The sequence below is a fragment of the Primulina tabacum genome, chromosome 2 (genome assembly GCF_025594145.1).
Source record: "Primulina tabacum isolate GXHZ01 chromosome 2, ASM2559414v2, whole genome shotgun sequence".
Classification (NCBI taxonomy): Eukaryota; Viridiplantae; Streptophyta; class Magnoliopsida; order Lamiales; family Gesneriaceae; genus Primulina; species Primulina tabacum.
The window spans coordinates 45784525-45856613 of NC_134551.1; the positions used below are offsets into that span (position 1 = coordinate 45784525).

General features: G+C 34.5%; 4 protein-coding genes and 1 pseudogene across 4 annotated transcripts; 2 read left to right on the plus strand and 3 right to left on the minus strand.

Moving 5' to 3' along the window:
• Positions 1-2167: 2167 nt before the first annotated feature.
• LOC142537726 (uncharacterized) lies at positions 2168-2473 on the minus strand. The gene has a single exon (XM_075643221.1). It carries the CDS (start codon positions 2471-2473, stop codon positions 2168-2170), a length of 306 nt encoding a protein of 101 aa, XP_075499336.1.
• Positions 2474-6764: 4291 nt separating this feature from the next.
• On the plus strand, positions 6765-9318 carry LOC142537947 (inositol transporter 4-like; annotated as a pseudogene).
• A 2181-nt stretch (positions 9319-11499) lies between these two features.
• Positions 11500-14129, minus strand: LOC142532691 (uncharacterized). Its single transcript, XM_075639061.1, has 2 exons — positions 12725-14129; positions 11500-12024 (listed from the first exon to the last, which is right to left on the minus strand). Exons 1-2 carry the CDS (start codon positions 14024-14026, stop codon positions 11962-11964), a joined length of 1365 nt encoding a protein of 454 aa, XP_075495176.1. The 5' UTR covers positions 14027-14129; the 3' UTR covers positions 11500-11961.
• Positions 14130-55848: 41719 nt separating this feature from the next.
• On the minus strand, positions 55849-56205 carry LOC142537727 (cysteine proteinase inhibitor 5-like). The gene has a single exon (XM_075643222.1). It carries the CDS (start codon positions 56203-56205, stop codon positions 55849-55851), a length of 357 nt encoding a protein of 118 aa, XP_075499337.1.
• Positions 56206-58467: 2262 nt separating this feature from the next.
• LOC142537728 (uncharacterized) lies at positions 58468-59217 on the plus strand. Its single transcript, XM_075643223.1, has one exon. The coding sequence runs from the start codon at positions 58468-58470 to the stop codon at positions 59215-59217; it is 750 nt and encodes a 249-aa protein (XP_075499338.1).
• The last annotated feature ends 12872 nt before the right edge of the window (positions 59218-72089 follow it).

Consider the following 72089-nt stretch of genomic DNA (forward strand, 5'->3'; position numbering starts at 1 on the left):
CCTTAAGTGGATCCACAAATGTCCAGACTTGGTTTGAATACATAAAGTCCATTTCAGACTGCATGACTTCAAGTCATTTGGTTGAATCAGTATCAGATATTGCTTCTTTGAAGTTCATTGGATCACATCCAACACAAGGCTCACCATGGCCTTGTTCATGAAGAAGCGTGTATCTTGCAGGTGGTCTGATAACCCTATCAGACCTTCTAGGAGCGTGTACTTCAATTACTGGTTGTTGGGGATTAGGTTCAACTTCTACAGTTGAGGGAGTATCTTGAATTTCTTCAAGTTCTATCATCTTGTCTTTTCTATCTAATTGAAATTCTTTTTCTAGAAAGGTGGCATTTGTTGAAACAAACACTTTTGCTTCATTGGGGTGATAGTAATAATATCCAACATAATTCTTTGGATATCCTACAAAGTAGCACAAAGTGCATCTACTATCTAATTTGTCTCTCACTCTCTGCTTCACATAAGCAGGACATCATCACATTCTCAAGTTAGAATATTTGGGAGTTTTTCTCATCCATATATCATATGGTATTTTATCAACTGCTTTAGTATGGACATTATTCAACAATATTGTCACAGTTTCAAACGCAAAACCCCAAAACGATATAGGCAATTCAGTGAATCTCATCATGGATTGAACCATGTCCATCAAGGTTCGATTACGACGTTCAGAAACACCATTTAATTGTGGTGTTGATGGTGGAGTCCACTGTAAGGGAATCACATTCTCTTTTAGATAACCCAAAAATTCAGCACTCAAGTATTCTTCACCTCGATCAGATTGAAGTGTCTTAATACTCCTTTCCAGCTGTTTTTCTACTTGAGATCTAAATTATTTGAACCTTTCAAATGCTTAAGATTTATGTTTCATCAAATAAACATACTCATATCTCGATTGGTCATCAGTAAAGGTAATGAAATAGGATTGCCTATATTTTGTACTAACTACTTAGTGGGCCACAAACGCCTGTGTGGATCAAATCCAGTAGGCCATGCCACATTCCACGTTTCCATTGAATGAAGTCTTAGTCATTTTTTCTTTTAGACATGACTCACAAGTAGGAAGAGAATTTATGTCTAACAAGTAAAATATGCATTCTCTCACTAGTTTGTGCATCCTTCTTTGAGAAATATGACCTAGTCTAGCGTGTCATATTTGTACGGGATTTGGATATTATATTTTTCTCTTGCTTCTTGTTGTTTTTGTATGTGCTTGGATATTGTTCAATGGGATATCTTTTAATTTTAAGTTATAGAGATCGTTTGTTAATTCATCGGTTCCAATCAAACATTCGTTCTTGTATAAATTGCGAACATCTTTAGAAAAACACAAGAATAACCATCCCTATCAAGCATGTAGATAGAAATAATATTTTTAACCAATTTAGGAACATATAAAACGTCTCTCAAAAACAACTGAATTCATTGTCTAAAATTAAAGTAACGTCTCCAATGATAGTGGCAGCATTCCTTGTTCCATTTCCTAGATTTAGAAATGTCACCATCTCAAGCCTCTTGCTTCTTCCCATCACCTGAAAATCATTGCATAGATGAGAATCACATCCGGTATCCAATACCCAACAAGAGGAATTAACAGAAACATTAACTTCAATTTAAAACATATCATGTCTAGAACGCTTCTAGGCAAGATACTCCGTTCAATTACGCCTCCAATGTTCAGGCTTGTTGCGATGGAAACAGACTTATTCTGACTTGTCAGGCTTTGTGGGCCCTGGATTTGGTTTCTTTTATGGCTTCTTGTTGGGCTTGTTCTTCTTCAGGGGGCAGAACGCTTCTTGCCTTTACTTTGGGCTCCCTTTTTCGTACCGGATGATGAGCCCACTAGAAGAACATACTTTTCCTTTTTGATTGTGGTCTCATAAATAGTAAGCATATTGACTAACTCTGCAAGGGTGGGCTCAAGCTTGTTCATATTAACATTAACCACAAATCCATCGAACGAGGCAGGAAATGATAGCAAGAGAATATTAGTTGCGAGCTCACTAGGAATAACCACGTCAAGTCTCACCAACTTCTCGATGAGCTCAATCATCCTAACACCATGCTCATGGACCGAAGCCCCGTCTCACAAGCGTGTAGTCATGAGTTCTTTCACAGTAGCACGTCTCTCTGAACGAGTTTGTACAGCATACAATTATTTCAGATGAAGGTGAATGTCAGCAGCATTCACCGCCTCCTCGAACCTCCTCTGAAGTTCATTCGACATAGAAGCCAACATATAACTCTTAGCTTGAAGATCATGGACCCACCATTTCTCAAGCTTAGCTAACTCAGTCTGACTGACATTAGCAGATGCTTCCTTCGGTGGCTTCTTATTAATCACATACGCAATATTTTCCGAGTTCAAAATAATCTTTAAATTTCGAAACCAGTCATTATAGTTACGGCCAGTCAATTTGTTTTGATCGAGAATGATTGAAAGCGGGTTACGAGCAGTCATCGTAAATATAATAAAAATGAAATAAGATAATTGTTACTGATAATTTTAAATTAATTCTAAGATATAAAATATGGATTTTTATTTTATAAATTTCCCTCCCACTATTTTGACATTTCCAACACCCTCTGATGAAAAAAGAAAATCGTATTTCCTTAGTGGCCACGTAGAGTCCAATTAGACAATTATAATCCCGAATAATATCAGCTAATTATAATTTCTAAAATTTAGAATCCAATTGCATCCATATGCAACCTCTGCATGTTTCGCCTCACGTTTAATAAGGACCCAATAATATGACGCCGTTTATTTTCACGTGTCAAACTTACCCATCAATATTGAATTGTAGTGGACGATCGCCATGAGTTCCCCCAATAATATAAGCCGAAGTCATGGGAGTTCAACTCAATTCACATCATATGTATGGTGGAAGTCACAGCTTACCGGCGTCCAGGCCTCCCCAATAATATGAGCCAGACACTGTCCGCGAATAGCGTTCAACATGCAACCGCGGTTGATGGAAGGCAAGAAAAGTTAAATTCTTTTAATTTTTACTTTTTCGGTTTGATATAAATTTTGAATCTTATTCAAAATGAGAGAATTTAATTTTTAAAATTGTCTCATTATTTTTCTTTTAAAATCGTGTGCCACGAGTTTGTATGTTGGATTCATGAAACTATATTATTTAATAATATACATACATGCATACTACTATATATCACATATATATCATAATATGACATTCAACAATAAATAAGGATGATCGATCATCAACAGTATTAGATCCATGTGAGCCATACATGGATTCAGGTCCGAAACCCATGTGAATGTAGGTATGCAAATGCAACTTATTGCAAGAGCTTCCAATATTTTATATATCTTCATCTTGTGCATCGGGCCCACCATCTTCCAGTCTTGATCTCCCACTATTTTTAATAATTATTTTTAAATAGACATGACACATAATATATACATCTCATGGGATGGTAACAGGCCATAAACTAGGTCCACTTTAATAATATCAAATATTAACAAAATGAATAAAACAATAAAATATCCTAACATACACCTAGTACACTGGTCAAGACTCTCGATCATCCTTCATATATTTAATATCAAATATAAACATCAATTAATTAAAAAAATTTAATTAATTGATAAATCGCGCATATAATAATTTTTTTACTAACCCCCACAATTATTAAAAAATTAATAAATTAAATAAAAACATTTATTTAATTTCCAATTAATTCAATAATAACTGATTTCTTGTAAAACTCACTTTTACCATAAATAATTAAAATCATATTCTAATTATTTATTTTACAAGAAAATTATTAATTTTTCGAAAATTAATTTTTTTAAAGAAATAAATTGAACTAATTTTCATAAAATATCAATTTAATCCAAAGTTTTGAAAAATCAGAAAATCACACCCTAGGTTCAAACAATTCAAGCCCATTATGTAGCACAATGCCCGATATATTCCTGGTCAACTGTCCGCTCTGCCCGCCCACCCGCTGCCCGAATGTTTCGGGCAGTCGCAGGACTCATGTGCGGGAGCGCGCAGCGCCCGTGCACTGTGCGCTGCGAGCTGTCTGCCCGGAACGGTTCCGACAGATTCGAAATTTTTTTTATCAAAATTTTATGGTGCAAAAAAATTTTCTGAAAAAAATTTTTGTATGGTTATAAATAAATTATTCAATATTTAAAATCATACAATATAGAGAACATGGCTCTGATACAACCTTTGTGAATCGTGTTCTCTCGTGCCCAAACACAGCGGAAGTTTTAGAATTTAATTTATTTTGACATTCAAAATTATTATTTGAGCACTCGTATGGTTTTAATAAACATACATAGGATGTTTGAAATTTTACCTTAGTGAATTTTCACTTGGCTCGAACTACGCTGGTACAAGCGAACGTAGCTCTTGTTGTAAATCCTACGTACGTTCTTCAAATATCATATGTTCAATCTTCAAATCAGGTCCACGACTGAATTACTTGTTCATCTTCCAACTTGCATTAGTAAGTATAGAAGGATTTTTCGTAGAGATTAATATGAAGTTGACGAAAACAAGGAGAGTGGGAAGAGGTGGCTTTTTGGAAAAATCCCTTGGCTTGGAGGCTAGGGTTTCGAAAATTGAGAATGAATTATTGTGTTTAACCCTAGCCTAATACACATATATAAGCTTATGATTCATTAATTAAATTAAATACTTAACGAGTTTAATTAATTAATTATTCTAGTCCAACTAGTTTAATTAATTAATCTTTTACAGTCTAATTAAGAACCTTAATAATATTTATAATGGTTTTGTACTCCTACAAGCCAATTATACATATACACATTATATTTAATTTAAATCCTTTATAAATTCAATATTTGAATTTAATATTTAAATGATAAATTCAACTCCAAAAATTTATCATATCCAAAATTTAATAGCATAAATTCAACTCTTTGAATTTATTTCTCAATGTTTTCTATAAATTCAACTCGAATTTATTATCTCAATATTTTATATAAATTCAACTCGAATTTATTATCTCAATATTTTATATAAATTCAACTCCTTGAATTTATTATCTCAACAGGGACAAAATAATCCAGTACTTGTGTAACCCTCAATGGTTCAGGGATACAGCTAGCCGTGGGCTCACAACTCTTTGTGATTCAGGACATAATCCTTCATTCGGGCTTACCCTAATTTGACTCATTCTATGCATCAACAATTGATCATGAGAATGTCAGAAATCATATTTCTGATTAAACCCATCGAATCATGGTAAGAGCATCTAGTAGCATTGCCCCATGATTCCCTAGGTATCCGTGATAGTGCCTGCAAGAACGAGTCGATTATGATTAATGTACATTAAGGTCCCTTTATCTCATATATCCCGATCGAATCTGTAACCATTGGTTAATCGAGGGTTGCATAAGTATTCGATAACTCTGTGAGACATCTTTGAGAATAAATATTGGCATCACAAGTACAATTGGAAAACTCATTCTCTAACGTACATCTCATACTCTGGCCAGAGATTCCATGCACTATTATTTCATCAGATTACAAAGGATATTCACACCCGTAGGTGAACGGTGAATTCCCGACTACAATGCACTGGCTCCTACATGTATCGCAACTGTACCCAATCTCGCCACCTGATGACCCTCCTGGAATCGGTAAACGAGTCAAAACACAACCCTAGCATAAAGAGCCTCAGTATTGTCCCGAGCTGTAAGGACTAATGGTGTACAATCATAACCATGGATTTATCCTCTCGATGAATGATAACCATTTGGAATGTCCTAGGGAGGACAGTTCGGTATAATCATGATATGACTATCCATCTGCATGTTTGGACATCTTTATGCTCTTACCAAAAACGCGGTACATAACATCACAGATGCTAGTCTCGAGCTCAAGCGACCTTTATCCATGTTTTAGGTGGCTGAATTGACTAGAAACGAATTAGATTATACAGTATTTATAAATGAGTTTCAATATCGAATTACGATTCATTTGTATTAAAATATAATCAAGGTCTTTATTTATGTTGATCACATGAGTATACAGATAAATAAATAACAAATCATGAAATAATGAATTATATTAAAATAAAGATTGTTTATTACAAATGAGTCAATAAATTCTCGAGTCAACAGTTTGTTCACAGACATCTTACTCTATCAACAACGTGATTGATAGTGAATTTAGAGTCGGCAAACTGCATACGAAAGGACTGTGTTCTTATTTCTGGGTTTACATTTAGTCGTTTTTAGTTTCTTTGGTCTTTTTTTTCCCTTAAGAGTAATCTGCGAAGTTGTCGCTTTCGTTTCTGGATTCGATCTTGTTTAAGTTTTTGCTCGAATGTAGGGAGTACAGTTTGGTTATACTGCTTAAATCTACCACGGATTTATTATTTAGTTCTTTGTTTTTTTATTCACTCTTTCTGGGATTCTTCTGGACTTGACATTGGATTAATTTATTGACAAAAACATTAAGAACTTCCCCAGATTGGGCGATTGAAAAAGGTGGATTTGTTTACAGAATTGAATGTATTTTTGGCAGATAAAAATCATCTGCAGCGTCTTTTCTTTTCAGGCATGAAGTTTTGGCTGATCTCGAAATACTGTGTTGAGGTTCATTTCGAGAAATAGGTTTCGGGTGAGATGGTCTCATGAATATTTATCTATTAGACGAGTAAAAAAATTTCATGGATAATCCAAATAAGAGATCTGTCTCACAAAATACGACCGTCTCAAACAAGTTTTTGCCCATTTTCGGGCACTAAATCAAATGGAGGGAGCCGTTAGTAAACGGGATAAAACAGAATTCACAGAATGCTGGCGCACGACTTGGAAGACACCTTACATCATGCGCCTCGCCTTCTCAGCTGGCATAGGAGGGATTTTGTTTGGTTACGATACCAGTATGAAACTGCCCTGCTTTTTATTTACTTTTGAATTTGATCTGCCAATTTGCACAAGATTTTCTATTGTCAATTATCTTTAACATGACTAAATTTGTGTTGCACGATCACTAGGAGTTATTTCTGGTGCACTGCTCTACATTCGAGACGAGTACCCATCTGTCGCCAGACAACATGGCTGCAGGTAACTCCACAATGACAACATGTCCTCCAACGAATTTTTGTTTAAAGCTTTGTGTGTGAATTTTCTGAAAAATGGCAAGTTTCCCCCAGCGAAAATGTGTATAGACACCCCATTTCTCCTACCCTTGTTTCTGCTCGCACCTTCTCTCGGACAAGGCAAATTACAATCTCAAAGATTCATGCCATTTTTCGTTCGTGGTAATGCTTATTTTTATTCATCGATGTTAAGGAAACAATCGTGAGCATGGCAATAGCAGGAGCTATCATTGGTGCTGCTTTTGGTGAAATGATAAACGAAAGTACGACCGAAAGAAATCCATTCTTTTGGCCGACGGAATTTTTTCCTTCGGTGCAATTGTCATGGCTACGGCTGTACGCCCTTGGATGAAAATTGTAGGAAGAATACTAGTCGGTTTAGGAGTAGAATGGCATCCATGAGTCATGACTGCACCACTTTATATTTCTGAGGCATCCCCTGCTCGGATCAGGGAAGCCTTGGTTAGCACAAACGGTCTGCTCATCACAGGAGGACAATTCTTGGCCTTACCTTATCAACTTGGCATTCACAAAGGTAGTTTATTTTTCAGAAGTTTTATATGCTCAAATTGTTTACTATCTTTAAACACATTGTGTATGTGTTTTCAGACACATGGAACGTGGCGTTGGATGCTCGGGGTAGCAGGAGTTCCGGCCATTGTTCAGATCATCTTGATGATGTCGCTTCCTGAGTCACCTAGATGGTTATATAGGCATGTAGAAACATCCTAATGCCCCATCCTTACACTAATTTACCAATATTTACCATTGTGGAGGAAAATTTGATCAAAGATTTGATGAAACTTCTCACACGAACCACCTTGATCAAGACAATGTTAAAGAAGCTAGGGAAGTTTTGGAGAAAATCTACCCTCCCCAAGAAGTTGAAGATGAAATGAACGCTCTGCAGTCTTCCATTGAAGCTGAAAAAGCCGAGGAAGGGGCTTTTGGAAAGGGCATACTTTCGAAACTCAAGAACGTTTGGCGAAACAACGTTGTAAGAAGAGGCCTATAAGCGGGCATAACCGTTCAAGTTGCTCGACAATTTGTCAGCATAAACACCGTCATGTACTACAGTCCTACAATTGTTCAGCTAGCGGGATTTGCTTCTAACAAGACAGCTATAGCACTGTCCCTCATCACATCTGGCCTGAACGCCATTGGCTCAATTGTTAGCATGGCTTTTGTTGACAGATTCGGGAGACGTAGATTGATGATTGTATCTATGTTTGGGATCATAATCTGCCTTGTCGTGTTATCTGTCCTATTTTACGAAGCCTCCGAACACGCACCACAAGTTAGCACTTTCGAATCTTCCCATTTTTGGTGCAAACTCGACTTGTTCCAGTTTCTTGCAAGCCATACAACCATCTTCCTGGAACTGTATGTCATGGGTGAAACGAGACACGCATTGCGGCTTTTGCGCCAAAGGAGACAACAAAGTAAAAGAATATGTGTGTCGATTCTTGGTGATACTATGGACACAGATCATCTCTAACATCTTAATAATCTATCTTGTTTTTAAATCTTATATCTAGTATCAACCGGGAGCATGCGTGGCCGCAACTGATGCTGTCAAATCAATGTGTCGTGGAGAACGTCGTACGTGGTATACAGAAGGCTGTCCAAGAAAATTCGGGATTTATGCGGTTTTACTTCTTGGACCATACATAATATCCTATTCACCTGGCATGGCGACTGCGCCATGAATCGTGAACTCGGAGATATATCCACTACGATACAGAGGCATCGGCGGAGGAATCGCAGCAGTTTCGAACTGGATTTCCAATCTTGTAGTCAGCCAGACATTCTGAACTTTAACTGAAGCAATAGGTTCTTCATGCACATTTCTCTTATTTGCTGGATTTTCGTTCATTGGGCTCGTGGCGATCTTTCTCCTGGTACCTGAAACAAAGGGACTGCAGGCTGAAGAGGTTGAAAAGATGTTGGAGAAGGGATTCAGACCGAAGTTGTGTGGCGGTTCCGAGGAAGGTGATGATTCCGAGTGAAACCGTGCGTGTGTTTTAGCTCGTCACAAATATTTACAGCAGTTTTTTGTTTTCGGTTGTTCGTATTATACATTTACAAATACTGACGGACTAGGACAAAAAATTAGAGTTTTCAGGTTTCTTAGTTTCTGGGATTGGTGATTTTTATCATGTGATTTTCTGGGGCAAATAGCATTTTTAATTCGAATATTTCTTTATGTTTAATTGATGACTGCACAATATTTTTATTTTAAATTAGATGATCAATTGATTTTCTTGACTTAAAACCTAGCGTAGATAGCATGGTACATTTACTGTCACTTTCTTTGAGAACATCTTTTCAGACTCTTCACTGGCAACTGGTACACGGAATAAGATAAACATGTGATATATAATATAATAATATGTTAATGATAAATAAGATGTAGGATATTATATTTAATATTTGATATGATTTTAATAAGAGTGATTAAATTTATATATTAGATTGTAATGACAAAATTAACATTATCATAATAAATTTTATAATTTCAAAGTTGTTGCTTGAGTTCATATTTATTATCTGTTCATACGTCGATAGTGCTTGCATGATTTATTTTTTTTACCTAATTTTATATATTATATAATATGATAATTGAGCCTTTAATTTTGTGAGTCAAATCAAATATAAATTTTTAAGGTTAATCGAGTGTACTGATAATTTTATTGAGATTTATACAAATCATTTATATAATTATATCGAGTTCATTTATATAATTATCATATTATATAATATATAAAAATAAATAAAAATTTTATTTGATTTTAATTTCTACCTACAAGTGAAATGAGAGAATAATAGGGTTTATGATTTTTATATATTAAAAGCAATTAAGTCATTTGTGGTGTTTTTATCATTAGATTAAAATTATCACATCTCATAAAAGAGATATTTTATCCCTATATAAAATTATTCATCATGATCATAGACTTTCTAAAAAGATATCAAACGTGAAACAAAGAGAATTATTTATCAATATATCTCTTTATCTCATGTATCAAACTATAAAGTACAATTACTCAGTTAAAAATATTGAAATATCTAATATATTCATATATGACATAACCTTAACAATAATAAATATTTCCTCAGTTAAATGAAGAAAGAAAGCAAAGAAGCATTACGTAAATATTTGGTGGGGTCGGTCCGTCGGTAGCTGGTTGGGGTCGGGTGGGGTGGGCGGCTTTATCATGAAGAGGAATTGTTCATGCACGTTCGTAGGCCCATAAAATCAAAACATTCAAAGTTCCACAACCTAATTTATTATCATTATTACGATATTCTAGAAAACTACACATTATTTAATATTTTTAACAGTCTTGAAAAGTACTTGTTATCCATATCTCATATTTCTTAATCCTACTTATTTTAATGAGTAGTTTTCTAGTGAGACGATCTCACGAATCTTTATATGTGAGACAGATCAATCCTACTAATATTTACAATAAAAATTAATACTCTTGACATAAAAAATAATATTTTTCATTGATAACCCAAATAAAAGATCTGTCTCACAAAATACGATTCGTGAGACCATCTCATACAAGTTTTTGTCCTATTTTAATAACGACTGAGTTAAGCATCAAATTAACAATTCGAAAATTTTGAAAAACAAGATTAATACTTGTAATTAATCTTACACAAAGATTCCAAATTTGAAACTCAATAATCTCAAATTCTAGATGCTTGTTAATTCAATTCGAAAGAGAAATTAAGTGTGGCTAAAAACAGGTTGTGGAGGTCAATGGATGCGACACCGACTCTGTCTACTCAGGTGAAAATTACCATAATCGACAAGAAATTGCATGCCAACTAAGGGGTCGTTTGTTTTAAATTTTAAAAATATTAATCGTTTCACGTGGGAACAGAAATCACCATGGGTGGGTTCAAATGGCCAAAATGATGGAGGATCTTTTCTCTTCTTACAAATTTCATGCGCCAAGTTTTCATGGAAAGGAAATGGAATTCATTCTGCTCTTACCTGTATTTTGGTAGCACGACAATCATGAAAAGCAAAAAGAAAAGGATCTGAGTCTTGAGAAAAGAACCCAAAACAAGTATTGGATTCTGTAGAAAATGCTAGTTTATCAATTGATGAGAGTTTCTTAAATTCACTCTTCATTTACAAGTGGACTCAAACATAAACATAAGACCTCTTCGATTTTGGAGTTTCACTCGTACAACTAGACCAAGGGATCTTTGATGCGTCATTCATCTTTGAATAAGTCAATACATACATGTTCAACTGGTTGAACCTCGACGAAAACACCAATGTTAATACATAATCTCAATACGAGAAAGACTAACATATCATTAGTAAGCGTATAAAATGACACCACCCTAGCATCATGAACAAAGGTGTAAAATGACAAGCGCGTATTACAAACCAAACTCAACAACACTTGACTTTTAAGTAGAGGACTAGTTCAGAGAATTAGCAAAACCTTTCAAAGAATTCGGAATCACCAAACAAAACCAAGGATGACAGCCCCAACCAAAGCTGTAAAACAAACTGCAGCGATCAGTAAAATAATAGCAAAAAAAAAAATGGGGCCATAAAAGTCCCCAAAAATTAAAGGTTATGTCATCTTCTTGCCACCAGCTTCTCAATTTTCACCATTGATATTTTATCTTGCAAACCTTCAAAAACCCTCAACCACCCTCTCCATTCCGTCAACACGCTAAGCTATATACACCCAACAGCACACCATTAATTTCCTAGGCACAATATAATATAGTATAATACAGTACATAACGATATAATGCATTAATTAGGGAATTTGAACATCTAAAATGCCTACTCCATTATGGACTTGAGGAAGAAGCTTCGTGTCTTGATTCTCTCAAGTACCCAAGAAGTGTTTCAGCCTGTCAAAAGTGAACACATTCCCATTCAATCAAAACATTGGGTATAAAAAGCCGGCACCTTTTATTTACAGATCAAGAAACAAAAGGCAAGAACAACGAAAGCAACACTGCGGCAGTTGTTAAGAGGAAAGATGGTAACGTAGAACATAAATACTCCCCACATCTACCTAATGAAAGATAACAAAGAAAGCAAGAACAGCATTAAACAATGAATTAGGACCAGACCCTACAAGTGGACCACGAGATTATTACATAATCAGAAATTTGGTGTTAACTTGTGGTGCTAATTTTAGTAAACTCAAGCTGTCATCATCATCATTAAGAAAAAGTCCACTTGCGAGATAAGTGTCCATTTTAACAGTATCTAATAATTAAGACAACTTTGCAGAACCTACTTCCTAAGTAAATCATCCACTCACGCTTCAAAGCTAGTCAGATAGGAAGGATAAACGTTGATTCAATGATGGTCGATTATTTTCTTAGCTTAGCCACATGCTAATTGAATAAAGACCAGTTTTCATCAAAATTTGAAATCCAAGAAAGGTAAATATCAATCCAAGATTTTCCTAATCAATGGTTTAAAACACTAAAACAAATGTCGTTTTGGATATGTTGCTGCTAATTGAGCACAGGAACTAGCACCAAGAAAAATAAAACTTTGTAGTAAAAATATAAAAGATAAAATACAAACGAAATCAACCTTATGTTTAGCTTTCGCCGTCCCGATCTGAGACAAGGCAACCAGCGGCGGTATTCCTCCCTCTCGCACAAGAAATCCCCTGTTTCTAACACTCTCACCACACAACTGCAACAAAGTTAACACCGCAAATTCCTTCCCCTTTTCACTGCTATCCTCAATCGCTTCCACCAAAGCCGGGATCCCACCTTCTTCAACAATGGTCTCGCGCCCCATTTCAATCCCCGCCAAGCTACTCAACACCACCATCGCCTTCTCCGCTAGCCCAGTGCCCTGTTCACAAACAAGACCCAACAACGGAATCACTGCCCCGGCACTAACTGTTCTTTCTTTATTCAATTTAACAGAACAGAGCTTATAAAGAGTGGTCAAAGCGTCCTTTTTCCCTCGATTTGAACCGTTTAACAGCAGTGCCACCAGTGGGGGTATCGCACCGCAAGCTCCAATTGAGAGCTTATTCTCATCTATTAAAGACAGACTCAAAAGAGCGCAAGCGGCGTTTTGTTTGGAAATCTCGGTACCTGTTTTCAAGACATAGATTAAAGATTTCACAGCGCCTGATTTTGTGATCAACGTTTTGTTGGATTCGTGAAGTGAAAGGTTCAGAAGAGCCGTGACAGCGTGTTCTTGGGTCATTGGGTCGGAACAACGGAGGAGAGGGATTAAAGCGGGTACTGCCCCGGATTCACCGATCAAGACCCGGTTGTCGGCCCGATTTTTCGCCAACAGTCGCAATTTAGCAGCAGCAGATCTCTTCACAGCAACTGACGAAGATTGTAAACCATCGACACATAATTTCACGGTGGGCTGCAGGTCTTCAGGTGAGATACTGTCAATAATTTCCGTAGAAAAAGTCTCTCTCTGCAAGAACCCAGAACAAGGTTCCAATTCGGGCTTGAACTCCATGTCCGAGTTGGGTCCTGGGTCGGGAAGAGTAGCAAGGCGCTGGAGCTCCCCGGAGATGTCGCTGGAACAAGCAGAAAAGTCACTGAACGCTTGCGAGACATCCAAAATCTCATTGATATCCGACGAGGAGGGGCTCTTGAAGGTATTAGAAGATTTCTTAGCGAGTTCGCCGAGTCGGAGGTCGACAACCGAGTCAGTAAGAATCTCCGACACATTCCGGGATCTCTCCTCATCATCTTGGAAGATAGTAGAACGGATTGTCCGCATAGAACGGCCCATGGAGCGGTTCAACTTAACGGAGGACGGCGGCGGTGTGTAGTAGTAATAAGGCCGCGTTTGGGGGTATCGAGCAGAGATGTCTGGGTTGGAGTGAGAGTGAGAATCTTCTACAGAAACCATGGTGAAATCATAAATGGTGGGATGCAAGAAATTTTGCAAAAGTGAGAGAAGAAGAATGAATGGTGGATTATATAAATGAGTGGATTTGGTTAAATGCAAAAGAATTTTGGCGTTGCTCTCAAACTCAACCTTGCAGGCCAAAACGGACCATAATTTTTCTTTTTTTGTCCAAATATATATTCTCGTATTAGTCCATCTCAAAAATAAAATCCATTTTTCATACTTAATAATTAATTTTATTTACGATCAGATTGTATTACGATTTTTTTTTATTAAATAAGTCAATCTTACTCATATTAATAATAAAAAAACATTTTGTCATACATTCATTTCCAATAAATGAATCCAAACAAATAAAAATCACACTTTACATAGGACTAAGAAATAAATAACAAAAATCTTTGTAATCTATACATTCCCATTTCATCAATCCCCGATACGCCTCGACAATGTCTAACCGAAATATGTGTATGTCGCAAAAAGAACTGTCGGAAAAAAGTCGCTATATTTGCTTTCGATGCCAAAGAGTCTAGGCAAAAACTTGTTTGAGACGGTCTCACGGGTCGTATTTTGTGAGACGGATCTTTATTTGGGTCATCCATGAAAAAGTATTGCTTTTTATTCTAAGAGTATTACTTTTTATTATGAATATTGATAGGATTGATCCGTCTCACAACTTAGGATTCGTGAGACGGTCTCACATAAGACTCACTCAAAAGTATAATTCCAACATTAGGTTTGAAGGATAAAATTGAACATTGAGAAGCTCTTTTAGTAACCAGATCTGAGCCGAGGATCGGAGCTGAGAGGTTCATTTGAGTGTATTTTTTTTTATTTTGATCAATTATTTTTTAAAGAAAATGACATCCTCAATTATATTTATTATTTTACAAATTTAGCCGATTAATTCGACCAAATTGCGGACCTATGTTTGGTCGATAATGATTATAATAAATAGTAATCACTGCAATTAGATGAACATGGGATCTTTTAGCATATAGTTTCAATTGTAAAGGAAACGTGTTCATGCGATTTTTATATTTTTAGTTTTTTTTGGGTTTGTTGTGTGTTTAAAATAATATAAAAAATTTAACCTCCAAATTTAATAAGTTGTATTTGTTACAATTTAAATATAATACAAGTATTTGACATAGTATAATATTGTATAGTTATATTAATGTTATATTTGATTATATTGTTTACTAAAAATTCAAAATATTTCTCAAGCGCCTCGATTTATCTTACAAGTCTAACACACCTACAGTAGTCCCCTCGAAAATTTCCTCGCCAGCAAAGAATTTAATCATAAGCCGCCTTAAATATACATGAGTATGTCTCTTGTGAGATAGTCTCACAAATCTTTATCTGTGATACGGATCAACACTACCAATATTCACAATAAAAAATAATACTCTTAGCATAAAAAGTAATATTTTTTCATGGATGACACAACAAGATATCTGTTTTACAAAATACGACACATGAGACCGTCTCAAACAAGTTTGTGTCAATCTATAGGTGGTATATCGTATTGAAATCCGTATCAAATTTTGATATATGAAAAATATTATGATTATTAAAATATTTGTGTATTTATTTCGATCCACTAATTTTGAGATTAGACAATAAATTACAAATTTTGTTCTATTTTAATAATTAATAAATGTAAGTGAAAGAAATATATAAATGAATATTATAATTCTAATTCAACTATTTGTTTGATATCAAATAGATAATTAATGATCAGATAATGATAGATAAACAAATAAGAAGATGTGTATTGTGAGACGTTCTTACGGATCTTTATTCGTGATACGAGTTAACTTGCTCTTTTTTATAAGTGATCAAAATAGAATATCAATCTTACGAAATTGACATGTGAAATCGTTTCACATGAATTTTTTTGAATAAACAATATATAAATTACATTCAAATATTGGAATAGATTTGATTGTTAATCATATAAGGCAACGCATATTTGATTTTTTTTTATTTAATGCATGCATGTATGTAAGTCTTTTTTTAGTACACACATGTATAATATACATGTTTATTTTAAAAAGACGTACAATCCCACTTTATTTTATATAATATATATATATATATATATATATATATTATTTTTTTGAATCGTGTGGATCTCAAAACAATATATTTATTTCACATCTAATTTGTTATGGTCTTGCATATACATTTTTTTCTCTTGTCGTACTCAAATATCTTACAATTTAACGTGACTCAACAATATAATTGCACCTAATGAGTGAGTACTCTTTTCACAACGATCTGCTTTAGTCACGGATTTGAACAAATTATTTTTTTTTGGGAGATTCAACAAATTTTAAGAATATCAAAATTATAAAATTTAAAGATATAAAAAAAAATTATACAATTGTAAAAAAAAAAATTTAACGAAAAAAAATTGGTTACTCGTTGCATACACTTAATAGTTTCCAATTAGATGGCGTTGATCTCCTCATGCTCACCCCGCTTCTCTGGTTTAAAGCATTTTCGTTTGTTTAATCACAATCGGGGGAGGTTGTTTCGAAAGTAAAAGTCGTAGAAAATATATAATCTCTTTCGAAATTCCTAATGTTTCCAGATATATATGCATATCAGAAAATGAAATAGAAACAAAAAATGTTTTGTTAATAAAAAAATTGTTAATAACAAGGCTTTTTTTATTTTATAAAAAATGATCGTTGATGATAACAATGTAACTCAAACATGATATGTAGATCATTTTCTAACTAAATATGAACAATCGTTAGGCCATCTCCAATCCTGCGCCACAGGGTTCATCTCCAATGAAAATAGCGCAGCTCCATCTCCCCTGCGCCAAAATAGAGCATTTTTCTTTTTTTTTGTTTTTGTTTTGTTTAATTATAAATATTATTTATATAATAATATTATATAATATAAATTTAATAATTAGATATATTTAAATAATAGTATAATATTTATTATATTATTTTAATAATTAGATAATATTTATTGTATTATTTTAATAATTAAATATAAAATCATAAAAATTAAAATATTTAATTATATAAAGTTATAAATATATTTTACAATAATTTTGTAATTAAACATCTAATAAACAAATTTATTGAATAATATTTAAACATTCAAATACACAGTTAAAATAAAAATACAAATTCGAATTCAGATAATTTAAATGCAAATATAATAAAAGATAAACAAACTAAATCATAAATAATATTTATAGTTGTTCAGATGTTTAAATTTGGATTCATATTAAGTTCTAAAAATAAATTATCTGTATTAAAATTATGTCAATTTTAATAATGAAGCATTTGTATTAATTCTTATTATACATATTAGAGTTAATATATATAAGAATCAAATAAATAAATTTAACTATTAATAAAAATAAAATTATAATTATAATACTAATATTAACATTAATTATAATTATATTGTTAAATTTATAAATAAATAGTAAACAAAAAGAATATTCTAGGAATATACTTTTTAGTATAAGATTTGAAGTAAATGGGTTTGAGATGAATATTATATTTGATGTAGAAACTGCACTATTTTGGTTAAGTAACTACATCGAAAATAGATTTATGGCTGGAGATGGCCTTACCTCCCAACGAGATATATTACATTTATTTTTAAATAACGCACTCAAAGCTTAGATTTTATTATTAAATGAATTATGGGTCCTTTTCATGATAAAGCTCTCATCTTCCTCTATTAAAATCCACATGAAAATAAAATAAAAAAATAAAGTGAAAGCAAGGTGACGAACAAAAGCTGTCTCGTTACATTTAAGTCGGGACATCGACTTGCGAACCCTTATATTTTTAAGTTGACTTTTCCAAATTCCAAAAGAAATGTTTTGAATGACGCTTGACCCATTAAATTTATTTGTTTATAAAATGGATAAATGTAATTTTTCTAGTAACTTTACAAACATTTTTGACACAACGGACAAGGCAAGATGACCACATACGGTTCACTTTAATAAATTTTGTTTAAAATAAAAAAAATCCAGGAATTGATTTCGACGAATATTTAAACAATAATTGGATAAGCCGACTACGAAATAATGGCGTCATGTACTAGGGAAAATTATATCTTGATTTGTGTTGGGTCAATTAATTTTGCTCTAATATCAAATCAATGATCGTTTCACAGATAAATTTTATTTTGTGAGACGAATCTCTAAGCCGACCGAACTCATGTAAAAGTATTATATTTTTGTGTTAAATACTTTTATGATAGATATAGATGAGATCATCTCATCTCATAAATATGGACCCGTGAAACGGTCTCACAAATAAACATAATATAATAAAAAACAAATTAAAATAGATGGTTGTGATTTATTATAAGAGTGTCCCCAATGCCTATCCCATATTTGCATAATGTTTATTGTAAATCTCCATTGGATTTATGATCCTGAGAATCAAACAAAGCTCCTGTTATACGGAGTATAAGAGTATAATCAGCGATTTTTCCCAATATTTTTTTTTTTGGAAAATAGAATTTGTGTGATGTATATGACAAAAGTAGTAAGTATTCAAATTGGAGCAATAAAGTTTTTATTAAAGTATAACTTGAAATTCAAATATTTTGTGGCATCATGTTACAAATTAATTTTCTATTTATTTATAAAATAATGATAGGGAAATCATAAATAATTGACAAAGCGTTTAATTTCGAATTTGGAAATACTTATCTATAAAAATGAAATGTAAATAATGCGACGCTCTACTTGATGCAAAAAATATTGTATTTATATTATATATTATACTTAAAAAATGATGATGTGACACTATATATGTTAACAGAACATTGATATCAACTTAAGAGAAGGGTTGGTGGCCAAGTTTATTTTTGAAAACATTGAGATTCTAATAACCCTTTTCAAGAGTATTATACATTATATTTGACATCCATATCTATAGACCGATTATTTGATATAATTACTCACTTATGATCTCTTTGGTCTCTTATTCCCAAGAGTATATATATATATATATATAATGTCCTATTGGAACATTAAAAGCAGTTTTATATCGATCAGATTATTTTACTTGAATCTACTAAAATCCTGATTTTAAATCAAATTTTGAAAATATAATTGCATATACAAGTCTGTCTAATAAATATTTTTTAATAGAAATAGGATGCCTAATCCATTTTAAAACCTTATTAATGGGTTTATAATTTATTACCAATCTAGGAACACCTCTTTCCTGCTCAGAATGTTTATTAACATAAAAACAGTACATGACCAAAGAGATTGAGAATGTTTTATTAAACATTTTTCTAATAAAGAATGAATTTCATTTTTGCATAATTCTAAATATTCAGAATTCATTTGACAAGGACGAGTCTTGGTAGGAATATTCTTTTCATCAAAATTCTCTTCATATGGAAGAGAGATAATATGCTTCTTTCTATTCCAAAAAGCATTTGGTAAATCATTACGTATTTCTAATGAGAATTTATTATAAATAATCTTAATTTTTTCTTGTAATTTAGGATTATTTAATTTATCATCTATAATTAATATTTTAACTTCTTCTTTTAAAGAATTTATTTGAAAAGTTTTACTATCAATCTTTTCTTGTAATTCATTAAGAATTCTATGAACAAGTTTAGTTATAAACTTAAAAGAAACAGGATTACCTTGAAAAGTTCCTATAATACCTGTTTCATCAACATAAGTTAAAGGATATATTTGATAAATAAAAGGAAAACCAAGTATAAGTTGGTTAGAAATATCTTTTGCTAATAAAAAACTGGTTTGAATATAGTTTTTATCTTTGCAAATATAAACTTTAGGTAATTTATAATTTATCTCTAATGGTTCTCCTCGTGCATGAGAGAGAGAATGAGTAGTTTTATGAAAGTATTTTGTAGGAATTAATCCTTCCTGTATAACATTCAAATCTGTACCACTATCAATCATAGCAATGAAATTTTTCTTATAAGAATTATCAATTAATAAAGTAATATTGGTGTACCATTTTTGAGATATTATCATACTTAAAACATATAAATGCTTTTGATTTGGATCATGAAATGAAATATCTTCAAAATTATTAAAACTTTCAGAATTATTAACTGAATTATTTGTTTCAATTATGAAAATACGATAATTTAAACTATTATTATTATGTTGTAAAATCTTTACTTGTTCTTTAAGATTTTCTATTTTTTAAACTAAATCCTGTATAGTAACTGGATTTTGTTTACTATATTTTTGTTGTAAAAGATTTTTTACTTCTTTCATAGAATAAACTTGTTCTTGTTTAACTAAGAATGTTATTATTATTACTAGTTGAAGCAGTATTCTCCATTTGATCTATAATTGTAGATTTTAATACTGGATCCTTAATTATTTTAAGAAATTCTAAAATATTATTGTTAGTTAACACAATTATATTTAAATCATTAAATTGAGACATGAGTTTATAAAATTCATCATTTTTATCTTTATTATTATCTATATGATTTATACAAGATCTTCCTTGTATATAATTATTACATTCATCTAAATCAGAAATCTCTGATGCACTATCTAGTATTTCATCTGAAATATAAGATTCTAACGAACTATCAGTTTCACTGTCAGAATTATTATTTGAATCCATTATTATTTTAAATAATGTTTCTTTTAGATTTTCATCTATAACTAAATTATTAATTTTGTTTTTAGCTCAACATTGATTAGCATAATGTCCTGGCTTTTTATATTTTCTACAAATAATAGAGGAATATTTTATATTCTTATTATCATCTTTCCGTAAATCACGGCTTTATTTTCTTTTCTTCTTTTTATCTAATTTTCTTTTCTATAGATTTTTTCATCTTTATCTTTAAGTTTTTTCTTACCTTTATTAGGTAAGTCCATACCAAATTGATCACAAAATTTACCTAATTGTTTTTTCTCAAGTAAATTCTGTCTTTTAATTTGATTATTTAATTTTAATTCATTACAAAGAGCTAAACCTTCTTTAATACATGTATTAATAAATTTCCATAAGTATAATTTTCATATGGAATATTAATTTCATCTTTTTTTAATACTTTTCTAATTCTTTCAGCAAATAGAAAAGATAAACCATCTCTAAATTTGGCTTTCCAGAAACTATTATTACAATTTGGTATCTCATAAATACGAGATAAAAATGTATCTTTATACCATCTAAAATCAGTAAGTGTTTTACATTTGAGATTACTTAATAAAGTACGAATCTTTTCACTATCATAAGTGAATTTACCAGTAAAATGTTCAATCATTAATGTCATTATTAATGAATATACCACATTTTCTGATTGAATATTATTTTCAATTTTTATTGAATTTATAATATCTTCTTTTTGGGATTGATTTAAATAATTATCCCACCAACCTTTAAGTTGACCAGTAAAACCTGATATAATCATCTTAGCAATATTTTTATCATTATTGCATGTAGTTTTACACACAGTACTATACATAAGCATTCTGTGAGCAGTATTATAAATTTGCTTATCACTAAAACCATCAATATTCCATTCATAAATACTTTTCCCATATAACTATTAGCAAAGATATATTCTTGTTCTTCTATAAGAACATCCATGGGAGTATGTCTATTATAATAATATTTATTTTGGGTAGGTCTATCTGCCCATTTAATTTTATTAATTTCTTCATCAGAATAATTATCATTATTCTCAAACTCTTCATTAAGAGTATTTAAATTCAGATTTTTAAATTTTCCTTCTAATATTTTTTCTATATCAGAAACAGAAGATTTAAATTTAAAATCCTTTATATCTGGAGGGGATTGAATAGAAGAAGTAGCAATAGAAACAATATTAGTTTCATCTTTAGACTGTATATGAACATCTGGTTTTATCTGATTAATGACTAAAACAATTTTATCAATACGATCCTTAAGAGAAACTATTTCTTCTCCTATTATCGCAAGATATAAATTTGTATAATTCTGTTTTTCACTTATCTGATTAATATGTTTAACAGTTATTTGTAACATATCGTTCTCAAATAATTTTGAAAAAGCAGTAAAATTTAAAATTTTATTATTTTTTTCTATAATAAAAGATTCTTGAGGAGGATAAACAGATTTTTGAATCTGTCCAGAAGAAAGTTTATAATTTCTTTCAAGAATAGAAATATAATCTATAATAAATGTTTTAAAAAACTAAGGAACAAAATGAATCAATTTATTCTGGATTTCACAATATTTGTAAAATTCCGAAACAATATATTCAAATTCTTCTTCAGAGAAACTTTTAAAGTACCAATCTCTGAAAGATTCCCATTTGGGTAAATAAAATTCTGCATTGATTTTTGCTCTAGCAAAAGATCCTTTAGTAAAATCAATTTTTATTTTACTATCCATTAAATACTAAAATTCATTTCTGAAACTGTATCAGTTTCTCTAACTTTTTGAAAGTTACTTTTATGAACAATATTGTTTTGATTTATGATTAATTCATCTACTGTATCTTTTACAGAAGACTCTACATCTTCTCTTATCTGAGAAATAGAAGCTCTAGAAGTTTGAGGAACATCCACCATATAATCTAAAAAATGACTAGATCTTGATCTAGCATAGATAGAAGATGGTAATAATCTTCTTTGTTCATTATTGAACTGTATTTGAACAGATCCTTCATTATTCTGAATAACTTGTTGTAAATCTCTATTTATTATAGGATTTCTAGGAACAGCTTGTTCTATTATCCAGTTTTTTGGAAATTCAATTTCTTCCCATTTTGTAGATCTACGGGTTGTAATAATAGATCTATTAAAATTAGTTTCTATAAGAATAGTTTCATTTAATTTTTTATCAATTCTTTTACACATAGGATTCAGTGTAAATAATGGTTTGTAATAAATACGATAACATATACATATAACTTCTGTAACAGGAGTATAATTGTAACCATGAGTTTTAACATTTAATGTTAAATAATCTAATATATTAATATCAGACAAAGATAAAGATAAATTAGGATAAACATCAAAATATACTGGACCATGAGCCAGACTAGATTGAATTATTCTCATAAGAGATTGTTTCCAATTCAAATTTCTACCATCTCTTAAAGCTGCTATAAAACTTTCTGGTAGTCCTTCTAGTGTTAAAGGTCTAAAAGCAATGTGAATTAAACCTACATGAATAAATCTGTAATTTTTCCTATAAGGCAAAATATCTTATTGTTTAACAATCTAATAGCCATTTCATTATTATGAAGAGGTACTGATGATTCTGTAGTTTTAACTACCTGTTTAAAACCAATTCTTTCAAAGGTTCCTAACTTATAGATAATTTTAGATTCTATCTTAGGAATAGTCTATTTATTCAATAAATCTAAATTTTCAGGTAAATCATATTCTTCATTCAAACTGTTTTGAACAGTTTCTTTCATACTGAAAATATTCATTTGAATAAAAAGTGCTAAATTATTATCCAGACTATTTCTATGGCTCTGATACCATCTGAGGCTTAGAATCAAAGTGAATATGATACGTGACATTGTTTTACCAAAATTTTCCTTAGTGGCTTTCGCACACATGGAGGTTATTGGTTTCCAGCCTATATACTATTTTCAACTCTTACTGAGCTAAGAAAAGGAAGAGTTTAAATTCCAGAATAATAATGAATATAAGATTCTTATTTGGAACTTTTACAAAACATAAAAGATTTATAAAAGATATACCAAAGAAATTAAACAACTAGAGGATTTTACCGAGATCTCATAGAATCATAAATTCATAAAAATCATCCATAAACGCCTTAAACGCCATTACTCGGCTCAGCAGGCTGAAGGGCTACAACATGAATTTATTTTTCCTGGTTAAACTCGAACCTTGTGTTTACCATTTCTTGATTCATCTTTTTACCTTATGTTCTAACCAAATACTCTTATATTACATTAAATTCCAAAAATTTAAATAGATCTTTTATTATCTCAATTTGATTCCAAGAACAAATAAATATAGATCATGTCATAGTAAGGTAATAATTTAGCACGAATATTTTAGCATGTCATTCAGGCTAATTCTTATGAAATATAAAAATTTAAAACAGTAAACAATAAATAAAAACAGTATAACTTACAAGGTTGTTATCAGAACTTCAAATTTTTATTGATAAACTTCAGAAGGGTTGTTTACAAGAGAGAATAGAGGGGAGCAAACTCAACCGTGTTCTTCTAGAACACAGAATAAACCTATAAATAGATAGAAGAGTCGGACATGAAACCCCGGATTCCATCTCAAAATATAAACAGTAAAATGCTTTATTAAAGCAAACAGTAACATGGTTACAAAATTCAAAAAGTATACAGTGATATGCCACCCACTTTTGTCATGATATGCCATGATGTGTTATTCCACCAACTCTTGAAAATAGTGAGATTCCACTTCCACCAATTTTAATCGTCTTTGATATTATCCTTTAGGGATTTTTTCAAATTTTCGAAGATATCATCTATTTGAGATAATTGAGGAATATCATCCTGTGGATCCTGTGCTTCCTGCATTTGCATTAGATGTATGAATTGATTTTCGCTTGTTTCAGACGCCATAGATTTATCTGACTTTGAATCAGAACATCCAATATTCTGAAAAAGATCCTTTTTCATTTCTTCAATATAAACCTCAATCATTTGTTCTTTTGTATAGATCTCAGAATATTTCTGAGTAAGAATCTTGAATGGACTCATAGAAGCTTTTTATTTTTCTTGTTGATTATAAAATTCTTTCTGATATAATAAAATTTTCTCCTCCATTTGATGAAGAGTGTCATAACCATAAGGTTTTCCAGTTTCTGGATCATCACTGTAATAATTTTCCCCAAAATTTAGTGGAACTGACTCGCCATATGCAAGGGATTCCTTCATCAGTGTATCCAAATTCTGGTTGTCAGTTCCAGATCCAAGGAATTCCAAATTCCATGAAGAATAGACATAAAGTCTTACCATCAATCCAATGTTCAGAGAATGATTTTTTAATACTTGGGGAAACATTTAACCAAGTATTCATGGGTTTTATAAAAACCTCTGGCAAAATCTTTGCAGATGGACCAAATATCTTCCACCAGATTAGAAACCAATTTGGAACTGGATGATGAAAAATATTTTCACAAATCTTTAGAAACCATGTATGTTTCCTCTTTTCATTTTCATAAAACAGAGTTTTATTAGAACTTTCAATATAATCCCAAAAATTGAATTTAAAACTCATTTTATGACTTTCAGAATAAAATTCTTTTTCAACCAATGGAGATATACCCCATTCTTCAATAGATATTATCTTCTTGATAATAAACTTTGAGAAGTTATAACTTCCTTTTTGCTGAGTATTACTGAAAAAGTGAGTTATATCAACACTTTTTGTAGATAACAGAAGATTTTCATAAAATCCTCTTTGTTTGTAAGAACCATATACATATGATGTATTGGTTAAATATCTTTCCATGATAGTCCATGGAGTTTTTTCCCATTGGGTATCTTTTTCATCTATAAGAAGAATCAATTCACGATATTTTGTCTCTGTATATAGAGCTGAATCATTATCATCTTCTTTGATGATATTAGCATATGATGCTGAAGATTGAGAGCCTGTATTACTTCTCTACTTTTATTTCAAAAATTCTTGAAACTCATTGTATAACTCATTATTTTGCTCAGTGTTACTGGCTGATGAACTAGATAAGTTCTGGGCTATTAGCCTCTGGGCAATAATATTAGGGGGTTTTTCCCTACCACCTCGCCCTCTATAAGAGGACTTTCCTCTTCCTCGAGAATGCATATCTGTAGATAAAGACATTAGGATAAATATTCTCGAGTTAAGAAATCTGGCAAGTGATTATCTTCACCTTTTTTATAAATGATTTCAAAATCAAAAGGAGCTAAATGAGCCTGCCATCTTGCAAACATTTGCTTAAACACATCATGTTTAAAATCTTTATTAAACATAAATTTTATAGATTTGCAATCAGTTTTTATAATAAAATTTTGATTATATAAATCATCTTGAAATTTTAAAATTCATCTGACAATAGCTAAAATTTCTTTTGCTACTGTAGAGTAATTTTTCTGAGCATTATTCCATTTACCAGAATAAAATCTAATAAGATATTCTTGTTTATTTTGAGGATATTTCTGTTTTAAGATTTCCTCCAAAACCTATATCTGAGGCATCAGTTTCAACTATTTTATCCCATTAGGGATTAGCAAGCATAAGACAAGGAAGATTTTTCACCTTTTCCTTAATATTTTTAACAGCTATAGTATGTCTTTCAGACCAAGGTAAATGATTTTTCTTTAATCTATCATATAAGATAGCAGAATCTTTAGTAAGATCTTTAATATAAGTAGAAATATAATTCAAACTTCCTAAGAATCTCTGTAACTGAGTTTTATCAGTCATAATGTCTGGAAATTTCGAACCAAATTCTATACTTCTCTGTATAGGAATTATTTTTCCTTTCTCAATTATATGACCAAAAAATCTAATATTAGTTTGAAATAGAATCATTTTAGACTTTGATATAACAAGATCCATTTTGAATAACAATTTTTTTAAACATATCTAAATGTTTAAAATGTGTTTCAATATCATTAGAAAATACTAAGATATCATCAATATAAACAATTATAAAATATATATTTGTCAAATATATATATATATATATAATATATATATATATATATATAAATAACGCATTCTTGTTTAATCGTGGTTTTGTGTATAATTTTTTTTTGTTTCATCAATTTTTGTAATTAGGTTGTGGAATAAAAATAATTTTGTATTTTAAATAAAAATAGAGATAATATGATAGTTACAAAAATTTATAGGAGGAATATGAGAAGATACTGTGGACTAAGATCTATCAACTTTAATATATAATAGTTAATCGGCACATACGATGCGTGTGTGTACAGTGTTACAAAAATTTATAGGAGGAATATGAGAAGATACTGTGAACTAAGATCTATCAACTTTAATATATAATAGTTAATCGATACATACGATGCGTGTGTGTACAGTCTTTTTTATCATTATCGATGAACTAAAGTGAAATTTTATAAATTATGGAGGGACTAAATTGATATTTGAATTGTTGAAATAAAAATAAAAAAGAAAAGTGTGTGTTGTTATTAAAAACAAGAAACAAAAAACATTAAAGTCTGTGTTGAAATTAAAAAAAATAAAAAACAAAAGTGTAATATTAGTATCATATAAGGGTAAAGTTGGAAGAAAAAGTCGGTGTCCTTATTAGGTGGTTATTATCATGTCCTCAACTTTAATAAAATAATAATAAAATATATATATACATACATACATATATATATACATACATACATATATATATATACATACATACATATATACAATATGTATGTACATACATACATACAATATATATATATATATATATATATATATATATATATATATATATATATATTGTTTGTAGCTGGTATGCCTTTCGAAAACAACAAAGTGATTATTGTAAATTGCAGTATGGTACGCTTTGTCAATTTAATAATACAATTGAACGTTGGGAGAAAAACTTCAATAGAAACCCAAATTATTTTACTAAATATAAAAAATAATTTATCAAAAAAATCAATCTAATTTATAATTAGATAATTAAAGTATTTTACTTATAATATATGAATACATATAATTTAAAAAAGATCACGCTACTTTGGATGAATTTTACGTCATTTGAATTTATTGATTATTTTATACTGATATTTGGTTGAACATATATATTTGGTTTTTTGTTCTCTATTCAGATTTGACTTCTATTCATTCCAACATTAATTATATTTCTATGTTAAATGGCTCAAACTTCAAAATACTGGCAAGAGAATTAGCTTATTGTTCTGGATTTGGGTCTTGCGACAAGTGTTGACTCTCCTCCTGCTATGACTGATAAGAGTATCGGGCATTTCCCGACTCAAAAAGTAAGAGATTGTTTTTTAATAGGAAAATGTATATATTCTCACACGTGTCTTGGGCATAGATTAGGATTTTATTCCGTACTTTGATCAAGGCACAATACAACAAGATAATATTGGATATCCTCTCAATCCAGATGAACAAACTCAAACACCTCCAGAACCTATGTCATTAAGAAGATCCACTAGAGAGTGGAGAGATGCTATATCAAATGATATTACATTGTATTTCTTCAAGAACATGAGACAAATATTGGATTCGGTCAAGCCATGGAAAGTTTTAATTTTCAAAAGTAGAATGGTGATATGAACGAGGTGATAAAGTTCATGAAGAACAATGAATAGGAGATCTTGTCTCATTGCCTAAGTGTGAAGTCCATTGGTTGCAAATGAATATTTAAAACTAAGATGGATTCCAAAAAAATGTGAAAAGATGTAAGGTTTGTTTCGTCGCTAAAAGCTTTACACAGAAAAAAGACATTGATTATAAAGAGACTTTCTCTTCTATTTCTTCGAATGACTCTGTAAGGATTATAATGAATTTGATGGCGCATTTCAATCTTGAGCTTCATCAGATTTAAAGATCGCGTTTTAAAATGTTGACATTGATGAAATAATTTATATGGTGCAACAAGAAAATTGTGTGTCCAAAGACTCAGATAATATGGTTTGAAAATTAAAGAATTCCATCTATGGACTCAAGCAAACATCTCTACAACGACATTTCAAATTTCATCTAATGATCATCTCATTTGGTTCTGAGATTAATTTGGTCGATGATTGTGTCTATATAAGTTCAGTGGTAGTAAGCATATTACTCTGGTTTTGTATGTTGATGACATCCTACTTGTTAGCAATGATATAGAGTTGTTGCATAACACCCATAGATTTATAGCCAATAATTTCGAGATGAAAGATCTCAGTGATTCATATTTTATACTGGTTATCCATATATATGGGATTGCTCTCGAGATATTGTTGAATTATCTCAGAAAAACTAAATCGATAAAGTTCTCAAGCAACATGAGATGCAATACTATAAACCAACATATATCCTTGTGGCTAAGGGAGACAAATTTAGTGTCAAACAATGCACCAACAATGATTTTGAGGAAAAGGAAATACTGAAGATTCCCTATGCATTGGCAATATGAAGTCTAATGTATGCTCATGTTTGTAGACGATATTGCGTATGTGATAAAAATATGGGGAATATATCTAAGTATTCGAGGAATAGAAAATTGGAAAGCAGTCCAAAGAGTTTTACGATACCTACAGAGAACAAAAGAGTACCCGATCATATATCATATGTTGGATTAGCTTGAGGTCATAGGGTATACTGACTCCGATTTGCTGGATGCCAAGATAGTATGAAATTTACGTCGAGCTACATCTATCTCCTGGCTGAATGTGCCATTTCCTGGAAGAGTGCTAAAAAGTCTTTTATAGCCTCTTCTACCATCAAAGCTGAATTTGTAATGTGTTATGAGGCATTCAATAATGGAATATGGCTGCAAAATTAGTCGTGGGACTGTGCATTGTTGATGTTATTGAATAGCTAGTAAGATTACATTATGACAATAAATCAACGGTTATGTATTCAAATAAGACCAGGAGTTCGAAGAAGTCAACATATATTGACATAAAGTTCCTGGTTGTTAAAGAAAGATTGCGAATCTGCTTACTAAGGGACTACCACCCAAACAGTTTCACGAGCACACTGCTCGTATGGTTTTTATGTCAATTGAGGATATATAGTTTTAGTGGGAGCTTGTAATTTTAATTTTTTTCTCATCTGTAGACATTTCATTTACAATTATGTAAAATTTATTTTATGCCTAAATAAATTCAAGTTAAGTCACAATTTGATTAAGGTTTAAAGTTTGATCTCAATAAAGTTTAAGGAAGACCAGTTGGACATAGGCATGTTATGATCACGTTGTATGAAATTTCAATGCTACACATCCACTTCATAATCCATATCATTCAGTTGTGTTGGCATATGTGACAATTGACGAGTCTTGTTATATTGAGTATAGGGAAGACTGCTTTGTTCCTATGTTAATGTAATTTGTCAGTCTCCGAGACTGGACCCGCGCCTGTGTGATTGCACAATGGACCCCTATAATGACTAATTCGTATTCTCCTCATTTTACGAAAATAATTAACTCAATTTGTTATAAAAGTCTATTATAACACATTATAAACTCATTTTAAATTTTAAATTTTTACCATGTGGGACAAGATGTATCACAATCACACATCCTTTAGAATGCGACGTCCTCGTCGGAGCTTGATCCCTAGATCCACCAGCACCGAAAATCTAGAGGTGGCTCCTACAGGTTCAAGAGGTGGCTCCTATCATGTAGCACTTTGTTCCGCAGATCCAAAAGGTGGTTCATATGCACATAGCACTTTGCCCCGTATAGCATTTATTTCCCGATGTTCCTTGCTGGTTACCGTCTCTGCTACCATTCTGTCACACCCTTTCACGCCCCAAACCCGGGCACGCGCCTGCGTGACTGCACAATGGGCCTCTATAGCAACTACTTCGTATTCGTCCTCGATTTTACGAAAATGATTAACCAAAGTTGCTATTGAAGTCCATTGTAGCCATTATAAAATCATTTTAAATATTTGATTTTTACCATGTGAGACAAGAGGTATCGCAATCACCCCTCCTTCAAAGCGACCTTGTGAGGCCCCGGGCCGAAGAGGACGGGGGGTGATCGTCGGGCCATGAGGTTGCACGGACAATGAGCGGCTCCTGGCAGGCTTCTAGGTGGAGGAAACATGAATGAACCGATCCCACACAGGAATGAGAGGGATTCCGAGACTGTTCAATGAAATGGGCTGTACAATTAATTAGGCTTAAAAGATTTGATTGGTAATACTCATATCACGAAGGTGCATCTTCTTTTCAGGTAGCTCATCACATAAGAACTCCAAAGTTAAGCGTGCTTGACTTGGGGCAATTTTGGAATGGGTGACCTCCTGCACGCTGGAAAGACCCGTCTTGATACAGTGAGGACAGTCGTCGAACTAGCTCAACTGGTACCAGGATTGCTGCCAAGATCTATATAAGTCCAGGAGGTCTTGGGTTCTAATCCTGGGGAGGTAAAAACTCCAGTGCCTGGGCTGGATAAGTTTTATGAGTAATGGTGCGTGGGTATGGGCCGAGGCCCATGCTATGCCATGGCCCATGACCATTACAGACCTGACCCCTCGATCCATCAGTGTCGAGTATCTAGAGGTGACTCTTACAGGTTCAAGAGGTGGCTCCCGTCATGTAGCATTTTTTCTCACATGTTCAAGAGGTGGCTCCCATACACATATCACTTTGCCCCGCATAGCACTTATTTTCCCGTATTCCTTGCTGGTGACCGGCTTTGATAGCATTCAGTCATGCTCCGAGCTCGGCCCGCGCCTACGTGATTGCACAATGAGCCTCTATAGCAACTAATTAATATTCATTATCGCTTTTACGAAAATGATTAACCCAAGTTGCTAATGAAGTCCATTGTAGCCCATTATAAACTCATTTTAAATCTTTAATTTTTATCATGTGCGGCAAGAGGTATCACATGATTGATGAACCAGATTGATTATAGATATATTTCAGAATTACAACATTTTTAGCTCATAAGGTTATTTTCATAAACATAATTATAAGGATACACTTATAGCTCTAGTAGGAGATTGTTAGATCAATTTTATTTACATGAGCCTATATATGAATAATTATACGTCGTGAGTTATTTACTAAATTAAGCCCAAAATTAAAGTGATGAGTTAAAGTTTTAGCTATTGAGGATTAATGTATCTAATAAGTTGTGAGCATTTAATGTCTATCTACACAAGTGTAATTTCTGTTTTATGATGAGCTAAAATAGAAACATCAGAAGATAATAATATATATTATTTGTATACGTGTTATGGTCCTTAGATCGTGTATTATCACGTTCCCTATTCTCTACTCCATTATAAAAAATATTTTCAAAGAAAACTGAAGAGTTCTATCAATGAAAAGAGTGCGTAGATCTGGAAGATCAGGAACTCATTCTTTAGGCGTAAGGATTATGGCTTCAAGCAGAAGATCAGTCAAATTCTTAATGATTTAGCATGAGTAATTAAGTGGTTTATGGATTTTTCCCAACATCAATCTCCTCCTCCAAGTGAAAAAATTCACCATAATTACTATTGAAATAATTCAACTTGATATATATTAAATTTTAAAATCATTTGAATCGAATTTTGATCATTCAAACAAGTCAAGAATTTGAAATCAAACTCAGTAATAGATATGACATAACTACATATTATATTACATATGTTATAATTTAGTATTTACAAAATGTCCACGGAAATGCTAACAAACATTAAATAAAAAGAATTTTATTTTACCTTAATGTTCGAAAACACCAAATGATATTTTCTAAAAATTGTTACGTGTGTGTGTAAAAAGAAGTGAATACCTCGTAACTGGTTACTGGAAAACCTGCAAACGCAGTGAATTTACAACCTCTAGTGGACTTTGACTGGGCAGTTACCCTAAAATATAGTTAATGAGTTTGAGTTTGTGATTGTCGGGGTCTTACATATTTGAAATCTTTATATCAAATAAACTACACAATAATTTTTTTGAACATGTTTTATTAAAAGTATTGAATTTACATCCAAGTCGAATGAACTAGGTAAAACCTTGTGTGAGACGTTCTCACGGGTCGTATTTTGTGAGACGGATATCTTATTTGGGTAATCCATGAAAAAATATTACTTTTTATGCTAAGAATATTACTTTTTATTGTGAATATCGGTAGGGTTGACCCGTCTCACATATAAAGATTCGTAAGACCGTCTCATAAGAGACCTACTCAATAAACTATACGACTATGTTTTTTTAAATATGTTTAATTTAGAATATTGAATTTGCATCCAAATCATTATGTGTGTCGATCACAGATTTCAAGATGTTCATTGACATAAATTAATAAATTCAAGAGCTTTGTTATAATGATTTAATAAACTCTGATTATTATAAATTTGAATTAAGAACACAAAATTCTCAATCTACTTGACCATGTATTATATAATATTTTTGGTCTTTTTTTAAGTAAGTACACTTTATATTTTCTTTTTATATTTGCTAGTATAAAGAATATTTTTCTTCAAGTTTCCCTGCATTAATCTTGGACATGCAACGAGACAAGATTCCACAACTCCTCGGTACTTCAGTAGTTCACAATTTATTCATGAAATTTTAATAAAATCAAATCTAATCTTTCACAGTATATATACATTAATTAACCGATCTTTTCAAACAACGTGAATCGCCTCTCTTTCTTCCAAGGGTTATACCAGACAATCACCCAGTAATTGCTTTTGACCTTCGCGTCGAGGGCATCTATGACGGAGACGAGGAGCCTGTAATTTATAGCATTAACTTTTTGAGTTTCTCCTTCTATAACCGACACAAGGCTTAACCTGGCATTGGCAAACTACACAATCTCAACTATTTCGAAATCATATATTTAATTTTTCTAATGTATTCTTTTCAGTTTCACAAAACTGTATCATAGTAAATAAAAAAAATGTTAATTATATTTATCTTTCAATATTACCTTACATATATATTGGAAGATTTCATGTTTGAAATTGATGTTAACAAAACTTGTTATTGTGTTTCTAACATATTTATTGAAGTGTGAAGTTATTAAAACAAGAAGCAAACTGAAACTGAATTCTGCGCAAACTGAATTTCTGATAAATTTAATTATTTTGATGATATCTCTCAGATGGATGATTCAAATGACAATCCGACAACATGGCTGATCAGAAATCTCAATTTGGAATAAGTCGTATTTCACGTCAGTTGGACAAATTCGGATGTTATCAAGGTCTAATTAATCTTTGAATTACCAAACTGATTGCACGAAAACAACAATCAGTTGGGTATGAACAGTTGCGGTATTTTGGTCATATCTCTCAGCTCGATTATTGGAATGAAGCGATTCAGTATACGTTGGAAAGATAAGACAATGATCTACAAATCATCTTCAGAAGGAAAAGTCTGAATCGAAGCTTAAGATGCCGATAACTTAATACATGATTTGTACTGAAATTTGAATTTCATGTATTTATTGACTTGGAATTTCCAATACCATATATTATTTAATATTTTCGAATTTATTATACTCGAAAATAAATTCTTACACATATCTATATTTCAAAATTGCACTCCCAAAATTTTGGTTTCTCACATGTATCATTGTTGGAGCCTATAAATACGACATATTGAAGATCAAACAATAGCTTTTGAAGAGGAATTCAAAGCATGAGTAGTTAGCATGAATAAATCAGCTAGTTGAGAGCACAAGCCCTTGTGTGAGGTTACATTTGAGATGTACACTGTAAAGGATAAATTCCTCACACACAATCACTCATTAATATACAAGAGAGTTGAACTTCAAATATTAGTTGAGTAAGTCTTCACACAAAGCCATAAAACAATATTTTTGTAGTCTTTGCATATGAGACATTAAACAATATGCTGATTGTGGGGTGCTACCTGCAATCTTGAGTGCTAGGAGTTCTAGTTGGGTTCTGTCCTTCCGGAGTGGGTTTGTGGGGCCTTTAACTCCAAATCGTTATTACAATGCAATTTGATTAGGGTTAATTAATTACAGCAGAAAAGGAGTTTAAATTTTCTTTATAATGAGCCCAAAACATATTATTTGAATACTAAAAATAGTATTTCATCTCACATAATAAAATATGCCCACACATAATCAAATCCAAATACAGACAAACAATCATGTCCTCGAGACATGCCCCGGTATATAGATACATATACATATATACTGGGATAGACCACTCAACCTCAGCTCAAACTGTGACTCCCTCCAGAAGCACCCTCTCCAGTCTCCTGATAACCTGGAGTACCTGTCATTGTCCACATACAAAGACAAAAACAGCCCCCTCTAAGGTGAGCAAAGATCAGTATGAAACAACCAAAATATATACCATAAGTATCTAAACAATTTATATATAGTATGCAATGCATGTATGTTGTAGAGGTATCAGGTCAAATGCCCATCCACTGAGCATATATCAGAATCAATCAAATCGCTATCAAATCAATGCTCGAGCTGGCACACCGGCCTCAATCAGGGATACTCATATGATAACATCGACAAAGCGCTATGAAATCCCAAATCTCAATCAATCAGCGGGGCCACTAATGATTATGCTTTAAGGACCACATAATTCCAAACATAGCATCGTGTTCACAAACCCCAAAATCAAATCCAATCATATCAAGGTATCCAAGGATCATAGGTCAACATGTATGTCATGTATGCCACATCAACTCAAAAAATAAGGTATATAGACATATATTCTCAATCAAATCAATTCAAACATATATCATATGATACAGATACCTATCGTAGGTTACTCGGTCGTAACATAACTATTTTCTTCGTTTCAGTCGATGTAGCTTGAAGATATCATTATAAAATCTATCTACATCAATAACATATTCATTTCAATCAATAACATCATTCATAATCAACAATATAAGTTTCAAATATCTTTTGAAACTTTAAAATTTCATATCAAATCAAAATCAGAACATAATTCAATTCCGACTTCAAATACGAGTTTCTTGTCGATTACTCTATTGCATATATGGATCTGAACTTCAAATACATGATATTCAAGCATTTCAATAATTAAAGTTGCTGAAACTAAAAGAATCTTACCTCAAAAAGAAGCTCTCGACAAGAGGATTCCGAATATATAATTTGTTTTAAGTTTGGACAACGTTTCGAGGTGATTTCGTACATTAGAACTTGAATTTCTTCAATTGTCTCTCAAAGCTTCAGCTGTGAAGGAGGATAATTATGCCAAAATCCATTCCTATCAATCTTAAATGTGTCCAGCAAGGCGGTGCGTGCATGTGCGTGCCGAAACTCGTGCATACGCGCGACTTGTTCTGCCTGCACGCGCGGGCCTGCGCAGGTGCGCGTCTTGTTCTGTCCGAAACGCTATTTTAGGTACCGAATTAGCAAAAGTGGTAAACATAAAAGTTGTAGATCTATGTCTTGGCTTACATTTTCCACCGACCTCACTCAATTTGGATATTGGATGCGAGAGTTATGCTCTTTCCATAAATTTGGAGATGCTCCTTCCATAAATTTTGAGATACTCATTCCATAAATATTGAGATGCTTACTTGTAGAGAAAAATTACCTTGTCTGCAATATTTCCATCCAAATCTGAGTGATATCCAGCCTTATTTCGAAATTAATACGTGATATGTACTAAATTTTGAATTTCATGTATTTATTGGCTTGGAATTTCCAATACCATGTATTATTTAATATTTTTGAATTTATTATAACTCGAAAATAAATTCTTACACATGTCTATATTTCAAAATTGCACTCCAAAAATTTTGGGTTCTCATATCCCTCCCTCCTTATTTGAAGTTTTGTCATCAAAACTTGAGTTGACATAGTCTTCGAAAAAGTAGGGATATTCATTTCGCATGTTCTCTTTAAACTCCCAAGTATTTTTCTCGTTCTGTGTGTTTTGACCATTGCATCTTGACGTAAGGAATGATATGTTGTCTCAGTACTTGGTCATTGGTGTCCACAATATGAGTAGAGACATTTTCATAATTCAGCTCTTCTCTCAAGTTACCATTGATTATGAGCAGTTCAATTTACATAACATGGCTTGGGTTCGGGATGTATTTCCTTAGTTTGTACTTGTGAAATACAGTGTGGATTCTAGATATATCTGGTGGCAATGCTATTATGTAAGCCAATGTGCCAATCTCTCCAGAATTTTGAATGGTCATACATACTGAGAATTCACTTTTTTAGCTTTACTAAGTCTAAGGATTCCTTGCATTGGTGAGACCTTTATATATGCCTTTTCACTCACTGTGAATTCCACTTGTCTTCTTTTAAGATCAGACTAACTCTTTTGCTGGTCCTATGCAGCCTTGAGTCTGTCTTTGATAATGGCCAATTTCTTTCCATTGTCGCTTTTAATAGTTCTGGCCCTGTTATAGATGTTTTCTCTATTTCGTCCCAGTACAGTAGTGATCGACACTTCCGTCCGCGAAGGCTTCACATGGAGTCATTCAAATATTTTTGTGATAACTGTTATTGTAGGCGAATTCTATCAGGGGTAGATGTTCACTTCAATTACTTCTGAAGTCTATGGCACATGTGAAAACCATGGAAATATGTTCTCATTTCCATTCTAAAATTCTAACGGTTGCAATAGTTTTTCTAGGTAATTGGTGATCGGCTTCCACTTATTGGCATATTTGTCACTTAAATATAAACTCCGCGGCATCTATTTTCATTCTGCTTCGCCAGAAACTTTCTTTCAAGTCCATATACATCTTTGTACTGATGAGATATTTCGGGAATGTTGACTTATGCGCCTCTTACATCACTTCTTATCGAAGATTGTCGATGCTTGGAACACACAATCATTTTCTCATCCCTAGGATTCCGTCCGGATCCACTTGAAAATATGATGATTTTATTTTCTTGGCTTGTTGTTCGAACAACTCTAGTGTCGTGTCTCGGCTTTGATTTAACTTGACTGCTTCCCGAAGGCATGGTTGCGTGGAGAGTGATGTTATGGTTAACTTACCCATGTTTTTCCAACTCAAAGCATCGGCTACCTTATTTTCCTTGCCGAGTTGGTAGCTTGTTGTCAAGTCACAGTCCTCGAGTAACTCTATCCACCGTCTTTCCCTCATCTTCAATTCCTTTTTGAGTGTACAAATATTATAGACTTTGGGGGTCCGTCACCATCTGTTTCCAAATTTTCAAATCAAGGACCACTGTAATGTACCGTACTTTTACCTCTTAAAATTTGCGGAAAAATTTAAAATTTTCTAAAAGGAGTAATCAAACTTCAATTTCGATAATGTAAACCTTATGTCCCAAATTAGTTGCAACAAAAGATCTAAAGATAAAGTTTGACAAAATTATTTGTTTGAAATCTCATAACCAGTAGCTTGAAATCAGAGTATTTGAACATTTTCATAAAACTAAAAACTTGGGCGGTCCTCGGGTCTAGCCTCCTGCTCAGCCCAAGCCAGCTCCTTGCTCCCCACCCCTAGTCTCCTCGAACTCATCCTCACCTGCATCGATCAAGTTTAGTGAGTCTAAAGACTCAACACGTATAAACTGGAAGTAACGAGTAATACGTAATAAAACCACATGCAACTTTAAAATAGAGCGTACATACATGAACTTGAACTTGCGCTTAAACTTGAACTTACATACGTACATACATAGACGTGCCATAAACATAAACTTTTCTTAAACGTGCTTGCATACTTGAACATACATAACTTCATCATTTTTCGTAGATGCATGTTTCAAAGCAAGTGACTCATACATAAATACGCCTGATCAGACTAAACCACAATACTGGGCTGACAGGGACGAATCCACTGCCACATACATGAGATCTCCGTTCATGCTTTAACGGGTGGATTGGTCCCCGTTCATGCTTTGACGCTTTCCAATCCTGATCTAAACCCGTTCATGCTTTAACGGGATGGAGAGGTCCTCGGCCACGTTCACCGACTTCCAAACCCATTCATAATTTGGTCACAAGACATTTAGCATACCTCAAAAACATGAAAATAATTTCCTTTGCACGTCGAACATACTTACTGGACGTTGAGTGATTCGTTGGATCTCGCTTGGGGCCGCTGCTGCATATACTAACATGAGTTCAAACACTTACCTTTCATAGCTTAGACGTAGGTACTTGTGCTCACCACCGAAGTAAATAAATAGCTTATGACATTCTAAATCTCTCGAGACTTGACCTCGTTTAATAATCGTACCAAGCCATGGTATAGAACCACAAAACAATCTCAAAAGGAACTATAAACTATTCCCAAACAGGAGGTACACGGACCCCGTGCCCAGGTCCGGCTCCGGGTCCGTGTAGGTACTGTTAAATGCATGTGAAGGAAAGGGAAGGCACGGACCCCGTGCCTAGGTCCGTGTAAGGGTCCGTGTAGACTCGGCAAAATGACACTTCGGAAGGAACAAAGGCACGGACCCCGTTCCCGGGTCCGTGTACCCTCGGTGAAAACAAACCAACGAAAATTCAATACATGTGATGTTCAACATTCTAAACATGATTGTACGGACTATGACCCGACGCTTCGAGATCCATCCTAGGATGCTACTACTTTGATACAACCCGTACAATCACCCCGATTCAACGACATTCAACTTACAACTCGATGCAACTCGAAAACACGGAACTTGACACCAAATCGCTTCTTACGACTTCTAATGAATTCAAGTGCCTATCGAAACTAACCGGTACACCAATTACCAACCCAACATAATACTAACATACCTATACGCAGCAACGATCACCCGTCGATCCCCAACAAAGCCTGCAACAATAAAACTTCAAGAACACATCAATAACATAATTTTTCAGAAAACGCATTTTGGGCAGTCCCACAAAAATGATCATAACTCACTCAATTTTCATTCAAATATTTTGAATTTTATATCAAATCGAAGGTATCAAAAAGTTCTACAATTTTGACGTTGAAAGTTTTCTAAGAATCACGACCGAAAAATCGCAGTTTTCAAAAGAACAGTAAATTTCGAAATTTTAGATCTAAAAACGTTTCAAAATCGATCCAACATGTTTCTGCCCAACCCTTGCACATCATACATGTATTTTACGCCTTAAAACAACGCAACACATACTATGACATGATCGACGCAGAAAGAAAAGAATATACGTGTCTTTTGATAATTAAAAATACCGAAATGACGATACCGACGCGGGAAAGATGCGAGAGACGATCCGGAACGAACGTGGCGCGATTTTCTTGAAATAAAACTCACGAAAATTTGCTAGAATGCTGGAAGGGATGGGCGGCTGCTCTCTAGCAAGGAACCCTAGGTTTTTCTCTCCTCTCAAAATAATAAAAGTTTGAAAGACATATGTGTGTGTGTGTCGCGTGTGAGTGTGTGTGGAAATAGGTGTGTGCGTATGTTTAGTAATATAATTAGGGAAATAAATTGCTTAATTATTAATTAGCAATTAATTAAAAATACTAACTCTCCCCTAATTATAATGAAATCTCTAAATTTAAAATAACTTGCACAAGTGTCAAAAATTTTTAAAGTTTAAAGATCATAAAATACTACATGCATAATTTAGGCTTTTTAAAATGCTAAACTAAATAATTTATTCAAAATGCCCAATCCTTAACTAAAAATAAAATACCATCTTTTAAAATTTCCAACATCGTCGCCGGTCTCTTCTCCTCGATCCCGCATCGAATAGTCGCCTGAAACATGAAACTCGAAAAATATTTTAACGTGCATCACATAACATAAATAATTTAGAATAATGCAATTTGAATAAATAATGCATCACTAAAATCATTTTAAATTTAAATAAATGATTTAACAATTAAATAAATGCATGAGTTTACGGGTACTGAAATTGGGCCCTACAGTTCCTCCCCCACTTGTATAAATTTCGCTCTCGAAATTAAATCTTACCGAACAACTCCGGGTAGCGATTCCTCATATCCGTCTCGGTTTCCCAGGTGGCTTCCTCTACTGATTGATTTAGCCACTGGACTTTGACCAACTTGGTCACCTTGTTCCGAAGTCTGCGCTCCTGTCGGTCTAATATTTGGACAGGTCTTTCCTCATAAGACAGGTCAGGAGCCAATTGCAACGGCTCGTAGCTCAAAACATGCGATGGATTAGCTAGATACTTCCTCAGCATTGAGACATGGAACACATTGTGTACCCCGGACAGATTCGGCGGGAGGGCAACACGATAAGCTAGTGTCCCAACTCTGTCAAGAATCTCAAATGGCCCAATAAACCTCGGACTCAGCTTGCCTCTCTTCCCAAATCTCATAACACCCTTCATAGGTGCTATATTTACAAAAACGTGATCACCTACGGCAAACTCGAGATCTCCTCCTCTTGTCAGCATAGCTCTTTTGGCGACTCTGGGCGGTCTTCATTCTGTCTCGAATCTTGACCACTACATCTGCAGTCTGCTGAACTATCTCTGGACCATGTTCTGCTCTTTCTCCAACCTCATCCCAATGAATCGGCGATCTGCACTTCCTCCCATACAATGCCTCGTAGGGAGCCATACCAATGGATGATTGAAAACTGTTGTTGTAGGTAAGCTCTACTAGAGGTAGCTTCGATTCCCAAGTTCCCTGGAAATCGATCATACAGGCTCGCAATAAATCCTCCAAAATCTGAATCACTTGTTCAGACTGGCCATCTGTCTACGGGTGAAAAGCTATACTGAATAGCAACTTCGTCCCCATGGCTGCATGCAAACTCTTCCAAAAGGACGATTTAAACCTCGGGTCCCTGTCAGACACAATAGAAACTGGGATCCCATGCAATCGGACTATCTCCCTGATATATAGTTCCGCATACTGCGTCTGGAGAAAGTCGTCTTTACTGGCAAGAAGTGCGCTGACTTAGTGAGTCGATCCACTATGACTCAAATGGCATTAAATCCTCTGATTGACTTTGGCAAACCAACCACAAAGTCCATGGTAATATTCTCCCATTTCTACTCGGGGATAGGGAGTGGCTTAAGCATCCCTGCTGGCCTCTGATGCTCTGCCTTTACTTGCTGACAAGTGAGACATCCAGACACAAATCGACGGATATCTCGTTTCATACCTGGCCACCAATACAAAATCTGCAGATCCTTGTACATTTTGGTACCTCCTGGGTGAATGGAATACGGAGCTGCATGTGCCTCTGTTAGAATATCCTCTCTGATTGAATCAACATTAGGTACCCACATTCTACCTCTGTATCTCACAATACTATCAGACGCTGTGTAGAGTACACTGCCTTTAGCTTCATCTTTCAGCCTCCATTTCTGCAACTGCTGATCTGAAGGCTGACCTGCACGGATACGGTCTAGCAAGGAAGACTGGACTGTTAGATTAGACAGCTTAGGAGCTATGTCCTTGCGATAAACCTCTAATCCAAATCTCTGAATCTCTAACTGAAGGGATCTCTGTACTGACAAGTGTGCTACGACTGCAACTTTACGGCTCAAGGCATCTGCCACCACATTAGCTTTCCCCGGATGGTAGCTAATTTCACAATCGTAGTCTTTTACAAACTCCAACCACCGTCTCTGTCTCATATTCAGTTCTTTCTGCGTGAAGAAATACTTGAGACTCTTGTGATCCATAAATATCTGGCATTTCTCTCCGTACAAGTAGTGTCTTCAAATCTTCAATGCATAGGCGGCTAATTCAAGATCATGAGTCGGGTAGTTCTTCTCATGAACCTTCAACTGCCTGGAAGCATAAGCTATAACCCGACCATGCTGCATCAACACTGCGCCTAACCCGAGCTTAGATGCATCATTGTATAACACAAAATCTCCTTGCCATGATGGAATGTCTAGCATTGGCGCTGAAATGAGGGCTTGCTTCATGGTATCGAAGCTCTTCTGGCACTCGCCACTCCACACGAACTTAGCATTCTTCTTTGTCAATGAGGTGAGTGGCACTGCTATTGACGAAAATCCTTGAATAAACTTACGGTAGTAACCGGCCATACCCAGAAAACTGCGAATCTCTGAAGCATTCTTCGGCTCAATCCATTCTTTAACGGCTGCCACCTTCGCTGGATCCACCTCAATACCACTGCTTGACACTATGTGACCCAAAAAGGCTACCTTCTCCAACCAGAATTTACACTTACTGAACTTCACAAATAACTTACGACTCTGTATGGTCTGCAAAACTGTCCTCAAATGCTGGTTGTGCTCCTCATGGCTCTTCGAGTAGATAAGAATATCGTCAATGAATACTATGACGAATTGATCAAGGTAAGGCTGAAATACTCGGTTCATGAGGTCCATGAAAATAGCTGGAGCATTCGTCAGTCCAAACGGCATCACTAAGAACTCGTAATGCCCATACCTGGTCCTGAAGGCTGTCTTGTGCACATCTGCGTCTTTCACCTTCAGCTGGTGATACCCTGATCGAAGATCTATCTTAGAGAACACTGAAGCTCCCTGCAACTGATCGAACAAGTCTTCGATTCTAGGAAGTGGGAATTTGTTCTTGATCATTACCTTGTTCAATTCTCGGTAATCGATACACAGCCTCATGCTCCCATCCTTCTTTTTCACAAAGAGCACTGGTGCGCCCCATGGTGAGAAATTAGGGCGAATGAATTCCTTGTCAAGGAGCTCCTAAATCTGCTGTTTGAGTTCAAGCATCTCAGCTGGAGCTAAACGGTACGGTGCCTTGGAGATTGGCACAGTGCCTGGCATAAGATCGATTGCAAACTCCACCTCTCTCTGGTGGAAAACCTGTGACATCGTCAGAAAAGACTTCTGGGAAGTCTCTGACTACTGGCACATCTGATAATGACGGAGTGGGTATGTCAGGTGCGGAAACAATACTGGTCAAGAAGGCCTGACCCCTTAGAAATAAGCTTCCGTGCCTGCATGCAAGAGATCATGCGAGGGAAAATTATCCATCTAGCTGGTTCAAAAAGAAACTGCTCCATACCCAACGGTCTAACCAATATCGACCTTTTCTGAAAATCAATCAGAACTCGGTTCTTCGTCAGCCAGTCCATATCCAAAATAATATCGAATTCTGGCATTGGCAACACAATCAAATCTGCATACACTAGGTGGCCTTGCAGTTCGAGATCAATGTCCCTGACCACACTAGTAGCTGATAACTCTTTCCCTGATGGGACTGTCACGGAATAATTCACGTCAAGGCCGATGGTCTTGATATCCAAGTGGTTAGCAAACGTCTCCGAGATGAATGAATGAGTGGCCCCGGAATCTATCAGGGCCTTAGTAGCAAATCTCTTAATGAAAATATTTCCTGAGAGACGTTAGCACAACACAAACTTATATCCCCAAAATTCTATATTAATCTTAAGCATCGTAGAAATTAATATTCCAAGTGACTCAAAATATTACTAGCACACTAATAATCCCAAATAAAATTTCAACATGCAAGGCAAATTAATACTGAGCTTAGGTAGAAAAGTTTACCGGTCAGTAATGTCGTGTCTGGGTTCGCCTCCTGTGCATGCATGGAGAACACTCTGCCTTGGGTCGGCTGCCTCCATTATGGGCACTCTTTTAACATGTGATCACTGGATCCACATTTAAAGCATTTACCTGATCCCCATAGACACTGCCCCGGATGTTGGCGATTGCACTTCGGGCATACCGGTTGCTCACCTGGCCACTATGGTGCTCTCTGCTGGGGCATAGGACCCTTGCCTTTCTGCGGTCCCTGAAAAGGCTTCTTCCCTGGCTGCCCCTGGAACGGCCTCTTAAATTGAGGCTGCTGCTGCTGCTGTGGTGCCTGATAGGGCATCTTGCCCTGCCTATCAACCTCAATATCTCTCTGGTCCTGCTCTGCTGTCAAGGCTCTAGATACTGCCACTGCATAGGTAGTCGGACCAGCAACCCTGACATCACGGCGCAAGATCGGCCGCAAGCCATCCATGAAATGCCTCAACTTACTCTGGGCATCATTAGCTATCAGGGGTACAAAGTGACACCCCCTTTCAAACTTCCTCACAAACTCCGCAACGCTGCTATCCCCCTGACGCAACGTCATGAACTCCCTGGTCAATCTGGATCGTACTTCTTCAGTGAAGTACTTGGAGTAGAATATCTCCTTAAATCCATTCCAAGTCAACGTCTGCAAATTGATCGATACTGACGCACTCTCCCACCATAGTCTGGCGTCCCCTGACAAAAGGAATGTGGCACACCTGAACCTGTCTGCGTCTGTTAGCTCCATGAAATCGAAGATTACTTCGATGGACTTAATACATCCTTCAGCTATCATCGGGTCAGTGGTTCCCGAGAACTCCTTTGGGTTCATCCATCTGAACCTCTCGTATACTGCCTCTGGTTTGGGCCTTGCTTCTGTATTTGCCGCAGCCTGGTTCCCCGCAAACTGTGTCATGCCTGCAAGCATCTGAGCTTTCATGTCTGGCGGTGGAGGAGGAGGAGCGTCTCTCCCCTCCTCTCGAGCCTCTCTATCCTCATCCCTGGCTTCACGGTCAATCAAACGTCTAGGAGGCATACTGTTCCAACAATTTACCCAACACTTAAGCCCCACATGCATGAACATGATATCAATAGTATAAGATGCACGTAATCTAAACTTAAAATATGGACACACTGAAATCATGACTTAATGCTTAATTCATAACATAATTCAAAACTTTAAAACTTACAGACTTGAGGTGTGACTTCGTGAGCTTTTTGCAACTGACAGTAGGCATAACCCTTTACAAGAACACCGCTCTGATACCAACTGTAACGTACCGTACTTTTACCTCTTAAAATTTGCGGAAAAATTTAAAATTTTCTTAAAGGAGTAATCAAACTTCAATTTCGATAATATAAACCGTACGTCCCAAATTAGTTGCAACAAAATATCTAAAGATAAAGTTTGACAAAAGTATTTGTTTGAAATCTCAAAACCAGTAGCTTGAAATCAGAGTATTTGAACATTTTCATAAAACTAAAAATTTGGGCGGTCCTCGGGTCTAGCCTCCTGCTCAGTCCAAGCCAGCTCCTTGGTCCCCACCCCTAGTCTCCTCGAACTCATCCTCGCCTGCATCGATCAAGTCTAGTGAGTCTAAAGACTCAACACGTATAAACTGGAAGTAACGAGTAATACGTAATAAAACCACATGCAACTTTAAAATAGAGCGTACATACATAAACTTGAACTTGCGCTTAAACTTGAACTTACATACGTACATACATAGACGTGCCATAAACATAAATTTTTCTTAAACGTGCTTGCATACTTGAACATACTTGACTTCATCATTTTTCGTAGAGGAATGTTTCAAAGCAAGTGACCCATACATAAATACTTCTGATCAGACTAAATCACAATACTGGGCTGACAGGGACGAATCCACTGCCACATACATGAGATCCCCGTTCATGCTTTAACAGGTGGATTGGTCCCCGTTCATGCTTTAACGCTTTCCAATCCTGATCTAAACCCGTTCATGCTTTAACGGGGTGGAGAGGTCATCGGCCACGTTCACCGACTTCCAAACCCATTCATAATTTGGTCACAAAACATTTAGCATACCTCAAAAACATGAAAATATTTTCCTTTGCACGTCGAACATACTTACTGGGCGTTGAGGGATTCGTTGGATCTCGCTTGGGGCCGCTTCTGCACATACTAACATGAGTTCAAACACTTACCTGTCATAGCTTAGACGTAGGTACTCGTGCTCACCACCGAAGTAAATAAATAGCTCATGACATTCTAAATCTCTCGGGACTTGACCTCGTTTAATAATCATACCAAGCCATGGTATAGAACCCTAAAACAATCTCCAAGGGAACTCTAAAATATTCCCAAACAGGAGGTACACGGAACCCGTGCCCGGGTCCGGGACCGTGTAGGTACTATAAAATGCATGTGAAGGAAAGGGAAGGCACGGACCCCATGCCTAGGTCCGTGTAGACTCGGCAAAATGACACTTCGGAAGGAACAAAGGCACGGACCCCGTGCCCGGGTCCGTGTACCCTCGATGAAAACAAACCAACGAAAATTCAATACATGTGATGCTCAACATTCTAAACATGATTGTACGAACTATGACCCGACACTTCGAGACCTATCCTAGGATGCTACTACTTTGATACAACCCGTACAAACACCCCGATTCAACGACTTTCAACCTACGACTCGATGCAACTCGAAAACACGGAACTTGATATCAAATCGCTTCTTACGACTTCTAATGAATTCAAGTGCCTATCGACACTAACTGGTACACCAATTACCAACACAACATCATACTAACATACCTATACGCAGCAACGATCATCCGTCGATCCCACACGAAGCCTGCAACAATAAAACTTCAAGAACACATCAATAACATAATTTTTCAGAAAACGCATTTTGGGCAGTCTCACTAAAATGATCATAACTCACTCAATTTTCATCCAAATACTTCGAATTATATATAAAATCGAAGGTATCAAAAAGTTCTACAATTTTTGTGTTGAAAGTTTTCTCAGAATCACGACCGAAAAATCGCAGTTTTCAAAAGAACAGTAAATTTCGAAATTTTAGATCTAAAAATGTTTCAAAATCGATCCAACATGTTTCTGCCCAACCCTTGCACATCATACATGGATTTTACGCATAAAAACAATGCAACACATACTATGACAAGATCGACGCAGAAAGAAAAGAATATACGTGCCTTTTGATAATTAAAAATACCGAAACGACGATACCGACGCGTGAAAGATGCGAGAGACGATCCGGAACGAACATGGCGCGATTTTCTTGAAATAAAACTCACGAAAATTTGCTAGAATGCTGGAGGGGATGGGCGGCTGCTCTCTAACAAGGAACCCTAGGTTTTTCTCTCCTCTCAAAATAATAAAAGTTTGAAAGACATATGTGTGTGTGTGTGAAAATAGGTGTGTGCGTGTGTTTAGTAATATAATTAGGGAAATAAATTGCTTAATTAGTAATTAGCAATTAATTAAAAATACTAACTCTCCCATAATTATAATGAAATCTCTAAATTTAAAATAACTTGCACAAGTGTTAAAACTTTTAAAAGTTTAAAGATCATAAAATACTACATGCATAATTTAGGCTTTTTAAAATGCTAAACTAAATAAATTATTTAAAATGCCCCATCCTTAACTAAAAATAAAATACCATCTTTTATAATTGCCAACATCGTCGTCGGTCTCTTCCTCCTCGATCCCGCATCGAATAGTCGCCTGAAACATGAAACTCGAAAAACATTTTAACGTGTATCACATAACATAAATAATTTAGAATAATGCAATTTGAATAAATAATGCATCACTAAAATCATTTTAAATTTAAATAAATGATTTAACGATTAAATAAATGTATGGGTTTTACGGGTACTGAAATTGGGCCCTACAACCACTGTTGCCAACTCGAGATCGTGAGTAGCATAGGTTTGGTCATGCGGCTTCAGTTGACTCGCCTGTCTCGCATGAGTACGCATTTGATATCTTCCTTTGATGCTTCACTGTAGATGGTAAAATCCTTGTCCTCAGTAGATAATACCAACATTGGTGTAGATGCTAGCTTCTCCTTTAATGTTTGAAAGCTCTTTTCACATCTTTCTCTTCAGTTGAATTCGTAGTTCTTTTGTCTGAGTCTCGTCAGTTATACTATCGACTACTGAAGAGAAGCCCTCGAAGAATTTATGCTAATATCCTGGTAAACCAAAGAATCATATAATTTCGATCGCGTTCTTTTGTCTCGACTAGTATAGATTTGCCTCTACTTTCTTTGGGTCCACCGATACTCCTGATTTCGATCTTACATGACCTTATTTTGAGTGTTGACATTGGGGTGTCTTCTGGTCTGACCTTTAGCTGATGATAGCATGTTCTCTGGTCAAGTTTGGAGAAGACTGTAGCTCTTTTACGTTGATCGAAAAGACCGTCTATTATTGGAAGAAAATACTTATTCTTGATTGTGATCTTATAGAGTTTTCTGTTTTCTATACACAATCTAATACTTTCATCTTTTTTTTACAAATAGGATTGCAACTCCCCAGATGGATGCACTTTGTCTAATCTGCTTTTTGTCTAACAACTCTTGAAGTTGTTATTTTAGCTCCTTGAGTTCATATGGAGCCATTCGGTACAGTGTATTGGAGATTAGTGCATCACCGATACCAAATTTATCTCGAACTCTACTTCTTAGTCCGAGAACATTCCAAGAAGCCTTTTTGGAAAAACGTCCGAAAATTTTCGTATCACTGGAATATCTTCCAACTTCAGCTCAACTCCTTCCTGCACTTTGTTCACCATTGCTAGGTAAACTTTTTCTCCCGATATTATGACTTTCCAAGTCTAGGAAACATATATATTTTTTTGTTCCTTGCTGTTGCAATGGTACCTGATTTCTTCTTGGTTCGAGGTTCAAAGTTTGACATTCTTACTTTAGCAATCTACTATTGCACGGCTCTAGATAACCAATTCATCCCTAGAATGGCGTCAAAATCTACCGAAGTGAGTTGAATCAAGTCGGCACTAAACATATGCGAATTGATACTAATTTTATCTTATCTTGAAATTATCCCGATTACTATCTCAAAAATTAAAACCCATATAGAATATTGAAACTTAACTCAATATCGATATATAGTTTATTGACTTAAATCCAAAAAATTATAACATAGTCGTTATCTCAAATAATTATTCTTTTACTAAATCTTATTTTCATCAAGACAATAAGCCTATCACGCTCTAACACAAAGGATTTCATTGAATATCATTCTCTTTGAATAATTCTTAGTACCACAAAAAAATCAAAACTTATGGTACTATACTTTTCTTGATTTTCACCAATATTTCATTACTTATTTTATTTACATAAGGTCATAGCATACTAGTTATCCCAAAATAATATAAATTTCTCAACCTTAAGATATTATTTTTTGCTTAAATTTTATACAAGATATTCCAAGATCCTATATATTTGAAGTTAACGTTTGACATTCTTAATAACCCAAACTTATTGCTCACACAGTTAACTATCGACACAAAATCAACTTCTACATTGAAATACCCAAAATTTATTATATAATTTTTATATCAACTTTTCTCATATTAGTTTTCGTAAATAACTTATCATTCTCGAGTCAAATTTTCATATTAAGTCGAAAGCTTATGTAAATATATCTCTTATATGTATATTCCCAACAATGTAGACAAATTCTAATTGTCCTCATAATACAATTCCATAAAATTCGACAAGTAATTCAAGAAACGCGTTGAACGAGATTTTTCGAAAAAAATTCCAAAAATGGAAATTTTGGATATTGACCCATGGATAGAAAGAATACGTCGAGATAATTCCAAAACAGTCGACGAAATTAAATTCTGAGTTTCCTACGAAAAGTTATGAGTTCTACAAAACTTTCCTCGAATGGCAAAAACGCGATTTTAGAGGTCTAAATAAAGGAATTTCTCGTTTTCGGACCACGCCTCACAACAAAGATGTAATATTACTCGTTGGTCGTTCCGAAGGGGACTGCATCAGCCTTTTTCGATAATCTATCAAAATTTTCTTCCCAACTGGATTATGAACCTGGCGGCTCTGATACCACATAAATGTCACGCCCCGGGACCGGGGTTATGACACCGGCGTTGTTTAACAACCACACGATCGAAAAAAAATCAGCCTCGTAGTACAGTATAAACCAAAACCAGTTTATTATCATAAATTTTCCAAAAGTTCAATGTCTTTACAACTCGATAAAATAGAAACATGCAGAAGCGTTTACAATAAATAAACGACGAATTGACGAACTGATTAAAATTCTCATTTCACCATCCCTAAAACTAGTCCTGTTCTTCTTCCTCGACATGTTCTTCTGATTTATCTGGGGAGGATAGAGTGAGGGGAGTGAGTGATATGGTCATCACTCAGTAAGCAGGAGGGCCTTTGAGCACAACATAAAAATATTTACACAATTTTCGGAAATAACACATAAACACATCATGATTTTCATAACATATCATCATATTCATATCATAACAGCACTGCGATTCTTCCACATTCTATAATTTACTTATATCAATCCCTCATTTTTAATCCTCTAAGGTGGCAAGGCCATAAAATGGTTCTATCCCACCGTGAAGGGCCATATGTTGGGATTCCCTCCCATTTTCAGTGAATCCTCACGGTGCCAATACGTAAACGTACCAAAATTTCACAAAGAAAAACATAGAGAAAGAATGACGGTGCTCGACCGAATTTTTCGAAAAAAAAACACATAACCGAAATTAAGAATTTAAAACAAGCCCACTTACCTTAGACCTAGAAGAAACGTGAAGACTTCGAGAAACATAGAAGAATCATGCAATCGGCACTTCGAAAACGTAACATCACATATACCAAAAAAATCAACCGTCTTGTAAAATTCCTTGCGCCTTATTGCACCGTTGGATCGGGCTCAAACTTGTATATTACGTTTATAAGTAAGTCAATTAAATTATGAATGGTGGAGATTGGGTTTGAAAGTCGTTTTAACCTGTTCATGGACAAAACACCGTAGGTACGTTGTTCCCCCCTAGAATCTGAGCAATTTTCTTACGAAGGGTATAAACAAAAAACTAACCGTTGGATTTGGCTGAAATTTGGATATGTTATTCAAAAGATATGAAACGATATTCTGAATAGTGGGGATCGGATTCCAATTATTCCGGTGAGAGAAAATAAATTCTAAACTTCAAAAGAAATTTGATGACTCATGCAGAATTTCTGAAAGGAAATTTCGAAAATTGGAAAGGAAACTCGAAAATTTCAATGTAAATTCTGAATGAGAGCTTCTTCTATTTATAAAGGGGTGATAAAAATCTTACCATAATTCGATTGATATCATTCCCTAATTTGGAGATGCTCCTTCCATAAATTTGAGATACCCATTCCATAAATATTGAGATGCTTACTTGTAGAGAAAAATTACCTTGTATGCAATATTTCCTTCCAAATTTGATTGATATCCAGCCTTATTTCAAAATTAATACATGATTTGTACTAAATTTTGAATTTCATGTATTTATTGGCTTGAAATTTTCAATACCATGTATTATTTAATATTTTCGAATTTATTATAACTCGAAAATAAATTCTTATAAATATCTATATTTCAAAATTGCACTCCCAAAATTTTGGTTTCTCACATGTATCATTGTTGGAGCCTATAAATACAACATATTGAAGATCAAACAAGAGCTTTTGAAGAGGATTCAAAGCATGAGCAGTTAGCATGAATAAATCAGCTAGTTGAGAGCACAAGCCCTTGTCTGAGGATACATTTGAGATGTACACTGTAAAAGATAAATTTCTCACACACAATCCCTCATTAATATACAAGAGAGTTGAACTTCAAATATTAGTGGAGTAAGTCTTCACATAAAGCCATAAAACAATGTGTTTGTAGTCTTTGTATATGAGAAATTAAACAATATGCTGATTGTGGGGTGCTGCCTGCAATCTTGAGTGCTAGGAATTCTAGTTGGGTGCTGCCCTTCCGGAGTGGGTTTGTGGGGCCCTTAACTCCTAATAGTTATTACAATGCAATTTGATTAGGGTTAATTAATTACAGCAGAAAACGAGTTTAAATTTTCTTTATAATGAGCCCAAAACATCTTATTTGAATACTAAAAAATAGTATTTCATCTCACATCATAAAATATGCCCACACATAATCAAATCCAAATACAGACAAACAATCATATCCTCGCGACATGCCCCGGTATATAGATACATATACATATATACTGGGATAGACCACTAAACCTCAGCTCAAACTTTAACTCCCTCCAGAAGCGCCCTCTCCGGTCTCCTGATATCCTGGAGTACGTGTCATTGTCCACATACAAAGACAACAACAGCCCTCTCTGGGGTGAGCAAAGCTTAGTCTTAAACAATCACAATATATACCACAAGTATCTAAACAATGATATATGGTATGCAATGCATGTATGTCGTGGAGGTATCATGTCAAATGCCCATCCACTGAGCAAATATCAGAATCAATCGAATCGCTATCAAATCAATGCTCGAGCTGGCACACCGGCCTCAATCAGGGATACTTGTATGATAACGTCGACAAAGCGCTATCAAATCCTAAATTTCAATCAATCAGCGGGGCCACTAATGACTATGCTTTAAGGGCCACATAATACCAAACATAGCATTGTGTTTACAAACCCCAGAATAAAATCCAATCATATCAAAGTATCCAAGGATCATAGCTCAACGTGTATGTCATGTATGCCACATCAACTCAACAAATAAGGCATATAGACATATATTTTCAATCAAATCAATCAAACATATATCATATGATACAGATATCTGTCGTATGTTAATCGGTCGCAACATACCTCAATTCTTCGTTCCAGTCGATGTAGCTTGAAGATATCAGAAAAAAATCTATCTACATCATTAACATATTCATTTCAATCAATAACATCATTCAAAATTAACAATATAAGTTTCAAATATCTTTTGAAACTTTAAAAATTCATATCAAATCAAAATCAGAACATAATTCAATTCCGAATTCAAATAAGAGAGTCTTGTCGATTACTCTATCGAATATATGGATCTCGACTTCAAATACATGATATTCCAGCATTTTAATAATTAAAGTTGCTGAAACTAAAAGAATCTTACCTCAAAAGGAAGCTCTCGACGCAAGGATTCCGAATATATAATTTGTTTTAAGTTTGGACAACGTTTCGAGGTGATTTCGTACGATAGAACTTGAATTTCTTCAATTCTCTCTCGAAGCTTCAGCTGTGAAGGAAGATAATTATGCCAAAATCCATTCCTATCAATCTTAAATGGTGTCCAGCAGGGCAATGCGCACATGTGCGCACCGGAACTCGCGTATATGCGAAACTTGTTCTGCCTGCACCCACGGGCCTGCGTAGGTGCACGTCTTGTTCTGTCCGAAACGCTATTTTAGGTTCCGAATTAGCAAATGTGGCAAACATAAAAGTTGTAGATCTATGTCTTGGCTTACATTTTCCACGGACCTCACTCAATTTGGATATTGGATGCGAGAGTTATGCTCATTCTCCCAAAATATGTCAGTGTAGGAACTGCAACGCACACGATACACTTCGGGATGATTTTGACCCTATTTCCAAATGGATTTGGACAAAACTCAAAACATGAAAGTTTTTGTACTTGTATTATCTTTCCAATAAAATTGGTCTCATGTAATTTAAATTAATACTCAGTTAATTATGCCAAAAACCGTAATATATGTCACTTTTCTATTGCGGTTCAGCATATTTGTCAATCACAAATCAATTTCTAATACAATATTTCATTTTCACTTCATATTTTCTCACTTTCATTGTCATGATATACTTCATATACGTAATCATATGATAATTTCATGAATTATAGATAATCAACATAGGATTTACGATAATACGATACACGATCCTTACAGGGTTTGTACAAAGAGTTGTATAAATAAAAGTCTTCTAGCCTTTCCAAGGTGGAAGAAGGGACGACGTAGGAGTATGAAATCTCCGAACATCTATCATGAATTATCGATAATCAACATAGGATTTACGATAATACGATACACGGTCCTTACAGAGTTTGTACAAAGAGTTGTATAAATAAAAGTTTTCTAGCCTTTCCAAGGTGGAAGAAGGGACGACGTAGGAGTATTTGAAGTCTCCGAACATCTATAAACAAATTCGTGCCTATTTCTTTATTGAATTTACTTATCACTTTCATAGTTTTAAAGATGCATCGTTGAAGTATTTTATGTGTTCTTCAAATACAAAAAATATTGCATACCAAGTGTTTGATAAAATTCTTCAACCAAAATATTTTTTATTCATTTAACTTGCATATATTTTAAATACTCTACAAAATATTTAATCGGTTTCTACGAAGGATTATTTCAAGTGTCTTCCGCTTCGTTTGAACGCCAAACTCGATTTAATTCATCAGCGTTCAATATTTCAAGAACCAAGTTATTGTAGCTCAACGATTTATCTCATAACCGATTCTAACAAGTGGTATCATAGGGGTTTTTCTTTGCGCTTGTCTAATATATTAAATTTTGTTGTAGAAATTTGTTACTTAATGGATTGTACTCATGGTAGAAAGATATTTAAAGAAATTATTTAATTTTTATATTCTAAATAGTTGTTTAAATATTTCATTAAAGGGTTTGATGTTATTAAAAAATTGTGACATGATTTCACAAGCTAAGTTTACAAGATAGAGATCCTTTTTAGGTGACAAATGAAAAATATTACTTTTAAAGCAAAAAGCATTGCTTATTATTGCAAACATAGGAGTGGTTGACTCGTCTAACTGATAAAGACATGCAAGATCATCACACAAGAGATCTACTATTGTTGTTAAAGGTGTTCAAAATTTGGTTAACCTAATTTCCTCCGCAATCTGTGTGCGTCAATCATCACATTTTAATGTTTCTGATTTTCTTAAAACATGTTTTTTTTAAAGCTCGGAACCTTGAATTTAAGATCTCATCTCAAATTTTGAATTATTGAGATTGATAAATTGTTTGTTTGTTTTTTAAGTATGTCATATTCATGGAAAAAATTGTATCTCCAATTAAATGACATTTACAACTTTATTTTCTAAAATGATTAAAATAGATATTTTGTAGCGTATGCAATCAAATGATGACACACCTTACACATCGGGGCAATGAGGACACCACCAGTGTATGGATCAAACAAACATAAGAGTTTATCAAATTTGACATCAACTGATTTTTTTTGGAGTTAAGCGTGCGTGATTTTACAGTTAGGTCCTTGAGATTTTTGTATTTGATAAGTTACGAATTACAGAAATTTTTAAAAAATATGTTTTCATAATATTGAATTCGCATCCAAATCATTTTGAGAGCCGATCAGTGATTTCAGTTCGTTCCTTAACATAAATTAATAAATTAATGAGTTTTGCTAAAATGATTTAATGATGCCTTATTATTTTATTTTTGAACTAAAAATATAAAATTCTCTATCTACTAGACCATGTATTGTAACAAATATTTTTCTTAAAGTTTTCTTACTTTAATCTTGAATATTTAACAATACAAAATTGCACAACTCCTCAGCACTCGAGTAACTAAAACTTTATTCATGAGATTTTAATAAAATCACACATACTCTTTCACAATATATATACATTAATCAAGCGATTTCTCAAATGATATGAGCCGCCTCTCTTTCTTCCAAAGCTTGTCCCAAACAACCACCCGGTAATAGCTTTCGGCATTCGCGGCGAGGCCATCCGTGGCGGAAATGATGAGCCTGTAATTAATACCATTAACTATTTGAGTTTCTCCTTTTACTATCGACTCAAAGCTTAACAAAGCATTGACCCGCTTGTTGTGCTCTTTCACCGCAAACTTCCCTATCTCAACCACCTTTGGGTCGGTCAAGTTACTGATCGCCTGCCAACCGGCGAAGGAGGCTTTGATCGAAGAGGAAGCAAGAAGAATTGAGAAGGTAACAACAAGCAACGAGAAAAATTTGGGTGTCATTTTCTTCCCTTGATCAGATCAATTTTATTTTCTTGTGAAATTTGTAGTGATTATTGGCCGGTTTTTATAGTGACAATGCACAATCAAAAAGCATGTTTTGATGATGTTATATTGACACGTTTGAGCAAACATTATTTTAGCCGAATCTTGTTACATTTTTTTTAAAGAAAGATAAAACTAGTTGAGATTACTTTGAAAGCGTACATTTAAAATTTTCAACGTATCATTTTCATTTTGACAAAACTTTCTTTTAATAAATAAAAAATTATGTTAACTACATGCATATTTCAATATTACCTGGAGGAAAAAAGTCTTTCATTTGTGGTTTATTTTGGTCATATAAATTTGGGATCACAAATAAGAGTTAGATACTGAGTCTCTTCTAAAACGACGTTTAATTTAAATTATTAACTTGAAATATGATTTATTAATCCCAATGTGTTTGCTTACAAAAATGAAAATGTATTAAACTCAAATGTTGTTAATGATTGATTTTGGACATGATTTTTAGTCCTTAATTTCAATAAAGATAAATAAATTATATTTTGTATAAGTGGAAATAAACAATAGTATTCTTACCAGGTCTTTGTTTTGTCTCACACGCACACACACATACACTTTGGTTTATTTTTCTTAACATTGAACAATATTAAAGCGATGCTTTAATAATAAGAATTAAACGCACAATTCAGCTAACTAAACTAAGTTTGCGCTTGTCTAATATATTAAATTTTGTTCTAGAAATTCGTTACTTAATGGATTGTACTCATGGTAGAAAGATATTTAAAGAAATTATTTAATTTGGATATTCTAAATAGTTGTTTAAATATATCATTAAAGGGTTTGATGTCATTAAAAATTTTTGTGACATGATTTCACAAGTTAAGTTTACAAGATAGAGATCCTATTTAGGTCACAAATGAAAAATATTGCTTTTTATACAAAAAATATTCCTTATTATTGCAAACATAGGAGTGGTTGACTCGTCTAACTGATAAAGATCTCTAAGATCATCTCACAAGAGATGTACTATTGTTGTTAATGGTGTTCACAATTTGGTTAACCTAATTTCATCCGCAATCTGTGTGCGTCAATCATCAAATTTTAATCATTCTGATTTTCATAAAACATGTTTTATTAAAGCTCGGAACCTTGAATTTAAGATCATGTCTCAAATTTGAATTTGAGGTTGATAAATTGTTTGTTTGTTTTTTAAATGTCATATTCATGGAAAAATTGTATCTCCAATGAAATGAAATTTACAACTTTATTTTCTAAAACGATTAAAATAGATATTTTGTAGCGTATGCAATCAAATGATGACACACCTTACACATTGGGGCAATGAGGACACCACCCGTGCATGGGTCAAACAAACATAAGAGTTTATCAAATTTGACATCAACTGAATTTTTTTTTGGAGTTAAGAGTGTGTGATTTTAAAGTTAGGTCCTTGAGATTTTTGTATTTGATAAGTTACGAATTATCAGAATTTTTTTAAAAATTTGAATTTGCATCCAAATCATTTTGTGAGCCGATCATTGATTTCAGTTCGTTTCTTAACATAAATTAATAAATTAATGAGTTTTTCTAAAATGATTTAATGATGTCTTATTATTATATATTTGAACTAAAAATATAAAATTCTCAATCTACTAGACCATGTATTGTAAGTGAAAGGAATATTGTATTCCAAATTCATTTTAGATATTTTTTTTAGTTTGCACTTCTAGACAAAATTTAACAGATTTGTTTTCCAAAATATACTGTATCCTATCAATAGGAATGATTTAATTAAGTTGGAAACTTATCTATAAGATATAAAGTATTGAATTTAAATTAGAGTTTGATATACCAGTTTTTTTAATATTTATTTCCTGTTACTTTATGCGCAATAATTCTTTCAAGTTGTATCAGAGCCTTCACTTGATACACTAAGTGATTGATTCTGGTTTATTGCTTTTTTACAGGAAATACACTGATAGCTTAATGGATCCACTAGCGACTAACACTGTTTTTAGACCACCAGTCTTAGATGGTTCGAACTATGCTCTCTGGAAAGTCAAGATGAGGATATACATAAAATATATCGAAGAAAGGGCATAGCAACGAGTCTTAGATGGTTGGTCTCCACCAAGGATAGTTGATGATGATGGAGATAGTCGAAGCAAACCAGAGAGTTCCTGGTCCAATGATGAAGTTCAAACCTCGAAATTCAACTCAAAGGAGCTAAATGCTATATTCACCTCTGTTGATGTCAACATGTTAAGTCTCATCACCAACTGCATTTCTGCCAAAGAAGCTTGGGATATTCTTCAAAAGCACTGCGAAGGATCTGAAAGTGTTCGCAGAACCAAACTCAGGATGTTAACCTCAAAATTTGAAAGCTTAAGGATGGAGGAAAACGAGACTATTGTGGAATATGATCGGAGATTGCGTGAAATTGCAAATGAGGCCTTTAGTCTCGGTGATCCTATGTCAAACGAAAGACTGGTTAGCAAGGTCCTGAGATCCCTTCCTGAGCATTTTAATATCAAAATCTGTGCTATTGACGAATCCAAGGACACCTCTACACTTAATCTGGAAGACCTAATTAGCTCTCTCAGAACATTTGAGATGAATCTAGACCTACAGAAAATAAATACTGGGAAGACTGTTGCCTTACAAACTACTGATGATTCTGTGAATAGCCTAATTCAAGAGGCAAAGGACTCTGATCTTGGCGAAGAATCAATTTACTTAATCACAAAAAAATTTGGCGACTACCTAAAAAGAATGAGATATAAGAAGAAGATTGTATCAACATCAAAACCACAGTTTGTTCCTTTTGAAAGAAATAAAATAATTGCATCAACTCAAGGGAATTTCAGATCGAGAAATGATTCATCAGCTCGAACAGAAACAAAGAAACTTGATTCATTCCAATGTAGAGAATGCTCTGGATTTGGTCATTATGCAAATGAGTGCGCAAATCGGCTTCGCAAAAACAAAAATATATGGCAGCTACACTGAGTGATGAGGACCCTGATGATGATTTTGAAACCAAGGAAGGAGATGATTGCTCCTCTTTATTTGCCATCCAGGAACAAACATACAAACTGCAGGTCAATTCCTTTGGTGTTGCCACTGGTGCTGCAACACCAGGGCGCAACACTGTGTCAGAATCACTGTGTCTCAATGCTAACTCTCTGGAAATTTCAGAAGCTGACAAAATTTAGGAATCTGACCAAGAAGAGCTTACTATGGAAATTGTCCAAAGGATGTATGAAGAACTTTATGATGACTGGCTTAAAAGAAATAAGGCAAACTCATTATGTCAAAAGAAACACTGAGTTGAAGAGCAACTTGTCTCGTCTAGAAGTTTTGCTGAGTAGGAAGGATCTTGAACTATGTAAAGTCAAAGATGATCTTGAGAAAGCATAAAAAACTCTTGCCAAATTCAATTCAAGCTCATCAAAACTTGACACAGTACTGAATATGGGAAAGGACATCAGATCTGGCCTTGGTTATGTTGCAAGTATGTATGAACACGGTGAGTTGTCTAACTCCAGTTCAAGGACCACAGTATTTGTGAAGGGTGTAGGAGTCGACGTTGTCACTAAAACAGAAAATCCACCCATGAAAACTGTACAAAGCTCAAATCTGTTCTCTGAACAGACGCTGAAAACATCCTGTTCAGATTCCTCACCGTCAAAAAGTCACTCCTCAGCAAAGATGGCTCAAGACAAGAAGCATGTATCAATCTCAAATCCCAAGCAGTGAAAGCATCATTTCATCTGTCACTACTGTCATAAGTTTGGGCACATCAAACCTTTCTGCTACAAACTCAGAACTGACTATCTCAGGTGGCATTCAAATCAGGTGTTGCATAAGGTTTTGTCCAACACCATGTCCAACACCACAGTCAAAAGTTCTTCCACTAAGAAAATTTGGGTACCAAAAACTGTTATACAATGCAATGTCATTTATATATCGCTAAAAACTAACATTGCAGGAGCATGGTACTTTGACAATGGGTGTTCCCGTCACATGACAGGTTCTAAAGAACACCTCATTGATTATTCTGAACTAAAAAGTGGGCGTGTAACTTATGGAGGTGGTGCCAAAGGGAGAATTGTAGGCAAAGGAACCTTGAATGTTGATGGGCTTCCCATACTTCACAATGTTCTACATGTTGAAGGACTTAACTCGAATTTAATAAGCATAAGTCAACTTTGTGATGATGACTTACATGTTAGGTTCAACAAGAATAATTGTGAAGTTTTTAATGATGCAAATGTTTGTTTTATGTCAGGAACACGGTCTGCTGATAATTTCTATCTTGTGGGAGATAGTGATAATTGTCGAAGTGCCAAGGTAAGCAATCTGGATCTATGGCATCAAAAACTGGTTCATGTGAGCTTCAAGACCTTGAAAAATCTCAGTAAGTATGAAGCTGTGAGAGGTATGCCTAATTTGTGTTCAGATAACGCATATATCTGTGGATCATGTCAAAAAGGTAAACAAACCCGTGTTGCACACCCGGTGTTGCAACACTTTGGGTCAACACGGTGTCTTGAACTTCTACACATGGATCTAATGGGTCCAATGGATGTTGAAAGCTTGGGTGGTAACAAATACTCACTTGTTTGTGTTGATGATTTTTCTCATTTCACTTGGGTAAGTTTTATAAGAGAAAAATCAGATACTTTTGATGTCTTCAAGAAATTGCATGCAAGAATAACTAATTTGCATGATGAGAGAGTTGTTAAAATACGGACTGATCATGGAAAAGAATTTGAAAATTCTCTTTTTACTTCCCTATGCGAAAAGAAAGGAATCTCTCATGAATTTTCTGCTCCTAAAATTCCTCAACAAAATGGAGTAGCCGAAAGGAAGAATCGAACTCTTCAAGAAATGGCACGAGTCATGCTGAGCTCAAAGAATGTGTCAAAAAGGTTTTGGGCTGAAGCCTTGAACACAGCTTGTCACATTTCCAACCGTGTGTTTCTAAGGAATGGATCCACTATGACCTCCTATGAAATCATCATGGAGAGGAAACCAAACCTCAAATACCTTCATGTTTTCGGATGTATTTGCCACGTTCTAAGTGATCGAGAACATCTCGCAAAATTCGACTCCAAAAGTGATAAGTGCCTACTTCTCGGATATTTAATGAATAGTCGGGCTTATCATGTGTTTAACTTAAGAACAAGAACAACCATTGAATCTATTAATGTTGTGTTTGATGATCTTGCAGGACTAACAAGAAAATCTAAAGAGGATGATACTGAGGGACTGTTGGATTCAAGTGAGCCATCAACCAGCATTGGTGTTGAGGCTAGTGTTGAGACCAGTGAGACAACACCATGTACAACACCGCCACTAACCAGAACGGAAGCCATGGAAAATGAAAACGACGACGACGACGACGATGTGATACACAATGAAGGAAGAGATATTCCCAGCAAAATTCAAAAGAATCACCCATCATTACAAATTATTGGTGAAATACATGAAGATGTGCAAACAAGGAAAAAGGAGAAGGTTGACTATCGAAAAATGATCGGATTAGTGTGTATGAACTCCACATTCTCCCATGTAAGCCACTCATGCTTTGTGTCTTTAATTGAACCTATGTCTTTAATTGAACCTAAAAATATGAATGAGGCTCTAAATGATGAATTTTGGGTTAATGCCATGCATGAAGAACTAGAACAATTTGTCCGCAATGATGTGTGGGACTTAGTTCCCAGACCTTCGAACGTCAATGTTATTGGATCAAAATTGATATTTAAAATAAAACAGATGAATTCGGTAACATTATTCGAAATAAGGCTCGATTGGTAGCTCAAGGGTATACACAGGTTGAGGGGGTGGATTTTGATGAAACCTTCGCACCTGTGGCACGAATGGAGTATGTCCGATTGTTACTTGCTGTTGCATGTCATATGCGTATTAAATTGTATCAAATGGATGTGAAAAGTGCTTTCTTGAATGGCATTTTAACTGAAGAAGCCTATGTCTGTCAACCTAAGGGATTTGAAGACTCTCACCACGTGGACCATGTCTACAAACTAAAAAAGGTCCTGTATGGACTGAAACAGGCTCCACAGGCTTGATACGACAGGTTAGCTGACTATCTGATAGACTTGGGGTTCAAACGAGGTGAGGTTGACAAAACCCTTTTCATTCAACAACTAAATAATGATATTTTGATTTGTCAAGTATATGTTGATGATATTGTTTTCGGTGCCTCAACCCAAATACTTGTGAGTAAGTTTGTGGACTGCATGGCATCTCAATTCGAAATGAGCATGGTAGGAGAACTAAATTTCTTTCTTGGATTACAAGTTAAGCAATTGCATGATGGTATATTCTTGTGTCAGTCCAAGTATGCAAAAAATTTGATCAAAAAGTTCTCTACTGACAGCTTAAAACATGTGAGAACATCTATGGGGTCGAGTGACAAGTTATCTAAGGATGGTGTTGCCGAGGGTGTTGACAACACCATGTATCGCAGCATAATTGGGAGTCTTCTGTACTTAACTGCTACTAGACCCGATATTATGTTCAGTGTGTGCTTATGTGCTAGGTACCAAGCAGATCCAAAAAATTTGCACCTAAAAGCTGTGAAACGTATAATAAGATATATTGCAGGTACACTAGAATTTGGTTTGTGGTACACTCATGACACAAACACAAACTTGGTAGGCTTCTCTGACTCTGATTGGGCAGGTGATTTAGATGATAGAAAAAGCACCTCGGGAGGGTGTTTTTATTTAGGAAATAATCTTGTATCATGGGCTAGCAAGAAACAAAACTGTGTCTCCCTGTCCACAACTGAATCTGAATATGTGGCAGCTGCCAATTCCTGTTCTGAACTTATGTGGATGAATCAAATGATTAATGATTATGGGTTTCATAGTGACATAATGATTGTGTATTGTGACAACTCTAGTGCCATAGTCATTCTAAGAACCATGTTCAACATTCTCGAACTAAACACATAGATATAAGACATCATTTTATTCGAGACTTGGTTGAAAAATGTATTATATGACTGGAGTTTGTCAGGACTGAAAACCAGCTGGCAGATATCTTCATGAAACCTTTGGATTTTGAGAGATTTTCCAATCTTCGGAAATCTCTCAGCATGTGTGTACTTTAAAAACATTTGTTCTGTGTTGTCCGTGGTGTTGCCAACACCAGAGACAACATCCGTTTGTGCATGACTATTAATAGGATATTAGGCATACTGCATATTCATAATCATCCTATTTATTTGTGCAATGACTGAACAGTGAAGGCAAATTTCTGAAAGGTACCCTCTGAGTGTTCATACTTCCAATCGTATGTTGAGTAATAAATTATGCTCAATCCAAGGCATCGAGTAGTTGAGGATATTCATGGAAGTCGTGATCTTGTCTAATGTGAAAAAAGTGACTTGGAAAATGTGAGCATAAGGAGAAAAACAGAAAAGAGGTAAATAAAAAAAAGGGGTTAGAAGAAAATGGAAAAAGCTACCTAGAGGAGTCCATTGAAGACCGTTCTTCTAGTGTGAGAGCTACCACTTCTAAGTAAAAAAAAATAGTAATGGAAAAAGCTACCTAGGGGAGTCCTTTGAAGACCGTTCTTCTAGTGTGGGAGCTACCATTTCTGAATCAAAATAATATTTTATGGATGTTTGAATGAAACTCAGTGGTGTTGCCAGGAGGTGTGGCCAACACTAAGTTCAGACACTGCACAAAGTTATACACTGCCTGACATTTTCTGAAAAATCATCATATTAAAGGCATATGTAAGTCATGCATATTGATTTTTTTGTTTCGTGAATTCATCATATTCAGTGACATATCAGTGTTGACTCATGACGGTTGATAAAAACTTTAATTGGACATGTTGAAAAAAAGTGACGTCTTATGGATATGGGGTGAACTCGAAGTGGTTTTGCTCAGGCTGGTCTTTGAAGTTATTGTGACTTGAATTGTCCTTTACCGTTGGATGTAAGGAGTAAAAGTGTAATTTAGTAAGATAATTACGAAAATGGTAAACGTTGAGTCCAAAATTTTTTTACCGTTACTGTGCAACATTCCGAAATTGAAATTATTTGTTACCGTTGATGTGAGGGTTTTTATACCAATTCAATTGAATTCTAAACAATTTCGTATTTGCTCTCTTCTTTCGGACTTATCAAAATTTGATTATTGCTCTCTGTTTTCTTCCGTAACTTTGACAATTGCCCTTCTTAATTGACTGTCTCTCACTCTCCCTCTTGATAAAACAAATGGCAGATCATCAATTCGATCCACAGGACATACGAAGTGAAATGGCGGCAAGTCATGGTGTTTCTCCTCTGGCGACAACACCTCCAACAACACCACCGTCTGAAAAGCCTCCTGAAAACCCATTGCAGATGGTGGGTGTTGGCCTAGAAGCAGTCCCATTGGAAGAAATTATCCATGGAGAGCCTGGAAATCCATTGGATGCTGACAACCCCATTGATAACGAGATTTATCGAAGGGATTTTCCCACTCAACCTCCAGTTTTTCGAAGGCAATCAAAGAGACAAGCAGGGTATAGCCCAAACTTCGATGCGCCAAAGAAACCCCAAATGGCCACTTATTTTACTCTCGACCCAGATTTTTCATTAGGAGATGATTCAAATGATGAAGACTTTGCGCTGGTTGCTCGAAAGCGGCCCACTCCAACGAAAAGGACATCGGCTTCCGCCTTTGCTCCTGCTGCTCCACCCGACCACCCTCCAGAGGTCAGTCTCTCATCGGATGACGAACAATCGCTGGCTGATTTTCTTAACAGCTTGCGCGAATCAAAGAAAAAACAAGAATATGAGAATAAAGGTGGGGATGTTCAACCTGAGATCTTTGAGAAGAGCCTATCAGAATCCGAGACTGAAGGCGAAGAATCTGAGGATGGTTCTGATCGTGGAGGTAAGACCGAGGAAAATACTGATGGTGTTGAGCCCCGTGTTGAACCAAGTGCTGACAACACTGATTTGGATGACTACAACCTTGCATCCTCCTTCTCCTCGAAGTTCTACACTGAGACGGCTGTGGCTCAATGGTATCTGTACGCTCATAGAGAGTTTATTGAGGAACGCAACATTGATTTCGAAGCATACGGGAAATACAATCTGACTGCCTTTCTACAATCCCGCCGATTGAGTACCACTGTCAACTCAGTGATGCCCTACACACGAAGACCAATCCTCGAATTCTACTGCAATTTGGTCTCTAGTGTTGGTGATCGGAGATCTACCAAGTATGGGGGGGTGTTTGTACGAGACACCATATATGATTTCTCTCCCTACACTATTAATGAGTTCTACAACACTCCCACTCCTGAATATGAGGATGAACTCCCGCACATCAACGATATTACAGCAGAACTCACGGGGGGCCTTATCACTGAATTTCCTAGTTTGCCCAAGCGACTTGATGCGGCCAATCTGACCTCATTTTACTCCGTCCTGCGCAAAACTGCTATTCAAAACTGGACTCTGTCTTCTAACACCACCGTGGTCACTAGACCACAAGCAGTTACTCTCTTTACGATCGGAACAGGGCGCAACTTCAATTTTGGACAGTTGGTATTCACCACTGTTCTTCAATTTGCAGAAGGTTGATTGAAATCGACGAAGCTCCCGTTTCCTTCCTTGATATTTGGCATTCTGGAATCCCAAGGTTTTGTCTCTGATGCTGAGGATCAGTTGATCGACATAGTAGAACCATTGAAAATTGCACCAGCATACTTTAAAGGGAAAAGGGTAGTTGATCTTCCGTGGTCAAGGTGCTACACCACGCGCTGTCCCCACTGCTCCCTGATCTGCTCCTCCACCTGCTGCTGGTGTTGCCCCCAGTGTTGCCCCCGGTGCTGGCAACACCACTACTTCGTCATTCTCTGACTCTGAAGACTATATTGTTTTGATGGTCCCCGAGTTCCATGAAAAAATTGCTTTTGGTCTTCAACAAATTCAACAAGCCCGGGAAACCATTGCCTATGCAAACACTCAAATCAGCCAATCAAATGCCACAATCGCCTATTATGAAAAACTTATTGCGGATTATTGACTGCTCCTCGAGGTAGGTGTACATTCTGGCCAAAAAGGGGGAGATGGAGATGCTGCTCCAGGATCGGAGGCTGGTCCCTCGAATGCTAATCGGAAAGACAGTGATATTGAGAAAGACACTGATGAACAAGCTGATTAGGCTTATGCTTTGGTCTTGCTTTATGTTTACTTTGCTTTTCATTTTTGTTCCATATATGCCGTTAAAGTAATGATCTCGTGTCTTAATAATTCAGGGGGAGAAGCAACTTACAACTCAGGGGGAGTCGTGACTCAGGGGGATTTGGGTTATTTTTGTCAATTTTATCTTAGGATGGTTTTTGTCCAGAATTGCAAAAAGGGGGAGAATGAAATTAATATTGTATTCCGAATTCATTTAAGATATTATTTTGATTTTGCACTTCTAAACAAAATTTAATAGATTTGTTTTCTAAGATATAATGTATCCTATCAATAGGAATGATTTAATTAAGTTGGAAACTTATCTATAAGATATAAAGTATTGACTTTAAATTAGAGTTTGATTCCTATTAAACTCTAATTTTCTTGTTTATAGGTGGGAAGGATCTATGAAGATCTAGGTCAAAGAAGGGTCTATATATAAGAGGGTCAATTATCAATAAAGAGTGGGATGCAGAAAAACACTTTGACGGCGACAGGAGCTTTGCTGAAGCATATTCAGTTCGTGAAGAGTTGCATACGAAGCAAGGGTGGTCCGTCTATCGAGTGACCGTGTTGCCAATTAGTGTTGCCAACACTCGAAGAACAACACTGACGCAGAGTGTTGATCGAAGAGTGATTTCATTTGTCTTTTAAGCAATACGTGTTTGACTTATGCATCTAGATTTGATTTGTTGTTTTTGATGCATATTTCAATTCCTTGCAGTGTCAAGGAATTTACCTTTGTTTTTTTCACTAGTATCGTTTGAGGTGTAAACAATCTACATAAGTTTTCTAGTTAAATTTGTGCCATGAGGCATTGCACAAGTCTTTGTACTTGTGCATAATTTAAATTCCAGTATTCATTTGTTAAAGTTATATCCGTGTTAAATAATAAATTTTCGCTGCTGTGTTGTGTGCCGTGTTGACAACACCGAGCACAACACCCAATTTTAATATACCAGTTTTTTTTAATATTTATTTCCTGTTACTTTATGCGCAATAATTCTTTAAGTAAAAAATATTTTTCTTAAAGTTTTCTTACTTTAATCTTGAACATTCAACAATAAAAAATTGCACCTCCTCAGCACTTGAGTAACTAAAACTTTATTCATGAGATTTTAATAAAATCACACATACTCTTTCACAATATATATACATTAATCAAGCAATTTCTCAAATGAAATGAGCAGCCACTCTTTCTTCCAAGGCTTGTCCCAAACAACCACCCGGTAATAGCTTTCAGGCATTCGCGGCGAGGTCATCTGTGGCGGAAATGATGAGCCTATAATTAATACCATTAACTATTTGAGTTTCTCCTTTTACTATCGAATCAAAGCTTAACAAGGCGACCCGCTTGTTGTGCTTTTCACCGCAAACTTCCCTATCTCAACCACCTTTGGGTCGGTCAAGTTACTGATCGCCTGCCAACCGGCGAAGGAGGCTTTGAACAAAGAGGAAGCAAGAAGAATTGAGAAGGTAACAACAAGCAACGAGAAAAATTTGGGTGCCATTTTCTTCCCTTGATCAGATCAATTTTATATGCTTGTGAAATTTGTAGTGATTATTGGCGGGTTTTTATAGTGACAATGCGCAATCAAAAAGCATGCTTTGATGATGTTATATTGACACGTTTGAGAAAACATTATTTTAGCTGAATCTTGTTACAATTTTTTTTAAAGAAAGATACAACTAGTTGAGATTACTTTGAAAGCGTACATTTAAAATTTTCAACGTATCCTTTTAATTTTCACAAAACTTTCTTTTAATAAATAAAAAATTATGTTAACTACATGCATATTTCAATATTACCCGGAGGAAAAAAGTCTTTCATTTGTGGGTGATTTTTGTCATATAAATTTGGGATCACAAATAAGAGTTAGGTACTGGGTCTCTTTTAAAACGACGTTTACTTTAAATGATTAACTTGAAATATGATTTATTAATCCCAATGTGTTTGATTACAAAAATGAAAATGTCTTAAATTCAAATGTTGTTAATGATTGAATTTGGACATGATTTTTAGTCCTTAATTTCAATAAAGATAAATAAATTATATTTTGTATAAGTGGAAATAAACAATAGTATTCTTACTAGGTCTTTGTTTTGTCTCACACACACACACACACATACACTTTGGTTTATTTTGCTTAACATTGAACAATATTAAAGCGACGCTTTAATAATAAGAATCAAACGCAAAATTCAACTAACTAAACTAAGTTTGCGCTTGTCTAATATATTAAATTTTGTTCTAGAAATTCGTAACTTAATGGATTCTACTCATGGTAGAAAGATATTTAAAGAAATTATTTAATTTGGATATTTTAAATAGTTGTTTAAATATATCATTAAAGGGTTTGATGTCATTAAAAATTTTTGTGACATGATTTCACAAGTTAAGTTTACAAGATAGAGATCCTATTTAGGTCACAAATTAAAAATATTACTTTTTATGCGAAAAATATTCTGTATTATTGCAAACATAGGAGTGGTTGACTCATCTAACCGATAAAGATCTCTAAGATCATCTCATAAGAGATGTACGATTGTTGTTAATGGTGTTCACAATTTGGTTAACCTAATTTCATCCGCCATCTGTGTGCGTCAATCATCACATTTTAATCATTCTGATTTTCATAAAACATGTTTTTTTTAAAGCTCGGAACTTTGAATTTCAGATCTCGTCTCAAATTTGAATTTGAGGTTGATAAATTGTTTGTTTGTTTTTTAAGTATGTCGTATTCATGGAAAAATTGTATCTCCAATTAAATGAAATTTACAACTTTATTTTCTAAAACGATTAAAATAGATATTTTGTAGCGTATGCAATCAAATGATGACACACCTTACACATTAGGGCAATGAGGACACCATCCGTGCATGGGTCAAACAAACATAAGAGTTTATCAAATTTGACATCAACTGAATTTTTTTTTTTGGAGTTAAGGGTGTGTGATTTTACAGTTAGGTCCTTGAGATTTTTGTATTTGATAAGTTACGAATTATCAATTTTTTTTTAAAAATATGTTTTCATAATATTGAATTTGCATCCAAATCATTTTGTGAGCCGACCAGTGATTTCAGTTCGTTTCTTAACATAAATTAATAAATTAATGAGTTTTCTAAAATGATTTAATGATGTCTTATTATTATATATTTGAACTAAAAATATAAAATTCTCAATCTACTAGACCATGTATTATAACAAATATTTTCTTAAAGTTTTCTTACTTTAATCCTGAACATTCAACAATAAAAAATTGCACCTCCTCAGCACTTGAGTAACTAAAACTTTATTCATGATATTTTAATAAAATCACACATACTCTTTCACAATATATATACATTAATCAAGCAATTTCTCAAATGAAATGAGCCACCTCTCTTTCTTCCAAGGCTTGTCCCAAACAACCACCCGGTAATAGCTTTCGGCATTCGCGGCGAGGCCATCCGTGGCAGAAATGATGAGCTTGTAATTAATACCATTAACTATTTGAGTTTCTCCTTTTACTATCGAATCAAAGCTTAACAAGGCATTGACCCGCTTGTTGTGCTCTTTCACCGCAAACTTTCCTATCTCAACCACCTTTGGGTCGGTCAAGATACTGATCACCTGCCAATCGGCAAAGGAGGCTTTGATCAAAGAGGAAGCAAGAAGAATTGAGAAGGTAACAACAAGCAACGATAAAAATTTTGGGTGCCATTTTCTTCCCTTGATCAGATCAATTTTATTTGCTTGTGAAATTTGTAGTGATTATTGGCAGGTTTTTATAGTTACAATGCGCAATCAAAAAGCATGCTTTGATGATGTTATATTGACACGTTTGAGCAAACATTATTTTAGCTGAATCTTGTTACAATTTTTTTTAAAGATAGATAAAACTAGTTGAGATTACTTTGAAAGCGTACATTTAAAATTTTCAATGTATCCTTTTCATTTTCACAAAACTTTCTTTTAATAAATAAAAAATTATTTTAACTACATGCATATTTCAATATTACCCGGAGGAAAAAAGTCTTTCATTTGTGGTTGATTTTGGTCATATAAATTTGGGATCACAAATAAGAGTTAGGTACTGGGTCTCTTCTAAAACGACGTTTACTTTAAATGATTAACATGAAATATGATTTATTAATCCCAATGTGTTTGCTTACAAAAATGAAAATGTCTTAAACTCAAATGTTGTTAATGATTGAATTTGGACATGATTTTTAGTCCTTAATTTCAATAAAGATAAATAAATTATATTTTGTATAAGTGGAAATAAACAATAGTATTCTTACTAGGTCTTTGTTTTGTCTCTCTCTCACACACACACACATACACTTTGGTTTATTTTGCTTAACATTGAACAATATTAAAGCGACGCTTTAATAATAAGAATCAAACGCACAATTCAGCTAACTAAACTAAGTTTGCTGTTGAGGATCGGGTTGAGTTTAGAAGGGGGGGCGGGTGTTGAATAAACTCAACGGCAAACTTAACCGATTTTTCGGAATGATGTGCTAGAGTCCTGTAAAAGATACTAGCAGATTCTTGTTTAGGTTTAAAGACCAGCAGATCACAAGATAATGTGCGGAAACGATCTGCTGGTTAGTAGGTGAAAAATAGTGAAACAGAAAACAGTAGATGACACAAGGTTTGTTTCTGGAAGTTCGAAGATGAATTTTCTACGTCTCCCCTTCTTCTGTTTCCAGAAGGTATCACTAAAAGACTTTGGTGAATACAATACAACAGTTGTACACACCCACTTCAACAGGACTTACCCTTCGCCTATCTAAACTCTTAGTTTTACAACTCAACTTCTTGAATGATCTTAAGTTCTGGAAAAGACTCTTTTCCAGTTACAAATTCTTCTATCAATGAAATAGTGAAGTGAATAGCTTGAGAAGATATAACGAAAATAGCTAGCACAATATGATCTCAATGATCAAGAGTATGCAATGAAGCGTGTGCTGCTTTTTCAGTGTTGAGCTTTTGGGATGACTGAAAGTTCTAGCGATGCTCAAATGATATTCTTTGATTTAGATTCGTTCCACTTCTCTCTCTTGAAAAGTGCTTCGTCTCCATATATATAGACTTTATCCAACGTTAAAATCTGAACGGCTCTTTTGACTTTTCAGTGGTTCAGCTTTATTGCCGAAAATGGACCTTGCAGAATACATTAAAGCAATCAGTCTCAGTTCATACTAAAAATGGTAAACCGTCTTAAATGTTTTTGTACAACATTTAATGGCATTTAATGAAGCAATAAATGCTAGTATCACGTTAATAGATCAATGGTAATATTTAAAGACTTTGAGATACGCAAAATTCTGTTAGTGTATATTTCGAGTTTTGTATCCCTTCTAGTTATGATTTTAGCTAAGAAGCAGTACTTGACAAGTGCTGCTACTGGTCTTTAGCTCGATACAAGTGCTTCTGGTTTTCTGCTATTTTACATATACTGGTTTTGTACTAAGCCAGCATCTACTGGTTTTTACTAGCATCTCCAATTTTACTAGCATCTCCGCAACAAATTTAAGTCTAACAATTTTCCCCTTTGTGGTGATGCCAAAACCTAGATGTTCCTTAGACGTTAAGATGAATAGATAAAACAGATTACGAAGCAGATAAAAACAGTTATTATCCAGAAAAATCACGTAAAGCACAAAT

Bases quoted from the DNA above. Each gene is read 5' to 3' on its own strand.
- LOC142537726 (XM_075643221.1), bottom strand. From the start codon at position 2,473: ATGACTGCTCGTAACCCGCTTTCAATCATTCTCGATCAAAACAAATTG.
- LOC142532691 (XM_075639061.1), bottom strand. From the start codon at position 14,026: ATGGTTTCTGTAGAAGATTCTCACTCTCACTCCAACCCAGACATCTCT. The intron at 12,025-12,724 runs GTTGATTTCGTT...CACTTTTGACAG, and splicing joins CGGCGAAAGCTAAACATAAG to GCTGAAACACTTCTTGGGTA.
- LOC142537727 (XM_075643222.1), bottom strand. From the start codon at position 56,205: ATGACACCCAAATTTTTCTCGTTGCTTGTTGTTACCTTCTCAATTCTT.
- LOC142537728 (XM_075643223.1), top strand. From the start codon at position 58,468: ATGTTAAGTCTCATCACCAACTGCATTTCTGCCAAAGAAGCTTGGGAT.